The 60,948-nt window shown below is 47.5% G+C and overlaps 1 protein-coding gene and 1 long non-coding RNA gene across 2 annotated transcripts; one reads left to right on the forward strand and one right to left on the reverse strand.

Moving 5' to 3' along the window:
* The first annotated feature begins 14,368 nt into the window (after positions 1-14,368).
* CA1H13orf42 (chromosome A1 C13orf42 homolog) lies at positions 14,369-40,405 on the forward strand. Its single transcript, XM_043578235.1, has 4 exons — positions 14,369-16,690; positions 36,161-36,308; positions 38,820-39,060; positions 40,231-40,405. The coding sequence occupies exons 1-4, from the start codon at positions 16,274-16,276 to the stop codon at positions 40,403-40,405; spliced, it is 981 nt and encodes a 326-aa protein (XP_043434170.1). The 5' UTR covers positions 14,369-16,273.
* A 1,299-nt stretch (positions 40,406-41,704) lies between these two features.
* Positions 41,705-59,581, reverse strand: LOC122481950. The gene is made up of 3 exons (XR_006296963.1): positions 59,407-59,581; positions 52,624-52,802; positions 41,705-41,801 (listed from the first exon to the last, which is right to left on the reverse strand). It is a non-coding gene; the product is annotated as an uncharacterized LOC122481950 (long non-coding RNA).
* Positions 59,582-60,948: the final 1,367 nt, after the last annotated feature.

A 60,948-nucleotide genomic window follows, 5' to 3' on the forward strand; every position in this document is an offset into this window, starting at 1 on the left:
CAAATTGGTTTCCATACAACACCCAGTGCTCATCCCAAAAGGTGCCCTCTTCAATACCCATCACCTACCCTCCCCTCCTCCCACCCCCCATCAACCCTCAGTTTGTTCTCAGTTTTTAAGAGTCTCTTATGCTTTGGCTCTCTCCCACTCTAACCTCTTTTTTTTTTTTTTTTTTCCCCCCATAAGGGATCATTTTCTAGTGGACTACATTTGCACCCGTAGTTCAGACCTGCCATGTTTGTTTTGCAAACATCTTCACCCTATCACATTTGCTAATCAAGGAAGGTATAGATGAAGCCAGATTTCCAACGGCTTCTCTGATTTCAGCCTATGGCCACTTCCTGTAGAAGAAGATCTCTCTCTGCTTTGGAAAAAAATTTCTGAGCAGCCTTCAGAACCAAATTAAATGATTGGAACTGTGAGCTGCACAGATGAAGGACCCCATCTAGTGGGAAAATATGAAGCTGCTACTGCAGTTATGGAGTGAAATTAGCAGGACCCTGGAAATTGCTGGCCAGCTCTTCCTGTGGAGCCCAAGGAGGCCCCTGTAGAAGCTTCAGTTCCAAATCTTAAAGAGACCAGCCTTTCTCTAAAAGTGAGTAGGGCAGCAGTGGGCAGTCCAGGCAATGCTTTGGCAAGGGAAGGAAAAGAGGCTTCCTTTATGTTGCAGGGAGATGCTCCCTGTGCCCCTCTCCAGAGTAAAGGGAAGCCTGATCTGGAGTCAGGAGCAGTCAGCCTGCAGAGAAGTCTGGGCCACTGGAAGATTCTGGAACCCCTGGCAGCCTCAGCGCTGGGGGAACTACAGCATGGCAGCATGGCGGGACCAGCCAGGGTCAGTCAGGGCCGGTCTGGCTGGAACCCAGGGGGAGGAGCATACTTCCTGGGTCCTGGTGCCTGAGGCCCAAGGGAATTTGCACCCTCTGCAGGTGAAGGGGTTTTACTCTTATCTTTCCTAAGGCAGGTCTTACCGGTGGAAGTAGATGCCTGTCCATCAGCTGGAAGCCCCGCCTTGTGGTGGAGGGAAGTTGTCTCGTTCCTTCTCTATGCCACAGATCTGATCCCTAGGGGGCCATCTCACACCCTCGTGGGGCCCCTGGTGGGCCCGCGCAGGCTGCTGTCCATTTGTGAGTCTCCTGGCTCCTCCCAGCGCCGCCTCCCTTTTAGTTTATGGCTCTCCACTTAAATGCCATCTCCCCGTGGGCACTTCCGCTGCGACTCCAGGGGCTTACACCTCCCACTGTCAACAACCAGTGCTCTCTGCAAGGCACCCTGTGGGTTTCCTCTGCGGTGCTCATCACAACCTGCTGTGTTGAGTAGGTTTCCATGTCTGTTGCTCTCTCCCCACCGGGGCAGGGACCGTGTCTGGTGCAGTGCCTGCCGTGGAGTTAGGTGCTCCAGTGTTTGTCTGAAGGGATGGAGAGACGGCAGCCCAAGGGCTGGGAGGCAGGGTGGTGGGAAAGGCCCCCCAAGACCCCCTCTCTGCCAGCCCCGGGTGTTTCCGGCCTCTCTACTAGAAGTAATAATAGCGGCACAATTTACCATGGGTTGTTAAGGAAATCACACGGGTCCAAAGTGCTCTGCAGATGCAAAGCGTTATCAAGTGCTGTTTCATTTCCATTTGCTCGGTTCCATTTACTGTAAATGCATCTGCTTTCCCGGATCCCTTTATTAGGGGAGACGAGGCGTGAGGTGGGGGAGGGCCCACCGTCACCCAGGGCCATACAGGAATGGCGAACGTCAGACATAGGGGGGCCTTCGGAGATCCCCCATCCAGGGCTCCCCAAACCTGTCCGCATGAGCAATTTGCAGCCGCGGGCCCAGGCCTCACCCCAGAGGTTCTGATTTAATTGGCCTGCGAGGAGGTGCAGGCACAGGCGTGAAACAGCTCTCCAGGTGATTCTAATGTGCACCCACGGCACACAGCCCTGACGGGAACCACCCTGTGCTTACAGACGGGTAAGCAGAGACAAGGAGGATGACAGTGGAAACATTTCCCAGGGCACCTGCCTCCCAGCCCATCCCCCTCTCACCGTGCCCGGGGAAGGGAGCCGCCACGGACACCCCAGTGCGATTTGTTCCACACAGGACTCATCTGAGAGGCCGGTCCCTTGCATTTAGGTTAAGAACGGTGTCCCCACCACGTCTAGCCCAAGGTCGGAGAGCAGCTCTGGGCAGAGCCCCTCGGGGTGGGGCAGGTGGTGCGGACCTGGAACTTCCTTGGGACGGAGCCCCCTCCCGGCCCCTGGGAGTGTTGCCAAAGCTCCCGAGCGCCCCCGCCCGTTGCCGCTGTTTCCTGCTTCCAGGAAGGGCATCCTGAGGTTGATGTAAGCCGGGCAAAGGCCGCGTGTGAGATTTCACAGTGGGCGGGCCATCCCCGTGGGCCGCGTCAAGCTGAGAAATCTGGCCAGGTGATAGGTAGAGGCCGGAAACACACACTGAGATTGAGGAGAAACCAGAGCTCTTGGCAAAGAGCAACTTGGTTTACATTTGAGGGCACAGGAGACCTGTGTTGTTCCAGGTGGAACATAGCTCGTGGATAGACAAAGGGCGAGGAATCCTCTGGTACTCAAGTCAGTGTCCGGGGTTATCTCATCCTGTGGCAGGGTTCTGAAAGGTCCTGATTCTGCAGACACTTATTAGAACCTCTGGAGAGTCAAAGGAGGAACAGGCCACTTCTATTTGTTGAAATACCTACTACACAAACAATTTAGAAACTCCGAAACGTATGGACAAATCGGGGTGCGTTTTGTATGTTTATATTTAACAGAGAAGTGCCTCTAACCGAACCCCAAGTGTGCAATGCAAAATAATTGTACTGCTTACAAGATAATAATAGGGTTTATAAAAGTTTGGAGTCATAATACACGTTAGGGGTGTGGTCTGAAAACAGGCAGCAAGTTTAAGGTCCAGTAGTGAGAATTTTTGTTTTGCGGGTGTAGCTGCATGGCTGCTGTCTTAGTGCGGGCTGCTGTAACGACAGAGCACAGACCAAGCGGCTTAAGCAACAGACATTTATTTCTTACAGTTTTTTTTTTGTTTGTTTTGTTTTTTTTAATTTTTTTTTTTCAACGTTTATTTATTTTTGGGACAGAGAGAGACAGAGCATGAACGGGGGAGGGTCAGAGAGAGAGGGAGACACAGAATCAGAAACAGGTTCCAGGCTCTGAGCCATCAGCCCAGAGCCTGACGCGGGGCTCGAACTCACGGACCGCGAGATCGTGACCTGGCTGAAGTCGGACGCTTAACTGACTGCGCCACCCAGGCGCCCCTATTTCTTACAGTTTTGAAGGCTACAAATCTCAGATCAAGGTGCTGACTGACTTGGTTCCTGGTGAAAGCCCTCTTCCTGGGTTACAGATGGGAGCCATTTTGCTCTGTCTTCACACAGGAGAGAGGGAAAGAGAGAGATCTGGTCTCTTATGAGGACGCTATTCCTATCACGGGGGCCCTGCCCTCATGACCTAGTCACCTTCCAAAGGCCCCACCTTCAACAATGGGAACTAGGGCTTCAACATGCGAATTGGGGGGGGGGGGCGCAATTCAATCCGTAGCATAGCATTTGGGAATCCCATCAACTGTCTTTATTTGAGACCCTTTGTGAATGTGAAGCTTGAGTCAAAGTGCCCCCGCCCCTCCTCTCCAGAGCCTGCCCCAGCTTACTTATGTTTCACAAGAATGGAGGACAGAAAGTAGGAAAGGAGAAAGGGAGCTGGGGTGTGAGGGGATCTGGACACTGGTGATCACACGGATGTTGATACTTCTGTACCATAGAACACTGGGCAACCAGTAGAAGTGAAATTGAAGAGAAATATGCAATGACCTGAGGAAACATACAGTCCGTGAAATACTGTTAAGTAAAAAAGCAAGCTTCCAAACTATATGCACGGTGTGGGCTGTGGGAGGCTTACATGCCAGAGCTTGGAAATGGAGGCTGACAGTGTAGCCATCATGAAATGATGTGAGACTTCTAGTTTCTTTGTTGTGCTTTTCCCAAATTTCTGGTTTCCATAAAGAATATTATGGAATACTCATGAATATTGCTTTTGTAATCAGACAAAACATATATATGTTGTTTGAAAATACTAATACGAGGGGCGCCTGGGTGGCGCAGTCGGTTAAGCGTCCGACTTCAGCCAGGTCACGATCTCGCGGTCCGTGGGTTCGAGCCCCGCGTCGGGCTCTGGGCTGATGGCTCAGAGCCTGGAGCCTGTTTCTGATTCTGTGTCTCCCTCTCTCTCTGCCCCTCCCCCGTTCATGCTGTGTCTCTCTCTGTCCCAAAAATAAATAAAAAATGTTGAAAAAAAATTAAAAAAAAAAAGAAAATACTAATATGAAAGAAAGGAAGAAGGAGGGAAGGAAGAGGGAAGAGAGGGAGGAAGGAAGGGAGGGAAGGAGCCCATCCCTCCTTTTGTGCTTCATCGGTTGACTGTCCCTCTGTCCAGGGGCTACAAGAAGGGGGAGACAGGAAAGGACAGAGATGCCAGCTTGGGGGACAGAGGGTACATATAGTCCTCAGGATTGTCCTGTCCCTCGTTCCCTCCCCCTAGTGAGGGGAGGCACAGACTTGGTCTGTGTTGCCAGGTGGTACCAGTCACAGCCCCGTTCAGGCAGGCAGGATCCTGGAACCCACAGACTCAGCCTGCAGCCTCCCAGAGACCTGCTGTGTGCCGAGGGCTGCTCGGCTGCACATCCCAGAGGGCCGTTCAGGCTTTGATTCCGTTGTCGAGTACCTAAAACCTCAGTTATTAGTTATGGAGCATTGCTTAGAAGTTTAGCACAGGGCATAATTTTGGTTAATTAGTCGGTACAAACACATACACTGTTTATCAACACAAATAAATTGCATAATGGGTTTGTTTAATTGCCACATGCACTCTCTTTGGTTTTTAGGATAACCAAAAGCTGCACATGGATGTGGCTGTACTACACCCACAGACACACACACACACACACACAAACACACACAGCTCTCCTCTCTTATGGGGCCAGGTGCCTGACTTTTGCTGCTCTCACCCTCCTCCCTCCCCTCCCCCTCCCTCCAGCTACCTCACCGTGTCCCTGGGGAGCAGAGGCAGCCAGGAACTGACACAGGCCAGGGCCACATGGTCTCTCTCACCATGGTCTTCCCAGCACCTAGCGCATTGGGTGCTTGGTGCATGTTTTCTGGGTGAACGAATGACGACATGAACGCATTCTCAGCACTTCTGGCTCGCTCTTGGCCTCTGGGGGCCTGGCCTTGGGCAGGTTACCCTCCTGGCATCACCATCCTTCCCCCAGGGCTGGTGAAGAGGTCTGTGTCTGTGCGCCCTCATCCCCTGGATGGTGCTCTTGCCTAGTGGGTACCAACTCTGGAACGCCTGCGCATCATTTGGGGAGCTCCTTTGGACACCGAGGCCGAAGCCCTGGAACCCACCCTGCGATCAGGCACGTCTGTGGCAAGTGGCCTTTCTGGGAGGCGGCATTTTACGGCGGCCCTTCCTTTGACAGCCGTCAGGAAGAAAACTGACCGAACCCTTCGTTCCCAGCACTCGACGGCTCAGGATCGGACTCAATGACTACGTACGGAGACTCCGGTTCTGGGTGGGGGAGTACAGAAGAGGGGGAGGAGCAGCTGGGGTTCTCTGGAGGACACGGCCAGCTTGGGTTTTAGATCCAAATCCATCCGGGTTTCACCTTGCCTCTTCTTTCCGAGTGGCAGGGAGGTGTGGGCAGACACCCCAGGGCCTGCCAAGCTCAGGGGTGGGCAGGAGTCTCAGAAGGAGGCGGCCTTGGGGGTTTGCGCACGGGGCGGAGGCTGAGGCCGCTGAGGGAGGATGGGATGGGTCTCAGGGCCTCCTCTCCCGGTCCCTGGCTGCCCTCCTCCAACCGTGTCCCACCCACGCCATCCCCAGGCCGAGTGGCCCCTCGCAGGGTGGCCTCTGTCCCCACACCTCTTCCCTCCCAGACGCTGTGTGGTCACAGCACTGAGGCCCGGCTGCCCAGGGGTGGGGCAGCGTGGGGCCCACTGTGACCGTGGGAGGGGCTAACCTCGCATTCACCCTTCCTCCCTCGGTGGCCCATAGGGACACGCTTTATTGTGTTCTGCTGTGGAGCAGTGGCCGGCATGGGACACGTGGCCAATGTCTGCTCCCCACCTACCCGCTCCCCATTTCTGCCCTCGCTCTCACTGCCCTGGGGGGCGGGAGAGAGGGAAGGCCCGGTGACTTCCTGTGGGAGACAGGAAAAGCAGGTGGAGGCAGATCATGGAGGCCTCGAACCCCTATGTACCTCACCACTACTGTCAGCATTGAATGAGTCAATAAATTGCCTAGACTGATGCCTGGAACTTGGTAGAATTCGTAACCGTTGGTTCGTATTCCTTCACGATGCGTCTACAATTTCCCTGCAGCGCCTTTCCTTTGCCTCCCCTCTCATCTTTTAAAATTCCTCACACACCTAGCACTTGACCCCTACTGAATTCCTCATTTGTCACAGCAGTCAGGTCTGGTCTTGGTCTTTGTCCGTCAAAAAAAAAAAAAAAAAAGGGAGAAAGTAGCAACCCTGATCTTGTGCCAGAACCTCCCTGGCAATCCAATCCTCTCGTCTCTGGCCGTCTGTCTCCCTGGCCGTCTGTCCCCTGGGAGGCCACTTCCCAGGCTAGGAAAGTGAAGGCAACACTCTCACACATCTCTATTTTGGACCACACGAAGGGCTCCCTTTTTTGCACAATACCTCCTATTTTCGAATCTGTTACTGTTTGCAAATAAAGTGTCCCAGAACCCGGGGGTGCATGTGGGCAATTTAACAAACGGATCAGAAGCTAATGCTTTTTAAATTTGCAGCTCAATTCCAGAATGTCTTAACTGCAAGAAAATAATTTGAATATTCTCCCCTACATCCCTTCCTCATCATCAGACCATTAAAATAGAATTTGCCTGGATGCAGTTCCTCTATTTATGCTTTTTGTATTACTATTAACAAAAAGATGCTTTATCAGCCAACTAAATGGGGCCAACAAAATTAGAGTGAAATGCTTATTTTGTTTAAGCATTAAGACAAATGCATTTCATTGGCACCGGTCTTCATGGCACTGGTTACAAATAATCCCTTGGTAAAAGAAATTAGGGGCACCTGGGTGGCTCAGTCGGTTAAGTGTTCGACTTCGGCTCGGGTCATGATCTCACGGTTTGTGAGTTGGGAGCTCCAGGTCGGGCTCTGTGCTGACAGCTCAGAGCCTGGAACCTGCTTGGGATTCTGTGTCTCCCTCTCTCTCTCTGTCCCTCCCCCCGCTTGAGCTCTGTCTCTGTCTCTCAAAAATAAATAAATGTTGAAAAAACATTTTTTTAGTAAAAAAAAATAAAAAAGAAGCACAATTTCTGGTATGTGGTTGTTGCTCAATAGTACCTCGACCTTTCTGCAAACCTCCGAGCCGTGACTATACATGTTTAGCTCCGTCCATTCATACACGTACTCACACAGGCACACACGTGAAATTTGGACACACAAATTTGGGCAGGTTCCTCTGATCCCAGTTCCCGTTCACCTTTAGACCAGAGGCGTGGATGGTTCTTGCTTTACTCTCCGCGTGGACCAGAGCTGGGCTATTTGTGTGAAGGTGCTGTCCTCTGGTGGAAGTTAGACGACTTGCATGTTTAGCCAAATGAGAGAAATGGCAGTCACCACCGTAAGAGCCCAGTAAATATTAGCGGATCACGTTGTGGTTGTGTTTATTTGATGACTGACGGAGGAAGGGGAAGGGAAAAGTCGAAGAAGACAGAGAAAGAGCAGCCACAGGAAAACCCCCAGAAGAGCCTGGGACAGGGATGAGCACAGAGTGACCTCCAGGAAATATTTGTTGCTAGATTAAAAAGCTAAGCCTGGGGCTGGGGGGTGGGCGCCTAGGTGGCTCAGTCATTTAAACATCTGACTTCTGCCCAGGTCATGATCTCCTGGTTCGTGGGTTTGAGCCCCGCGTCTGGCTCTGTGCTGACAGCTCAGAACCTGGAACCTGCTTCGGAGTCTGTGTCTCCCTCTCTTTCTGCCCCTCCCTGTCTCACACTCTCTCTCTCTCAAAAATAAATAAACATTAAGATAATAAATAAATAAATAAATAAATAAATAAAAAAAAAGCTAAGCCTGGGGGCTGTAGATTCTGATTCATAGACGGGGCTGGGCTTTGATGGCAGCAACCCAGGTGACCTAATCCTGCACAAGCACTGAGAATTCTGCCGCGTTTCTTTGAAATTTGTCAATATTCACTTCCAGGAGTTGCTTAATCCACCTGCCATTGCTGCAGAGGTGTGCGGCTTCTCTCCATCAGCTCTTGGAGCTACGGCATAGAAGTAGCTGCCCATTTTCCCCTCGAAAGGGAGGAAAGGCTTTAGAGAGAAAATATGCATTCTTGAGCAGTGCGATCTCTGCCCCGGAAACCGCAATTCACCCGGGCATCAATATGCAGGGTACAGGAGCAGTTTCCCTCCGATTCCAAGAAGGAGGAAATAACATGCTTTGCCGGAAGGGGCAAGCCAGGGGGCTGAGAATTTAGTCAGAAGATAATGCAATTATAGGTCAGGATGGACAGGTCTCTGGCACGTTTGCCCATCTGCTTGCAAACCTTGGGAGATTCACTGCTTCTAGCTGCACCTGTTCCTAATTTACTTGTCACAAATAAGAGTGGCGCCTCTGCCCAGGACAGAGGCTGTCACTGCGTGGAGAGACGAGGCAGGGTGCTGGCAGGTCCTCTGATGGAGTCTGAAACAATTCTTCAGGCCCCCTTTTCAGCTCAGACTGGGGGAGGAGAAGAATAGCAAATCTCACAGAGAGGGTTTTCCTCCAGGGTCATTGTAACATGTTTCTTTGGGAGTATGACTAAAAAAAAAAAAAAATCTTATTTAACTCTTAGGAAAAATGAAGGATGACTCTACATGTTATGGGAATAGAGATTTAATATAGGAATTAGGGCTTACCTGAAGTGCGAAGAGCTGAGGGCAGCTGGAAGAGATGTGAAAGCAGCTGGAAGGTCACGGAGACAGCGGGGAGAACAGCCTCAAACACCAAGGTGGGTGCTTCTCTAAAGTTTGGTGAGAAACTGCTACAATTCTTAAGAATCCCTGGGAGATCTGGCAAATCTGGTGCTTGCCAGGAAGCCCGAGAACCTTGTGTCTGGTCTGACCCCTGTGACCTCCTGAGGATAATTGCCTCTCTTCATTTCCACCTTCCAAAGCTCAGGCAAGTTCCTCTCCTTGAAAGAGTAAGCTCCAATGTTCCAAGGAAGGGATTGCGGGAAAGGAAGGTCCGCTAAGCAGTGGATGGCAGTTCAGCAAAGTTGACCACTGACGACACAACACAAGCCCCAAGCCCCTACGTTCTTATGTTGACTTCCTCATCATGTGAGACAAGTTATTAATTAATTAATTCAATAAACCTTAAGTACTTTCTGGGTGTCAGGCACCGGGCTAGGTGGTGGAGGCAGATTAACTGTGTAGAATTGAGTCCCGCCCTGCACTAGCTCACATCGCACTAAGAGGGAAGACTGAAGCTACAAACAAAGCATTAGAATGCACAGAAGTTATTAAGGCTGTTCACAAATAGTCCGGCTGTCGCCCAGGCACGTGCTAGGATTGCCTTTCCCCACTTGCTTGGGAGCTGGGAGAGGGCATGTGACTTGCTTTTGTCAACGGAGTGTGGGAGGAAGAGAATGTGTAACTTGCACTGGAAGGTCTAGGAATAACACACCCTCCACCATGCCATCTTCCACCTGCCATGGTAAACTCTTCTGGATGGAGTTTCCGTCAGCCTGAGGCTCCTGAGAAACTAAGAACAGAGCCCCCAGCCAACCTCAAAGGACGTGGAACGTGACTAAGAGGCAAGTCTGTGTAACAAGCCAATAAGAGTTTGGGGGGTTATTTATGACCACAGCAAAACTCGCCCATGCTACTGACACGTAACACAGAGTGAGCACGATATATTGTGAGGGTGGCTGGGGTAGACGGAGGGTTGGTTGCTTCTGGATCAATACGCTGATTGATCATTTGTCACATGTGGCTTTGATTTGGCTCGCTCTCTGAGAAGACCAAAGAGAGCCCATTACTGAAGGGGGTAGAGCAGTGCACAAGACAGGTTCAGAACAACCCTCCTCTCTCCCTCTGTCCTCAGCCGCACGGCCCCCTCCCGCTGCTCTGACTTCCGATGACAGCGAATTGATCCATACAAGACTGGTGAGGACCCAATGAGAAAGAGAGTGCTTTAAAAGATTATTTTAAAATAAGGATCACGAACAAGAGCAGAAGTGAAAAAAAGAAGTGATAAGAATAGAGACCCGCAGGGTCCCAAGGATGTACATTCAAGCAAGATGCATCACAGATTATTCGGGGAGCTTAGCGTATCAGTAAAGCTCATTTGTAGTGGGCGCGAATTAACTAAAGCACAAAACACAGAACTGGCACTTTATGACAAGATGATAACAGTTAAGACATTTTTTTTAAGTTTGTAAGCGCTTTCATTTTCTGATCATATATTCTGGCCATACATATATGCATATTTCTGATATGTGTGTATTCTTCATACAAATATATAAGAATGAGACCTATTCCTTGCTTTTAAAGTTTAATTTGAGAGAGAGGGAGAGGGTGCACATGCAGGGGAGGGGCAGAGAGAGAAAGAGAGAGAGAATCCAAAAGAGGCTCTGCACTGTCCGCCCAGAGCCTGATGTGGGGCTCGATCTCATGAACCTGAGCCGAAATCAAGAATCAGACGCTTTACTGACTTGAGCCACCTAGGTGTCCTGAGGCCTATTCCCATAGTGGCCTTTGACGCTTGATTTTGGATAAGGTAAACTATTTTGCCATTAATCTTAGCTGAATGTGCTTAGAAAGATAAACTGATTGGGGTATATAGTACACCTCAAGTCAAGCATAAATAATTCAGAGATTATCCTTAAAAAGGAAGATAGGAGATCATCCTTAAATAGGCTGCCCTCCAGTGAGGTCCTCACCCCTCCCCGGCTGGCCACCACAACTCCCTAACAGACAGTGGCAAGAGACTGCCCTGGTAGCCCCAGTGAGCCTGTCTTCTAGTACTCACATCCTTGGGTCGTCTCCCCCCCCCCCCCCCCGCCCCCTCCTCTGAGCTAGTCCTGTGCCATGATCTGGCTTCTTCACAGAAGGCGGCGGAAGAACATGAAGTTCATTCGCAGCTTAGGCCTTAAGACCGACAGATTCTACCTTTGCACTGTTGGAAGCCCTGAGCAGCCAGGCGAGAATTTTGGCTACCCTGCTGGAAGGTCCCTGTGGAGAAGAGAGGCACACTGTCCCAGGTCCCCAGCTGACCCCAGCCCCAGCCTACCTGGAGTGCGGGCACAGGGGTGCCACTGACACCCGCACCAAAGCCCCACTAAATTATAGAACTGTGAGCAAATAAAATGATTGTTGTTTGAAGCCATTGAGTTTTGGGTTGGTTTGTACATGATAATAGATCAATGAAGCGCTAACTTTTCTTAAATCCTATGGGGCTCCCACTTAAGGTTTCTACATGGAATTTTCTCACAATCCCATTTGCCACACCATCTTCTGCTCTAAGTGCTTAACCGGTCAGGTTTGTCATGTACAGTTATATGGGTTGTGCACTGCACCAGGGTACCCCACCAAGAGAGCCAATGGGGACTGCTTGCCTGGCCCTCACCTCAAGAGGGCACTTTTTCTAAATTGCATGAATATGTCTTACCGACTCCCAGAGCTCTGACAAACGGTATTCAGCTGAATCAAATTCAAAGTTGTCGATCTGGCCCCTGAGCTTCCTTTCACTGCCTAATGCCACCTTTGCTCTCCCCTCTAACTTTCCCTCTCACTCTGCTCCTGAATCTTGGCCCAGCCGAGTTAGCCTACCTCCCATCCTGCCTTCCAGTTGGTGGCGGTTCCCAAACTGGGGTTGTGCCTTCTAGGGGCGTCTACAAGTGCAGCCCCTGGCGCTCCGTGCACTCAGGTGCCAGGACAGTTTTGGTCTTGTGAACCTCAGAGGACCTGATGTTTGCTTCCAGGCACATCTTAAGAGATTTCCAAGCCTGTTAAAGCACAAAGGCACGGCGAAAACATACGTTATTCCATTTTCAGACTCCACACGCAGAGGGCCAAGCACGGGGGTGGGGGTGGGGCGCTGTGGGGCTGAGTTTCTCTGCTTCCAGAAGGGCGGTGCTTCATTGGACAGCGGTCCAAAGGCACAGGGTCCTGCGTCTGAGCCACGGGAGCCTGTCTCCAGGGGAAATTCTTTTCCTTTCAATTCATAGCACAGCCCGAAGGCGAAATGTTCCAATACGCCGTGCAAGTGGACCAGAGCGACACGGGATACGCGTTGTCAAACTTTGTAATCTTACCCTTCATTAAATATTCAGCGTGGATGATTTGATCTCTTCCTTTTCTCAGCTCCCCCCCTCTTCCTCTGCGTTCCCCCCTTCATTCCTCCTATTTACCTGCCTTCTGGGAAGTGCTGACTCAGGGTCTCTTTCGTGTCAGGGGCACAGCCAAGGGGGTGTCTAGACCCAGGGCGAGCGGACAGACCATCTGCTTTGACCCAGGACCCTGTAGGAAGAGTGGCTGCAGCCTGGCAGGAGGGGAGAAGCAGCTCTCTCGGGATGCGTGCCCCCCCGCCAGGACTACCCAGGTAACAGCGCAGTCATGGTCAGCATTCCCAACTCTGAAGGGGTCAGGTGCTCACTGGCTTTGTGCTGGAAGGGAGGGAGTGCCTGGCCACGTGCCCTCGAAGCAGTGGGCTGCTCAGGACAGTCAGCATCCCTGGGGAAACACAGCACTGTCCAGGGCAGCGGGCTCAGCTAGAGATTTCCGTGCCCACCTTTCCTAAGACGGGCCTCAGCCTGTGACAGCTGCGAATGCTAAAGGTTGAGGGGCCTGGGTGCAGAGTATTTGTCTGCAATGATGGTTTGGCAGCCTTGTGCTGGAAGCCGCAAAAATAGTACAAGCAGTAATAGTATCTTGATATTATTGTGTAAGTTAATTGACGCTTTTGACTGAGCGAATAGGACATGTTAAGTGTTCCCTCTCTATTGCCTTCTGTAATCATAACAACTCGATGAAATGGGTAATAGTGGCTTTTGCAGGTGAGAACACCAAAACTCAGAGTTGAAAAAGCGTTCCTATGCTGGGAGGTGGCAGACCTGGGACCCAGACCTGATTCGAGGGAGGCTCATGCTGGCGTTCTCTCCTGCCAACGGCCCTGCCCCCTGGGCCGCGAGCATGGAGGCACGGACTAGGCCGGTGTGGGAGCAGACAGGAGCTCCAACACCCTCGTCCGCCCCCCCACCCGTGGCCACCACCACCTGGCATTGGCATTGCCGTGGAACAAACCCCCTGGGTCCCTCAGGACCATTCTGCTGCCGCCTTGGGATTCTGCCCTTGCAGTTTGAGAAATTCTGGAATAAAGCAAGGTTGGATACACTGAGTCACCTTATGCCAATTCTCTGGGGGCTCTAGTCAAGCCTCAAGTCTCTTGATATCTACACAAAGAACGGGTGTGCTCTGTGCTGAGTGAGGAACACAGCTCCAGGACCAGCTGGCTCTTTCCTGTGCACAGCAGGGCTGGCGTGGAGGGGCTGGGCTGGGGGCGAGGACGCAGTCGAAGGGCCCTCCCCACCTATGTGCTTGCCCGGCATTCTCCGTGATGCAAGGGAAGAGCCAGACCTGGCCTGATTTGGGATTTGATGGGCATTTGTAGGGTCCTAGAAATATGCTTTTTAAGACCACAAGGTGATTTCACACCCATTTCTTCTGGTGAGGCCATGAGAAAATCTAAATGAGGTATAAAGGCAGTTGCTACTTGAGATGAACTTTCTTGAACAGAGACAAAAAATATTTTTGTAGAGAGAAAGTATTCTCTCCCTTCAACTCCCTGAGCAGGAGCTCTGGAGAGAGGGGTGGCTTCGAGGCTGCTTTGGTAAGGAGGTGAGAGTCAGCTAGCTGGGCACTGCCTACTGCCAATGTCCTGTTCTTTTGTATTCACGAGATGCTCTGCAAGTGATGTCACTAGAATTGTCCATCAATTTTTTTTTTTTTTTGTAAGATTGGTCCTTAGGAAGAATCTAGCCAGGAAGTAGGAGCAGAGAGGAGAAAAATATAGAAGGTACTTTCATTCCCTTTGGGCCCAAGAGGTTAGGTTCTTGGGCCGTTCTGGATATGATATAGATTAGACTGCATTTAAAAAAATTTTTTTTAACATTTATTTTTGAGAGACAGAGAGAGACAGAGCATGAGCAGATGAGGGGCAGAGAGAGAGGGAGACACGAATCTGAAGCAGGCTCCAGGCCCCAAGATGTCAGCACAGAGCCCGACGCGGGGCTTAAACTCACGAACCCTGAGATCATGACCTGAGCTGAAGTCGGATGCTTAACTGACTGAGCCACCAAGTCACCCCTACACTTCATTTTTTATCTATTTAAACCTTTTCTAAATTTATGTTGAATTGATCTCATCGTAAGCCCACCGGCACAGAAGCGACTGAGAAAGGTCACAGTCCCTGGATTCCTCTAGGAAAAGTTCTGTCAGTTCTTGTCTATCCTCAGTGCTTCGATATTGTGCTTGTGCAGAGCCAGAGAAATGGGCAGGACAGAGACCTCAGAGCATGTGACGTCATGAGTCCATGGCACCGAGGGGGCAGTGGGGCTTGAAGAAGGAGGGTTGGGTCTGAGGACAAGTTTCTCACTCACCGATTTAGACCTTAGGTAAGTCTCCCAACTGCTCCAGGCTCACTTTCTTCGCCTGTGAATTGAGGACCAATAATGACAATGGAAAGGACTCTTCTGTCCCAAGGAAGCCATGACAGTTCGATAAATTAATGTGTGTGGAGGCACTTGATCAGCCCTGATGCCCTCTGCTACTGTACAACGTTAAGTGCTCCTGCACGTTCGGGGGCATGGGGTCACAGGGTCAACATCGTGTCTGGAATGCCACGCACGGAACCCGTGCTCAGTACGAAGATACTTACGATGTCTTCTGCTAGCTGCATTTCAAAAAGCATAGTCATCGCTCTGAAGCAGGATATAAACATTATTTTAGTTTTGTTTTTGTGTCACAGACCTCTCCAAGTGTCTGACAAAATGCCTGACGCTTTCTGTCTCTCTCTCAAACCAACCAACAAACAGAACAAAAGTCCGGCAAAAATAAACCGTGCTGATACACACATCCAGGAACACTTCCCATTCGGTGTCTGGGGTCTCATCGTCTTCCTCTAAGAGCTGTCCCAGCTTCAGCAAATGCCTGTGCTAGAGATTTAGAGGCGTCAGTCCTCTGAGTAAAGAAGGGAGAGAAATAGACTGTATGGAGAAACGAACGTAATAATGACGTTTGCCATTTGCCGGAGAAAGATCCTAGCGGGGACATCCCTGAGATTCTAATGTATTCAAATGATGCTCTTGGAAAAGCAGTTGATGCCTGATCATGACTAGTCTATTGAAATGAAAATGTGTTCAAGCCGAAGGACGGACGGGGGACTGCTCCGTGTACACGGCCACCCTCGGCTCACTAAGGCTTTTGTGCAGAAAGTTGTCCCGATATCTGAATCCTCCTGTCTCCACAATGGGCTGCTATCCGGTAACCGTGGCGAGGTCTCGTTACGGCAGGGTGAGGCGCCTCCAGGACACCCGCATGCCTGCTCAGGGCCCAGCTTATCGAAGATCTGAGAGCCTCCTGCCAACGGCCCTGGCCGCGTCCACCCTGGCCTCTCTCAGGGGACTGGATTTTACCTCAAGCAACACACGATTTTTGGCTTCGTGGTGTTTCTGCAAAGGAGGATTTAATTTTGGATGCGAGGCGTTTGGGACCAGAGCCAGCTCGGCCAAGGTGGAGATGTGAAGGTCTGCGCCAAGATCAAATCGAACGGAGTGAGACCGCGTCCAGAAGTGGAAAACGAACAGGAAGGAAAACAGCTGAGCAGAAGCAGCTTTGCCGCGCTTTCCGCATCCAGCTGGAGCCTTCGATGGAAGAGCACGGAAGGTATTTGCATCCGGTGGTGCTTGAAGGCAGCCGGGGCCCTTGCTTTTAAACTCCCAGGGCACGTCCTCGTATTCCCGGGTGGTTGATGGCATCTTGGTCATTGGATGTAAACGTCCCCCCCACAAGAGATGCCCAGGCTGCCCGCCTGACCGAGCCCACACTCTCCGGGATTGCAGAGACCCGAGGCCTCCTGGAAGGCGGATGGCGGGAGGCCCGTGCGTTGGCACCCCTGCCCCCAGCTAGATCGAGTGGCAGGGCGCAGGCGGCTGGAAGGCACCCGCAGAGGGAAATCGAGCACCATGCTCAGAAAGCTGCACTCCCTCTTTAACCCCGGCCCGCAGAGGAAGGCGGAGGTGGCCGAGAGTGCCTTCTACGACCGAGCCAGCCCCGCGGTGAGGCTGACCCTCAGCAGCTCCATGTACGTGGTGGGGGACCACGGGGAGACGTTCAGCGAGTCCTTAAAGAAATACAAAAGCACCGGCAGCATGGACACCAGCCTGTACTACCTGCAGCAGGAAGGGGACCGGGCGTGGATGTACTCCCGCACCCAGGACTGTTTGCAGTACCTGCAGGATCTGCTGGCCTTGCGGAAGAAGTACCTCTGCAGCCTCCAGGACCTGAAGCCGCACGGCGCCCAGGGCGTCTCCTCTACCTCCTCCAAGTCTTCCAAGAGGGCGGAAAAGGCCCCTGGCCAGGCCACCTCCCAAGAAAGAAAGGTAAGTGCTGTTGAGATGTACACTCTGGATGAGAACTCATCCAAGAGCCTCGGACGCGAGTTGGAACCTTGTCTCTCCGCCCCCATCCACACACACAGCCTAACGAGTCTGCACATTCGGAGCAGTGCCTCAGTCATCCTGAGAGGCTTTGCCGCCACCTCCTCCAACTGGGGAAGGGTGGCTGGTCCCAGGCTGATTCTTTTCCGGGAGGAGGCGAAGGGGAGGAGCAGTTAGTGGTATGGACAGAGCAGCCTGCGGGGAGGGCTTGGGCCTCAGTGCCAGGGGGTCCCGCGTTTGCATCGTACCTCTGTCATTTACCGCCCGCTTTATGGACGAGAGAGCGCTCGCGTGGCCTCCAAAAATCCCTGGGGAAAAGTGACATCTTCATGAGACCTAGATGGTTTCCAATAACCAGGCGTTTGGCTGCATGGGAGCCAAGCAACTGGGGGACTTGTTCCACCTCCACCTTGGGCCCCGGGTGTGCTGGGGACTCAGGCACAGCCTCGAGGGCCCGTGACATCCAGGAGACTGCCTTGCCGGGCCCTGGAGGCTTCAGGCCTGGACACCCCATGCGGGAAATTAGTGCAAGAAATAACTGGCAGTTATCTTGTTCGTACCTATTGTGGTCTTTGTACACATCGTCTTTCTTGGAGCCATCTAGTAATTCTGGAAGGTCAGGTGGGAGAAACTCCCATGTCACGGCAGAGCAAGCCGAGACTCGGTGACCTGCTCTGATAGGACCTCCAATTCATTAGGGGACTCATTCCTTTGTTCCTCAATTTTTTTCTTTTTTTTAAAAATGCCTGAGGTTTCAGGCTGTTTTACGTTCCCATCAATTGCTTCCCTGACGACTGCACTCTAAGGTGCTCAGAGCGGACCTGTCTTTCCCACATCCGGTTTCCCCCCAGTGGGTCCTGTGAGCTGAGCAAGCCTCATTAACGCTGAATGACTGATCGGCCTGCTCCCAAATCCCTAGGGCTTGGCCTCGCCCGACTGGTTTCAACTGTCTGTATTTTGCCCCCGGGGTGGGCAGTTGAAATAATCACTTCAACTCCCAAAGTAGGTCAGTGTCCCAGTACCTAGCCTTCCGTTCCAGGACCGACCCTGTGGCCAGCCAGCTGCAGATTTGGGAGCCAGACACCCCTCCTTCGGGGTCACCTCCCATGTCAGAAAGGGCTGCAGCGCGTTCTGGACTCCCTTCCAGCTTCGATACCCTGAGGGGTCTAGGCCCTGGTTAGATTCCCTCCAGGCACTGCATTTTCCTGAAGGGATGGGGTTCTCTCTTCGTAAAGCCTCGTCCCCTACGTCCACGCGCTCGTCTTCTAGTTCAGCTGTCTGAAGATACAAGAAGGGCTGAGGGGCAGAGCAACCAGCTCTGGCCAAACGGGAACGGCTGTCAAGGGAATGACACGAAGCGTGGACTTCCTCAGGAGGTACCTCTTGCCATGGTGGAACCAGAAAACAAAACAAAACAAAACAAGTCTTAAACTGGCTCTGAAGGCAGTCAGCTAAAACTGAATGTTAGTTCTGAATGTACCGGCTGTGGGCCTGGGTCAAGCTCACTTGGCCCCTCTGGGCCTCGGTTTCTGCAGCGTACAAATGGAAATGAGAATATACCTTGTGGGGAAAAAGCAAGAGCCTGCCTGTGACAGACATGGGTGGTCCAGTGTTTACCAACTCTGAAATGCAAGGTGTGGGGGGCTTTTGAGCCACCTGCAGACAAGTGGTCTCCTTTGTGGCTCCTCAAGAAAGAGCTATATGCTGGGTGCGCCAGGGGAATAGTGGTGCCATCTCCGTGGCTAGCAAGTGTGGCCCGTGGCTGCCTGGCTCTGTGCGTGGCAGGGGCAGGGGCCCAGAGAGCTCCTTTCTTCCAGAACTTCATCTGATAGGACCTCCTGCGTCGGTAGAAAACGCCTGCCGATGCTCGGATTCAGGGCGAACACCGTTCGCTTCCCTGACTCCCTGCTGTGGGTGGACTTGTGTCTCCCCAAAATCGTGTGTTAAAGTCCTGACCCCCCCCCCCCCAGGACCTCAGAAAGTAAACTTATTTCGAAATAGGCTGGTTACAGATGTAATTAGTTAGTTAGATTGATTGCAGGCATTAGGGTGGCCCCTAATCTGACACCACTGGGGTCCCTATAAGAAGGGGAAGTTGGGACCCACACGTGCACATGGAGACCCCCAGGCGAGGTCTGGAGTTGGCTGGCACAAGCCGAGGGCCTCCCAGAAGCTGGGTGGGACCTGGGAGTGCTTTCAAAGAGAGCCTTGCGCTGACAAGATCGTGGCCTCAGACTTCTGGACTCCGGACAGAGACAGTAAGTTTCTGTCGCTCTAAGCGGCCCAGCTAGTGGTACTTTGTTCTGACAGCCCTAGGAAAAGAGGCCAGCCCTCCATAGAACTAGCCGTTTCTCTTCTCCTCCATTAGTCTAAACACATCTGTGTTCTGGCATTTATCCCCTCCTTCTGTGGCGGGTTGGCATGTGCGTCTCCCCTGGGGGACGGCGGCGACCTTGGGGAGCTTGAGGAAGCGGACACGGGTTCTTCGTCATTTTTCTGTCCACAGGGCGCAACAAGGAATGCTTCTTGGTCACTTAGGGATGCTTTGTAAACTTTAAGGCTGGTCTTCCGTGCGTAGATCCTGGAAGGGCTGGCCCCCACGTAGGGAGTGGGCAGTGTTCTCTGGGCATCACAGCACCACGCAGACTCCTCTCCCTCCCCACAGACACCAGCCCCTGGCCTTGGCCACAGAACTTAAGGTCCCCTGTCCGTCTCTCTTTTCTGGAAAGATAACGGCTTTTAGGCTGTTCCATTTAAAACTCCCAGCAAGAAATATCCTTTAGGTATTGACCCAGTTGACTCAATAACAACCAAAACAAACATTTCATGGAACGCATGCATTCCTGTTCTCTGTTTGGTCCTCTGATTTTTTTCAAAACCTTCCATAGTCTTCTTGTCTGTTTTTGACATTGGTCATGACACAGTCACTTTATTTCACAGGCTACTAGAGGGTCAAGACCCACAGTTTCGGACACCCCAGAGTCAAGGCATTCCAGCAGGGCCTGTGGAAATGTCAACAATCTCTAAGGCGTGAGGCAGCAGGGTGCCAAATGGTTTGTGGTCCCAGCACCTTGGAGATAAGAGAGACTGGATGTACCCATGTAGATAGATGGGAGGAGGAAGTGAGCACAGGTCAGAAGTGAGGCGAGCCTGGGGTGGGTGTGGAAGCCCCTCCTGGGTCCCTGCATGGGGGAGGTCGTGGCCAGGCTCTGTGACAATCTGCTCCTCCCTCAGAATAGAGGATTACAAAAGTGAGCAAAACACACATTTTGCATCATTTTGAAATCAGAACAAAAACCCCACATCTGAGGACTTTTGTGTCAGTCTTGGGTATGAGCTGTAGTTTGAGACTCACTGTGTAAATGTCCAAGTGTTAGAATTTCTGACACATGGGCACCTGGGTGGCTCAGCTGGTTGAGCGTCCAGCTTCAGCTCAGGTCATGATCTCATGGTTTGTGAGTTCGAGCCCCGCATCGGGCTCTGTGCTGATGGCTCAGAGCCTGGAGCCTGTTTCTGAATCTGTGTCTCCCTCTCTCTCTGCCCCTAACCCACTCACATTCTGTCTCTGTCTCTCTCAAAAATAAATAAACATTAAAAAAAAAAAAAGAAAATAGATGTTCTTCCTGGGGCACCTGGGTGGCTCAGTTGGTTGAGCGTCCAACTTCGGCTCAGGTCATGATCTCACAGCTCATGAGTTCAAGTCCCGCTTTGGGCTCTGTGCTGACAGCTCAGAGCCTGGACCTTGCTTTGGATTCTGTGTCTCCCTCCCTCTCTGCTCCACCCCCACTCACGTTCTCTCTCTCTCTCTCTCTCTCTCTCTCTCTCTCAAAAATAAATATAACATTAAAAAAAGAAGAATTTCCAACACAGTGCAAAATTCATGTGGCAGAAGGAGAGCCTATTTGAAATGGGTCCTGTCCTGGAACATAGAGTTTCTGAACCAGTAAGGTAAAGTCACTCAACCCCCTGCCCTGGGCACCTTGGGGGTTCCTGCCAGTGAAGACGAGAAGTGCCGATCTCCTCCCCACACCGCCCTCCTCCCCCACCACCGCTGCTCCTCTGCCACAGCCCAGGCACCATTAGGAACAATCTGCAACTATTCCTGACTTCTAATCATCCTCTAAACCCAATATGTGGAGTATCAGCCCATTCTACAGGTGAGAAAATGGGCTCAGAGACAGTAAGCGATTTATGTGAGGTCGTGCACCTGATGAAGAGAGAGCCAGGATTTAGACCCAGTGTGTGTGTGTCTGAGCTCACACTCTGGTCAATGTAGCCACAGCACCTCTCAATCAGAAAACGTATTTTGAGCTTGTATAATATACATCGATGGGGGAGTGTGCACCTCAGGATGAGGTAAGCAGGTTTCTCTATCCTGCACACCTGGGTCAAGGGGAGTCATCAGAGAGGAACCCGTGTCCTACTCTGCCTGGATTTTGTGCTAGGGTAAAGCTCTCTCATGGGAGCTGGGTGGTTTAGTACTCCCTTGTCCAGGAGAAACCTCGGCCAGAAGCACGCCCAGAAGGCACGTATCAAGTTCTCTCCTCCCCACAATCCATGAGTCAAATTCCCCTCCATCTCCCTTCACCTTCCCTACACATGGCTACTTCTGAGTCCATTTTTATTCTTGGCCTCTGTAGCACTGAAATCCTGAGTTTGTGGTGCCTACTCTCGTACGAGGAAGAAAGCTGGGGAAACAGCGTGAGCACAGCTACAATGGGAACTTCACGATGGGACGGATGTGCCCTCAAATCATTTCAACAGAAATAGGTAGTCATTCTTTCTAACTCATTCTACAAAGTATCTCAGGTGAGCCCCATACCAGCAGAAAGAGTAGCAGCAGAAACTGAAAAGTTGGGAGAGACTAAAACACCAACAGAAAATCAACATAAAAACGCAAAAGACTACGCAGATCGTACAGCTAACTCAGCGACTACAGATGAGCTTTAGATCTGGCTCTGCACCTCTTGGACGCTACAAAGAGAGCTGGACTCACTGAACAATTCTGAGAGGAACAATCGTACCCTTTGGTTAGTGGAAAGGAGATTTTCCCCAGCTTTAAGTCCCCAAATTGCTCATATGGGACCTGATGAGAAAACCACGTGTGATGTGGTTTGTAATACCCTCAATCGTATTTACATAACAACTCATCAACAGACGTGTCCGTCCGTCCTTCCTTCCTCCCTTCCTTCCTTCTTTCTTCCTTCCTCCCTCCCTTTTCTTTCTTTCTTTCTCTTTCTTTCTTTCTTTCTTTCTTTCTTTCTTTCTTTCTTTCTCTCTTTCCTTCCTTCCTTCCTTCCTTCCTTCCTTCCTCCTTCCTCCCTCCCTTTTCTTTTTCTTTCTTTCTTTCTTTCTTTCTTTCTTTCTTTCTTTCTTTCTTTCTTTTCTTTTTTTTCTTTCTTTCTTTCTCTTTCTTTCTCTCTCTCTTTCCTTCCTTCCTTCCTTCCTTCCTTCCTTCCTTCCTTCCTTCCTTCCATTCTCCATCAATACATATTGTTTTCAGGAACAGGGTGTGTGCCAGGAACTGTTGTAAATACAGGTGAGCAAGTCAAAGTCCCTGTCCTCATGGGTGGTCACTCTTGTGGGAAAGCTAAGGCACTAAACCAGGGCACCTGTTTCTGGTGGTGACTCCTCGGAGCCCCCGCTGTGACAGCCCTGTGCTGCATCTTAGTGAGGGTCCAGAGAATGGCGCCTGGGTACCTAAGTTCTGCCCGTCCCTTTTGGACCCAGCAGAGAATTCAGATGCCAGAGGTGTGGGTGAACCCCACGCCCTCCCAAAGATCTTTGTCCAAATCCTCTGAAGACATGGAGCACTCACAAGAGAAGAAGGTTTGCGAAAAGTAAAAAGCTGTCCTGTTGTGTTTCTTGCTATTTTTCCCTCTCATATCCGCATCCCTGAAAGTGAGTTGCTCCCCTCGCACTCTGTTTTGGGGTCTTGCCTTGGACATGACTGGCCTCTGCCTCTGTGTTTCTCCCCTCCCCTGGTTCTCCAGGAAATTTCTTCCAGCTGCTGGGAGGGGCTCTGGGTTATTTGACTTCTCTCTTTCCACTCCTCATAAAAACCACTTCTCTCAGCTTGGATTTATTTTTTGAAATAATAGCTTTAATTTACATACCATGAAACTCACCCTTTAAAGTGCACTACTGAGTGGCTGTTAGTACATTCGGAGTTGTGCAACCCATCGCCACTAATTCTAGAACATTTCATCACCCATTTCGGCTTTTTGTGTGTGTGGGCGGCAAAATAAACATAATACTTACCATTTCCAACATGGCACTTCTTGGCACCTTAAGTGAGTGCTTTTTAGTATCCTGATTATGAGTAACGAAGTGTATTGCAATTAATGAATTCTTAAGAAATTGACTGTTTCTCTTTGGATGATTTTATGTAAATTTCTTTTAAAGAGAAATGTGGGCACCTTTCAAATTGCTAATTGTCAGACAATAACCAGAGTTCTTCACACTAGTTTTTCATGAATTTCTCCAAATGATTGTTTACATAAGCCCATAATAATTCACCCAGAAGACTATTAAGCCTGAGTTAATATATTTCTTAGAACACTTTATGAAATATATCAGTAGTACACCAGAAAATGAATCCATTAAGAGGTCAGGGAGGCTCTAAAAAGACTTCATTTAGGAATCAGGAGAATGCTTTTGTACAAGGTCTGACAATTATTTCTTTATTTCTTAAAAGATAAAAGCCTTTTCTCGTAGAATAAACTTTAGAAAGCTTTACCACGTTAGCCATGTTTTCAGTGTAGAATTCACTGGCAATGAAGCACATTCACAGTGTTGTGTAGCCCACAACTATCTATCTCCAGAACTTTTCCGTCATCCAAACAGAAAGTCTCTACCCAAGAAACGATAACTCTCCATTTTCCTGCTCCTCCCACTCCTGGTAAGCCCTTTTCTACTTTCTGTCTCTCTGGCTACTCCTACTCTAAACATCCCGTATAAATGGAATCATACGGTATCTGTCCTCCTGTGCCCGGCTTCTGTCGTTCAGCATGTTTCCAAGTTTCATCCATGTTGCTGCATGTGTCAGAACTGCCTTCCTTTTGGACAGCGGAGGAGCCTGGGTTTTGACGGGTGGTGAAGAGGGACAGTTTGAGAGTAGGCTAATTCTGACCAGAGTGCTTGTTAGCATTTGGGGTCCTCACTGAGGACAGCTCCCCACACCGTTAGGGCCAGATAAACAGGGAAACAGCAGGCATCCTTCCCTGTATGAGAATTGGGCCGTGTAAATGGATCCCAGTCTAGGTGGAGCACAGAGAAGAGCTCAGGGAGGCTGGCCACACACTCTAGGCTGGCCCAAGGAGGCCACTGGGGGTAGGTTGCAGTGCCCCATGGAACACTGCCCAGATGATTTGGGCTGGACATTTTCTGAGGCCAGGAATGTCAGTCCCCCACCACGGCCAGAAGAAATGTTATTAATTCTCCTGTGGATCATTTAGTTCTGAGCAGCTTGGATTCCTGATGTGTCTGCCTCGACGAACTGGCTGCAAATGCACACCCGTCCCTGCACCCTACCTCACCCTCCCTACCTCACCCCAGCCAAAGAAATTCGTCTGCTACAATGGTTTGAAAAGAGCCAATGGAATTCTAGAGAACGACTGCCCAAAGTGATCGATGTTTATTTAAAGTAGTTTTATTCTGGCAATAGTTTGTTTTCAGAATCAATTTTCTATTGAGGCCATGCAATCCTGCCTCATCGAATAAGACCGTGTCAACTTTTGACCACGTCAAATAGAAGATTTTTTTCTCCTCTATGGCAGGAGGAGCTGAATCCAATTCATCTAAAAAGACTCCAAGTCACCCGTGTATAATATGTCTGTATAATTTCATATGGGATAGAAAGCAGGTACTAGATCGTTTTTCACACCTCTAGGGATTATTTTTCAGATCTGTGGGGAAGACTTTATGCAAACGGTGATATTAAAATGCAGGTTTTCTGTGAGCATCAGTTACTGGGAAAGTCTCTATCACTTGGCCTAAGTCTGGTTTGCAGATTTGAAAGGCACTACTAATTCGATATGAGCTGCAAAGAATATTCTATTTTGCTTGGCAGAGCTCTCCGCAAGATGACAAACAGTATAATAATGATTGATAACAAAGCGTATAATTCCTGTAGCCCCTCTCAGTCAGACCACAAGACGGGTAATTACATTCCCCAATCTATTTTCCAGGCACGTGCTGTTTGCTCAGCCCAGAAATAATAACTTCCTCCTCCCTTTTTCCTCTCCAACCACACCCTGTACACCTGGCTACCTTCTTGTCTTTCAACAGCAGAGAAAGCACTTCCCCAGGAAGCCATTTCTCACATCCATAATCTAAGACAGTGCATTTCCCCTCCTCCTGTGTCTGACCTGCATCTCAACACATAGCACTCAGCCCCCAGCACTCAGCACTCAGTACCCAGCACTGTAATTGTCTGTTCATTGGCTATTTCTGCTAGTGGCCATGAGCTCACTGAGTGGGGCCACTGTGTCTTGTTTACCTTTTAATCTCCAACCTCCTACACGGCTCGAAGCACGTAGCGGACATTCAATAAAGCAACAACCTGAGAAACTCCGACTGTAGTTTAAGAAGGTTTAAGAAGAAAATTATTACAAAATTCGGTGGCGGATCTAGAAAAGTAGTAGTTCTGTTGCTTTCGCCGAGTGCAAATGTATCTCTTATTTTTAGAGGCGTAGAATATAGTTTGAACATATTCATGTGGAATCACATCCTAATAACGAAAACATCCAGTGTGTAATGGGTCAGAGTTCACCATCAAAAGGACACTTTGGGCAAACTTTAAAAAAAAATGTTTGGATGATAAGATTATATTTGCTCATTAGATGAAATTTATAAAATGCAGAAGAGTGTAAGAAATAAAATAAAAACAACTTGGAATCTTATTTAGAGTTAGTCACTATACAATGTTTAGGTAGATTTTCTCCCAATCATTTATTTCCTGTATATTTGCCCATATGTATATTAGGGCTGTCTGCTAAAACCAAGGATGCTTATTTAAATTTGAATTTAAGATAAGTGATGGAGTTTTTTTTTTTAGTATAATTATGTCCATGCAATATTTGGTACGTATTTATACTAAAAAATTATTCATTATTTATATGTGAAATTGAAATTTAATTGCTGTCCTATAGTTTTGTTTTGTTTTTGTTTTTGTTTTTTTGAGAGAGAGCAAGAGTGTGAGTGGGAGAGGGGCGGAGAGGAAGAGGGAGAGAGAGAGAATCCCAAGCAGGCTCCACGCTGTCAGTGAGGAGCCTGATGTGGGGCTCGAACCCACAAACTGTGAGATCATGAACTGAGCCGCAACCAAGAGTTGAACACTTAACTGACTTGGCCACCCAGGCTCCCCTGCTGCTCTATATTTTTATTTGCTAAATGTGACAACCCTAATGTATGTGTATGTATGAATGTACTAAATTTGATTATGCCATATACTTCTTAATAATCTCCTTTTAGTTAACATTGCATTTTGTGGATTCTTTCCCTTTCATTGAGCGTTTCTGATTATTTCATTTATTTGAGAGAGACAGAGACAGCATGAGTGGGGGAGGGGCCGAGAGAGAAGGAGAGAGGATCCCAAGCAGGCTCTGTGCTGTCAGCACAGAGCCCAAGGCGGGGCTTGAACCCACGAAGACGAGAGATCATGACCTGAGCCGGAACCAAGAATCAGATGCTTAACCGACTGAGCCACCCAGGCGCCCTGGTACTTCCGTTTTTAAAAACCCAACCCTTCTGTCAATCAGCAATGTATTTTGCCATGAAGGGGGAAGTGAGAATCCACCCTGAATTTTCCCCAAATGGCAAAGTTGCCCACCACCGTCTATTGACAAGTCCATCCCTTCTCCCACTGGATTGTAATGGCTCACTGGCTGCACGTGTATGCTTTGTACTATGCGTCCAGGTTATTAGTTCAGTTTCATCAGGCGTCTGTTTTATAATTGTGAGCCAATTTTTGCGCTCCGTGTTTTGTTCAAGTGGAAGGATCACTTAGATGACATGCAAGGTGAGCGGCTACCAGGTATTGGCAAAAGAAACAATGGTCTAAAGATGAAAAAGCAGTGAGGAAAAAGACTAAGCCTATGAGCCCCTGAGTCTACAGTCTCCAATGTCAAAGGCAGAAGATATGAGGCTACGCTTCCAAAACGATTGCAATGTGTGGTTATGACAGGTAATGCCAAAGCTGAGTTACACTAGACTTGGTGACGAACTTTTTCCTGCTTTTTATCCCTTTGGGCTGACTTTCTCAGCTCTCTTGTCTGCTTTGCCAATTTTTTTTCTCCAGCTCAGGCAAGTGTGCCATTTAGCTTATCTGTTGAAAACATGTATGTGGGTGTATGTATGTATGTAATTACATTTCAATGATTATACTTTTTCATGTTGCTTTTTCTTTGCTTCTCAAAGCTTCAGTTATGTATCATAAACACCCATTCTTTACAACCTGCCTCGATTATGGGTACACACTTCCTTAGGTGTTGGTGGAATATAAAAGGCATAAGGTAAGTATCACTTTGGACTTGGTCTTAAATATCCATTCCAAGGATTACAGAAGGCAGAGAAGATGTGTAAGAGATTTTAGGGTTTGGCCTCAAAAGCTTATTATTATCATTATTATTATTATTGGTAATGTTAAGTTGCTTGTGGATAAACTTGAGCTGTTTTGTATTTAATTTCACCCAGCTGAATGGCCCGAGGAAAAATGATCTCTCCAACCCAGACTAGTTCCCCATTTGATCCTGGAAATTTCACTGTGATATACTGACATCCGTATTCCCAGGTATTATATGCTCAAGAGAGTATTAGCAGTACTCCACAAAAATAAGGAGTACGGAGTTCTTAAAATTTGCCAGTTGAATCCTAAAGGACACATTAGTAACATGCAAACCGATTCAAGAATGCAAACATTAGGTAATGGCACGTATGTGGCAGCATACATTCGTTCACTCAGTGAATAATTACTACCCTGTGCCAAGCACTGAAATACGTACTCAGTATTCACAGGTGAAAAGGCAGTCTGTCTGCCCGGACACAGCCCAGGGTCTCAGGCTGCGGTCCTCACCATCATTGTCTGAACCACACTGGTGTGTTGACGTTCCTTGGCAGAGAAACAGGTAGAATTTCAGTTGGAGTGGTGGGAGTTGTGTATATCCCGCAACCTATCTCATGTGGGCAGTGGCTGGTGGAGAGCATCTGTCCCAAGACTCTTATCTGTGCGTGTTAATTGCCAAAGCATTGCCAAAGAAGAGGTTAAAGATCCCTGGCCTAGTGTGCTACCGAGGACATAACCCAACGTGCTGCAGTGGACTATCCATTCCAGACGGGACATGTGCATAGACAGGCTATGCCTAGGTCCGTCTGCCAAAGGGAGCTGGCCCTCCTGAGGATGTGAAGGGGACACGCAAACAAGTGAGAGGAAGGTAGATGTTTAGTGGAGGCCCTCGTGGCTTTGGGTGGGTTTAGAATGTCCCCCGACTCTAACCCCTGACAAACGATTGCTGTTTACAACTGGAAGGTCAATTAGTAGAATCCAGACCTCTTGTAGACAAGAACTGAGAGGTCCCAGAAGAAAAATAACAAATCGGAGAAACCCAGGTACCCAGATGGCAGATGAAACCAGGCAGGGTGGCAGCTGATACGAAATGCAGAAAAAATATCATAAACTGCACTGGGGGACTCAGAAGTTAAACGAGACCTGCCGTGGAGTTTGGTTTGGGAAAATGCCAAGGGCTCTATCTGGGAAAAGTAATCTGAGACCCAGGCCTGGTGTGAGGGGGCCGTGGTTCAGGGAGGCTTGGAAAATGATAACCCCAAGGCCGCTGGAGGTGGAAGGTGAAAGGCAAATGGGAATGGAGTCGGCAATGCAATCCGGATGCTTTCACACCGGGTTCCTTCTCCCCGGGGCTGCTGTGGGGCCGAGAGCGAAGGAACATGAGCCCTGCGAACTGGGGCCTAAGCAGGTGCAATAGGAAACCGTTCCAAAGAGGTAGTTAAGAAATTCTGGGCTAGAGGGGTGCCTGGGTGGTTCAGTCGGTTGAGTGTCTGACTTTGGCTCAGGTCTGATCTCACCGTTCATGGGTGTGAGCCCCGCGTCGGGCTGTGTGCCGACAGCTCGCTCGGGGCCTGGAGCCTGCTCTGGATTCTGCGTCTCCCTCTCTCTCTGCCCCTCCCCCACTCCCACTCTGTGTCTCTCTTTCTCTCTCAAAAATAGATACACGTTAAAAAAAAATTCTGGGCTAGAAAAAAAGTCAAGACTGGGAGCGAAGCAATCCTTTTGTACCTGGCCTTTCAAGTTCAGAGAGGGAACAGTAACTGTATTGCATCTCACCCAGGGGTGCTGACGATTCATGGCCCATGTTGTACAACTACCTCCTCGTAAAGTAGATTTTGCTGCGATATTAGTCTGCAGCTTGAACCCTGCACCTCAGTTGGTGCCATTCTTGTGCTATCACAGAGAATGTGATAGCACAGGTGGAAAGAGGCCTCTTTAGAGGCCTCTAGTAGAGGCCCACGGAAGCTGTGGGAAGGCAAAAACGAACAGCCAGAATCGGTCTGGGCTTAAACCAGGACTTGAAAAGGCCCAGGGAGTCCAGACTTGGAGCTTAGCCTTGGTACTCAGAAAACTCACGGCAGCATTCATTTGGAGACATGTACAAGTGTACTTTCCAAGGGACACCAGGAACTCTGTGGACCAAATCCTGTGTAACTGGCTTGCCAGGTCACTTGCTGCTTACCATGCTCTCCAGAAGGCACAGACACAGAGAGCTGAGTGCTTGCAGTTAGAAGCCTACCCCAAGCCGGGGTATTATTGGCAAAACGCAAAATGACATACGCATATGGCGCTACCTTGAACACCAAAAGATTACGAAGAAGCCAAGGATCTGACAACAGGAGACCGTGGTTTCTTTTGATGGTGGGTCTGTACACTGGAGCCCTAGGTAGTCTACCAGGGATGAGGAGGGTCTCTGTCTACTGCTGGGAAGGCATCCTCAGGACACAGTGAGTGAAGAAAGTGATGTTTACAGAGGTATGGTATGGGCTACCTTTTGTTTTTTTGAAAAAAGTGGGTAAACACAAGTATAAATCCACATTTTCAGAAACAATGGAGGGAGAAACAAGAAACTTGGCATAGACGCAACATGAAATGTAGCGGAGGGTGAATGGCAAACATTACACCCAGGAAGCAAACAAAGTTGCATGAATACAAGGAGAGGGAATGCCTCCCCAGGAGGTGATTTTAGGTCAAGTTTGGGGACTGGGGGGGAAAGGTAGATGTTGGGTAGACCCCTGTGGGGGATGTTGTATACTCCCTGTTGGCACGGGAGCAGAGGGCGGATGGAGTTCCTCTCCTTGGCCCTCTGTGTGCAAAGGACACAGATGAACCTGGGCCCTGAAATCCAGGGCTTCTGTCCTCTTTCTTCGATGACCTGTGCTCTATCCCTTGGAGTCCTGTCCCTTGTGTCCTTGTCTTGATAGAGACATTCCTGCCGGCTCTTGCAGAGCCAGGGTGCAAGACTGGCACGTAAGATTTCTATCCTAAATAAGACCCTGGGGTGGGGATTCATGGGTGCTCTTGTTCCGTCCCTGATGCCGGGACTGCCATCGAGTGGTGGGTCTCAACTGCTGTGTATTAGAATCACTTGATTGTCTGAACTAACTGGTCTGGGAAAGGGCCAGGTATAGGCATTCTTTAAGAGCACCCAGGAGATTCCAATGTCCAACTGGAATTGGGCTCACCTGTTATGGAACCACCCCGACAGGGGTGAGGGAGAGGTGTACCATCACCATCTCCCAGGCCAGTCTCTCAGACCCATTCCAGGGATGCTGCTCTCACTTGCAGGGACGGAAGACAGGGCTAAGGAAGGAAGGAAGGAAGTCAATTATTTATTCATTTGTCTTTATTTTATGCTCCTACTTTATTCCATGAAGGGTTTGGGGGTAACTGCTGAAGGCAGTTGGGGCAAGTGGAAGAAGCTGTCCTTTAGCATGAGACTTGGTCACACAGGTCTGTACGTGTCAGCCACAGATAATGTCACCAATGTCTCATTCCCCTGACACTGCAGGATCCAGAAGCTCTTTGAACAGAAGCAAGTTTTATAATGGCAGCGCATTGGATGGCCCGGCAGAGACCCCAGAAGGGGGACCTGAAAGAGCAGACCCTCCAGGGCTGGCCGAAGAGCGTATTTGTTAGGCATATTTGCCCCCGGAAGGCAATCACTCCTCAGCCTGGTAGAAAGGGCAAGGCATGGGAAGGAGACCTCAGTCTCAAATCCTAAAGCTTGAGGCTTTGGAAACAGGCAATAGAGTTGAATATTGGGAATGAACCACACGTGTGGAGGTAAAAGGGCCCCCGTCCACTAGTTTTGATGGACAGAAAGCACAGTGGCTAAGGTGGTAATACATATAGTAGTGATTTATTTCTTAATTTGTAAATGTGATCCTCGAAGGACAGTACGTGACAAGATTCTGGGGATGTCCAAGAGGCCACAGTCAAGGACACATATCAACATAACTAATGGTGGTGATCTCGTTGGTTGCTGAGCCTTTGTTAGTTAAGACACCAAAGCTGACTCTTTTCTAAACTCTTTAGTAAATGAAAGCAGCTGATCCAGGTGGCTCTGAGCTGCTGGCCAAAGTCTACTTCCTGGAGACACTGCGGAATGAAGAGTTTAGATCATATTGCAGGGTGACCCCCCCCACGAGAAAAGAATGCAATGTTCACATGTAAGGCTGAGACACTTGCATTAAGCCAAACACCGATGGAAGTTGCTGCCAGAGATTCAGAGGCGCCCTCTCCGTGGGTTCTGAGATACAAAGACCTACAGACCTTGCACTCCTATTAAATACTATTTATCCTTCCTTTTGGGGTTTGGTTCAGATTGTGTGGCTTTCTCCATTCATCGTTTCTCACTCTTTCAGTTCACAAAAAAAATCTCTAAAATGATATGTGTCGTAGAAGAACTAGGTTCGGGGTGAGGACCATAGAGCCTAGAGGAGAGAACCGTCCAGGAGAGGGGCGGTCTACCTGGAGAATGAGCTGACCCGGCCAGTCCTGATGGATGAATAGGAACCAGCTCGGTGAAATATTCAAGGCCGAGAGACCAGTAAGAGGAAACACAGACAGGACAAGAATATTGACTTGCCATCAGAGATGAGCCCTCCTGTCACCGGCCTGCAGGAAGGGTGCACAGTGATGTGGCCTGCTGAGCTCATACAGACTGCCAACCAGCCCTTCAAGTTTTAGTCCTGCGCTCCACCCCCAAGCCTTGGTGTGCCTGGTGTTGCCAAGTCGGGTGCATTTCCCATTCCCAAGGGTCACATTGTACCCTTTTTAGGTGCTTGCCTGACCCATGATGCCCTGGAGGGCTGGTCCCTTTGCTCTTTTACATCAGCTCTCCCCTTCAGGTGCTCAGCAACTCCCAGAAGCTCTTGGAAATCTCTCTTTCCCCGATGGCCCCTCTCTTCTTCTCTTTGTCATTAGGGGTTTCTTCTTCCCGCTCTCCCTTCTTTCACTTCAGTGGGCTTGTTGAAGGGGGAGGAATAAGGACATGTGGATAGTTGTCCACTTTTAACAGAGAAGATTCAGGTCTATGTTGTGCTTCTTCAAAATTTTCCCAAGGAAAGCACCTTACAAATATAAAAGGAAAAACTCCTTCTATTTAAAAATGTTTTCTAGGGGCGCCTGGGTGGCGCAGTCGGTTAAGCGTCCGACTTCAGCCAGGTCACGATCTCGCGGTCCGGGAGTTCGAGCCCCGCGTCGGGCTCTGGGCTGATGGCTCGGAGCCTGGAGCCTGTTTCCGATTCTGTGTCTCCCTCTCTCTCTGCCCCTCCCCCGTTCATGCTCTGTCTCTCTCTGTCCCAAAAATAAATAAAAACGTTGAAAAAAAAATTAAAAAAAAATGTCTTCTAGTACTACAAAATGCATACATTTTACCAACACCTTGTATTTGCACATACAGGTGTCATCATTTTATTTCCCAACATTCCAGTCTATAATTTAATCCTATTCACTCTTAATACCATCCCCTCTTTAAAAATGCCCACGTATAGCACAATAGCAGATGCATATATCAACGGCACAGAATAGAGACTCCAAAAATAAACCCATGGTCATATGGTCAGTTAATCTACGATGAAGGAGGCAAGACCACACAATGGAGAAAAGACAGTCTCTTCAATAAATGGTGCTGGGAAAACTGGACAGTGACGTGAAAAGGACAAAACTGGACCACTTTCTAACACTGTACACAAAAATGAGCTCAAAATGGATTAAAGACCGAAATGTGAGACCTGAAAGCATAAAAACCCTAGAAGAGAGCACAGATAGTAATTTCTCTGACATTGGCTGTAACAACATTTTTCTAGATATATGTCCTAAGGCAATGGAAACAAAAGCAAAAATCAACTTTAAGATAAAAACTTTTTGCAGTCATGAATTTATTTTTTTTTTAATTTTTTTTCAACATTTATTTATTTTTGGGACAGAGAGAGACAGAGCATGAACAGGGGCGAGGCAGAGAGAGAGGGAGACACAGAATCGGAAACAGGCTCCAGGCTCGGAGCCATCAGCCCAGAGCCTGACGCGGGGCTCGAACTCCCGGACCGCGAGATCGTGACCTGGCTGAAGTCGGACGCTTAACCGACTGCGCCACCCAGGCGCCCCTGCAGTCATGAATTTAAAGAAAGACTAGTCTGGGGGCACCTGGCTGGCTCAAGGGTTAAGCATCCAACTTTGGCTCAGATCACGATCTCAGGGTTCGTGGGTTCAAGCCCCGCATTGGGCTCTGTGCGAACAGCTTGGAGCCTGGAGCCTGCTTGGGATTCTGTGTCTCCCTCTCTCTCTGCCCCTCCCCTGTCTGTTCCTGCTCTCTCTCTCTCTCTCTCCCTCAACATAAATAAACATTTAAAAAAAGAAAAAAAAAACCTTTGCACAGCAAAGGAAACCATCAACAAAACAAAAAGACAACCTACTGAATGGGAGAAGATATTTGCAAGTGATATATCTAATAAATTGTTAATATCAAAAATGTACAAAGAAATTATACAACTCAATACCAAAAAAAAAAAACCCAAACAATCCAATTAAAAAGTGGGCAGAGGACACAAATAGACATTTTACCAAAGAAGATATACAGATGGCCAACAGACACATGAAAAGATGTCCAGCATCACTCATCATCAGGGAAATGCAAATCAAAACCACAATGAGTTACCACCTTACACTTGTCAGAATGGCTAGAATCAAAAGGACAAGAAACAACAAGGGTTGGCTACGATGTAAAGAAAAAGAAACTCTTGGACCCTGCTGCTAGAAAGGTAAATTAGAATAGCCAATATGGAAAACAGTATGGAGGTTCCTCAAAAAATTAAAAATAGAAGTACTATATGGCCCAACAATTCCGCCACTGGGTATTTACCCAAAGAAAATGAAAACACTAATTTGAGAAGATATATGCGCCCTGGTGTTTATTGCAGCGTTATCTACAATAGCCAAACTATGGAAGCAATCCAAGTATCCATCAACAGATGAATGGATAAGGAAGATGTGGTATGTGTGTGCACACGCTCACGTGCATGCACACACACACGCACACACACACACTGGAATATTACATGGCCATAAAAAGATGAGATTGTGTCACTTGAGACAACATGGATGGACCGAGAGGGTATTATGCTAAGTGAATAAGTCAGACTGAAAGAGACAAATACTATACGATTCCACTAATATGTAGAATTAAAAAAAAAAAAAGAAAACAAATGAACAAACAAAAAGCAGACTGAGACCTAGAAATACAGAGAAAAAAACTGAAGGTTGGCAGAGGAAAAGGATGGGGCTGGTGGGCAGAACAGATGAAAGAGAGTGGGGGACACAGGCTTCCAGTTCTGGAATGAGTAAGTCATGGCAATAAAAGGCACAGCACAGGAACACAGTCAATGATAATAGTGTAATAGTGACGTAGGGGGGACAGATGGTAGGCACACTTGTGTGAGCATAACATAATGTATAAACTTGTCAAATCACTATGGCGTACGCCTGAAACTAATGTAACATTGTGTGTCGACTATACTCAAATAAAACAAAAATAAGTGAAATAAAAATGTTCACCTAAAATAGCTGGTGAAAACAGCTCAGGTTAACACATATTGTCCCTTTTGTCCCCCTCTCTGAGTTTTCTTCTTTCCTAAATTCCTCAGACAGCTTATTAGTTCACATGCTGATTCTGTGCCTTTCATTGTGAGTTCTCCATGGAGGTCCGCCATGGTGCTTGAATTTCCATGTTGGTCCTTGGAGGTTGTGAAGATGATGGTGATGAACCAGATCACGAAGAAGAACAAATCAAGACAGAGCCTGGAACCCAGTGAGGCATTCAGTAGACTTCTTTTCTTTTTTTTTAAATATTTTTTACATTTTATTTATTTTTAGGAGAGAGAGAGAGAGAGAGAGAGAGAGACATAACACAAGTGGGGGAGAGGCAGAGAGAGAGGGAGACACAGAATCTGAAGCAGATTCCAGGCTCTGAGCTGTTGTCACAGAACCCCATGTGGGGCGTGAACCCACGAACCACGAGATCATGACCTGAGTCAAAGTCAGACACTTAACTGACTGAGCCATCCAGGCGCCCCTCAGTAGACTTCTTTTAAACTCTGTATTTTATTATGTCTTACACTTTTATTTACTGTTTATTTTTTAAAGAGAGGGAGAGCATAAGTGGGGGAGGGGCAGAGAGAGAGAGACAGACAGACAGACAGACAGAATCCGAAGCAGGCTCCAGGCTCTGAGCTGTCAGCACAAGAGCCCCATGCAGGGCTCAAACTCAGGAGCTGTGAGATAATGACCTGAGCCGAAGTTGGAGGCTTAACCGACTGAGCCACCCAGGCACCTCTATTCCATATACTTTCCAAAGAATCATGCTAATTTCTTTTCAATTTATTCCATGACTTGAGTCCAAATGTGGCCACTTTAGGTACTGACAACTCTTTTAGAGCATCTCCAGTACATCTCGCCCTTTCTTTCCTACTGCGAACGTCTCATCGCCTTCCGAAGGAGCTGCACGATCCCCTGTTTATCAGCGGGGGAAAAGGCCAAAGGAAGACTAAGTATTTTGCCTCCAGGTCAGTAACAGTCCCTGAGCAAGAAAGAGGTAGATCTTACTATTTGTCTCTCTTTGAGGTAACTGGACATCCACTGACCTACGGCACTCGTGGAGCAGGGACATCCACCTTCCCCTCACAGCGCACTTACTCAAATTTACCTTTTAAGTTCTGCAAATGCATAACTTCACATACATTTAGTTTCAGCAGCACGGAATTCTTTTCGGCGGTTGTGGCTTGCTTGCGTGTGGGTGCTCAGAGGCTGGCTCAGGCTGCTCTCTCTCTCCTGCCCTTCACCTCTAGCAGAAAGCAACCGCAAAGAAATACTCCCAGTTCAGCGCGGATGTGGCGGAGGCCATGGCCTTCTTTGATTCCATCATTGCAGAGCTGGATACAGAGAAGCGGCCGCGGGCTGCCGAGGCGGACCCTCCCAATGAGGATGTGGACTTTGACGGTGAGTGCTGGCCGGGGGTGGGGGAGAGGTGAGCGGGGGAGGATGGACTGGGGGTGTGTGACGAGGGGGGGGTCTCTGGTGTGGCTAGAAGATGAGCTACCAGGAATCTCACCTCCCACTAGAGGGAAACTCGCACCTGCACCCTGTAGCCCAGCCTGGGGCTCGCTCTTCTCCTCGGGGCCCTTTGCTTTAGTTGTGCCAGCGGCCAGCACCCAGCCTACCCCTACAACACTCGCAGCCATATTTGGACAAAAACCCCTTCCGGCAGTCCACTGGCCCCAACTGCGACAAATGAGTCAAGAAAGGGATTGGAGGGGCGCCTGGGTGGCTCAGTCAGTTAAGTGCCCGACCTCGGCTCAGGTCATGATCTCGCGGTTTGTGGGTTCGAGCCCCGCCTCGGGCTCTGTGCCGACAGCTCAGGGCCTGGAGCCCGCTTCGGATTCCGTGTCTCCCTCTCTCTGCCCCTCCCCCACCAGCACTCTGTGTCTCTCTCTCTCTCTCTCTCTCAAAAATGAATAAACATTAAAAAAAAATTTTTTTTAAACATAAAAAGTAAAATCTTTAAAGGCAAGGGATTGGAGGGGGAGCTGGTGTCATATGGGTGCAAAGACAGAGTTTCAGCGTTGTAAGGCGAAGGACTGGGCAGCTGTCCCTCAAAAATGAGTATATTCCACGTCCCTGCACTGCACGCCGAAAGACGGCTCAGATGGCAAATTTTATGTTATGTGTATTTCACTACAGTTTTTGTTTTAAGAGAAGAAAAAGAAACGGAGAAACTGTTTAAAAAACTGTCTGTCGACTCTGCCGGAGCGAGTTTGGCAGTGTCCACACCGGGCTGACTGATCCTTCATCTGGTTTGTCCCCACTTTGCCCAGCACCCCCTCTGACGCCCTCGGGGTCAGCGCTCTGTGAGGACGCGCAGGGCAGGACAGGGCCAGGGAGCCCGCCTAGGCCAGCCTGGGTCTTTGGAGAGAGAGTAAGGTGAGGGCCGGGGGTGATGCTTCTCTCCTTGCCAACGTGTGTCACTCACTGGCTGTCTCCTGGTGGAAAGCAAACGATTCAATCACATTCATGAGTTCAGCCCGCTTTTAAATTCCATTACTTAACGGTCCGTTTCTTTTCAAGTTTATTGTATTTTGAGAGATAGAGAGCACACGCAGAGGAGGGGCAGAGAGAGAGGGAGAGAGAATCTGCACTGATGGTGCGGAGCCTGATGCAGGGCTCCAGCTCACGAACCGCGAGATCATGACCTGAGCTGGAACCAAGAGTCAGACGCTTATTTGACTGAGCCACCCAGGCGCCCTGACTGTCAGCTTCTTTAATCTTTGACTTGCCCTCCCTGGTGTAACTGATGGCAATTTTTTTCAGGGGTTCCTGGCCCCCGTTACTGAGGTGCTAGCTTTCGGTGCCCATACTAAGCAATGCTTGAGCTTTTTATCTAATGCTCAAAAGACCGTATTCTTGTGGTTTGCCATTGCTCCGGGCTCAAAAGACCTACATCAGGTTCTCATCGGGTTTGGTGGGATTTCACAGAAGGTTACCCCCACCTCCCCCGCAGGCTCACTGTGCCCTGCAGGCTAATCTGCCCGCCTTCCTCCTGGACTGCAGCCCCTCAGTCCCTGACCGAGGCCAGCCCTCCTCTTGGGAGTTGGACCTGGAAACCCAGGACGCTGGCGAAAGAACAGCAAAATCCACTGAGGATGCAAGTGTTACCTTCCACGATTTTTGAATGAAAAGGACATTATGGTTTTCTCTCATAACAATAGCCCTATACGTTCATTGTTAATCTAATGAATCAAATGATACACCAAAATACAAAGAAAGTAAAGAATATGGTCTGTAATACTACCACCCAGAGATAATAACCAGTGTTAAACTTTGGTCTATGTCTTTCCTTTCCAAAAGGTTTTAAACATACACACACGCGCGCGCACACACACACACACACACACACACACGCTCACTTAATTAAAAACAATAGGACCTCTGCCATTTTGTCATCTGTTCTTTTCACTTAACCATTTATAATACATCAGGGGTTGTCTTTCCATGTCAGCCATGTCAGTAAACATAGATGTATGTCTTTATTTTTATTAAAATTTTTTTTCAACGTTTATTTATTTTTGGGACAGAGAGAGACAGAGCATGAACGGGGGAGGGGCAGAGAGAGAGGGAGACACAGAATCGGAAACAGGCTCCAGGCTCTGAGCCATCAGCCCAGAGCCTGACGCGGGGCTCGAACTCCCGGACTGCGAGATCGTGACCTGGCTGAAGTCGGACGCTTAACCGACTGTGCCACCCAGGCGCCCCATGTATGTCTTTATTTTTAATGGACACATAAATATCCCACCATATCCCTACCTTATCATTACAGGGTCAGATCATCCCCCTCTCACTTGCCTTTCCCAGCCTTTCTAAGAATGTGCTGTTGTAATATAGGCATTTGTTGTGGGTTCTCAGCCTGGTTCACCCTCTCTTGCTCCTTCCCGGGCCCCTGCTTGTCTCTTCCAGTGGCCACCAGCTCCCGGGAGCACAGCTTGCATTCCAACTGGATCCTGCGGGCACCACGCCGGCACTCTGAGGACATTGCTGGGCACACCGTGCACGTGACAGATAGCCAGTTCCGAAGGAGCGTGGAGCGCAGGACCTTCGGCACTCAGAGGAGGCTCGAGAGGAACCCCATTTACTTGCCCAAGGCTGTGGAAGGGGCATTCAACACCTTGAAATTTAAGCCCAAAGCCTGCAAAAAAGAGTAAGTGCTTGGACCAAATGGTATAACTAAGACGTTTTCATGTCCTCCAGACTCCTGGGGTGGTTCTTCAGGTGCCTTGAGTCCCCGTCCTATATACCAAAAATTATTCTTACAGATTTTGGGGGAAGGAGATCTTGGCTAAAGATCTTTTTTTTCCCCGCTAGGGCTGCCTGGGTGGCTCAGTCGGTTGAGCGTCCAACTTCAGCTCGGCTCATGATCTCACGGATTGTGAGTTCGAGCCCCGCAATATGTTGTCAGCATAGAGCCCGCTTCGTGTTCTCTGTCCCCTTCTCTCTCTACCCTTCCTCCACTCGTGCGCTCTCTCTCACTCAAAAATAAATAAACGTTAAGAGTATTAAAAGATGTTTTCCCCGAGTCTATACGTAAACTCCAGCGTGGTTCACTGCTGTCTCCTCCCTGTGACTTCAGCTCTGGATCTGCCGGCCTTGCCTCTGGCCTACCTGGCCCACATGCTTTGTGCCACCCTCTTTCACTGTCGCCCCCCCCCCAGGGCCACGGACACCCTGTGTGCTACGAATTTTTTATGGGAGTTTGGGGTTGAGGAGGGCAAAGCGCCAAGAGGGAACCAACACCAGACTAACCAGACGCCCTTGCCTTGGAAAGGCGTTGGTTGACCTGACTTAGCTGGAGAACTTCTTGCAGGCCGGGCTCCCCCTGGCCACTTCGCCACCATCTCTCGGCCTCTTTCCCTCCAGATCCAACTCTCCCGAGACGAGTCCCCATGTTTAGCCTCCAAATTCCTGTGACCTACTCATTTGGAGTGGTCAGTGCTCTCTTGCTCTGGCCACTGCCACCCATGCTGCAGGGACCTCACCTTTCACAGCAGAAGGGGCTCTATCTGGGTTCGGGTTTGTACAAGAGCCATTCAACTCTGATGGATTCAGAGCTTTTCTAAGTAGCACTTTCCGCCCATAACAATGGACTATGTACCGGACAAAGTGAAACCAGGGCTCATCATCCAATCATCCGTCCTTCCCCTTCAAGGCCAGTCTGGGGTCCGGCCCCCATGATGATACCGCTTTGTCCGCCACAAGGCCCAGCCCTGGGGGGCATCTGATGGTCTCCGTTGGAATAGTGGATCAGAGCATGCCTTCTCTGTGCAGCCGGCCAAGCCAGACTTAAACCCTCTGCCTCATTCCTCCCTTCCAGCCTGGGGAGCCCCAGACAGATCCTCCTCAACTTCTCAGGAGAAGACACGGAATGGGATGCGGAGCTCTTTGGCCTGGAGTCCCTGGTGTCTCCGGGGGAGGACTACCACGAGACAGAGAACCCCAAAGGGCAGTGGCTGCTTCGAGAGAAGCTGTGGGAGCGGACAGTGCCCTGAGGCCCTTCCGGCCATTCAGCTTGGCTCAGGCTGGGTCCCTGAGAAAGTGGCTACTTTCAGGGCAGCACAGGTGTTTGGCAGAATCAAAAATGGAAGTCGGAATAAAGTCAAGCCCACGAGCCCATCAGCACTGCCCGCCGGTGCCCGGTTAGTGCCAAACACACGCGCGGTCTCCCAGAGGACCTGCCCTGGGGGACTCTGGAGCCGGGCTTTCCCGGCATGGCAGGTTGGTAGGTAGTTACAGCTCGGCGGGTCTCCCAGCAGGGAGTGGGAGTATCCAGGCTCACTCCCTGGTCTCCCCTGGCCTGTTTCAGTTCTCTGTGCATCTGTCCGAGTGGCTTCTAACACTGTGCTCAGGACAGGAAATGAGCCCACCCCTGGCTCTCTGGCCAAAGTTTTCAGAAAGGCGGCTCTTGTCTCTGCGGGGCTCAGGAATACCCTGATCACAGAGGTTGCCTTCCTTTGTGCAGAACACGGTCCCGGAAGCACCTCCTTCTGCACTAACACTTTCACGGTTCTAGACATTTCTAGAAACATCTGCTGGATTACACGGAAGATGGGGCCAGTGCCCTGGCATTGGGAAAGAGTGTGCCAGGGCCCTGCCTTGGGACCACACTATCTCTCCAGCCCTGAAACCCAGCTCTACTTCCCACAGGTGGTGGGCTTTCTTCTAATTATCGTCCAGAATATCCTGATAGACGCCCGTATGACCAGCTTATGGCCGGCTGTGCCTCTCCCCTCCCCACTTAAGAGGAAAATCAGCATCCCTGAGTTCTTTTGGACTAGAAAGGATTTGTGATTTTAGTAACTATCTGAATTAGAGTTACATCTTAAATATATTCTTTGCACTTCTCACATACTTTTTCCTGCTCGGGTTTGAGAACCACTGGTCTGGAGAACACATTGCATTCTATTCATTCCTATTACTTCTTCTGGTGTTTTCTTACAAAGAAAGAAATCGTCCAGTTGGTACATGCTCATGAAATGCCAGAGTGCTCTTGGGGGTAAAGGAGGGAGACAGACTAGGACAAACCAATAATCTAAATTAAGCCCAAGACGCTCTAGGCTAAGGTCACTCTGAGAACTGAATAGAGCTTTCTTTCTGCCAGGCCCATGTAATGATGGTTGTATTGTTCAGTTTTTTATAAAGAATGTTTTATTTATGTGAACTTGACTATCTGAATCTAAGTATTTAAAACTCCTATGAGAAAAAAAAACCTAAAACTTATGTGGCATTCTTAGCCATTTTATATCAACACATTTCGGATGAAAATATACTGGAAATGTTTTAATACTTGTCTTTATTATTATTTTCTTTTTGAGTGCCAAGGTCAATGTTTAGGAGATCTCTTTCATTTTGTTGCTTATCCTAAGCCCACTCTAGCCAGAAGCTTGGCTGAAAAATAAATGTTTGGGAGATTTGTTTTATAAACTGCATTAAAGCACACGAAGTTAATATTGCCACGTATCTTCCTTTCCCCCAAATGTGGCCTTGTTTTGAAGCCCCACAAATAAAAGTTCACTGCTAAGGATAAGTTCAGAATGAAGGTCTCTTTACCCTGCCTCTTATCAAACTACAGTTTGTCATAGATTCGACCCTGACATTATGTGGTGAAGACTTTGTGTACATTTTGCTTTTACAGATAAGAAAAAAAATAAACAGGACAGAAAGGATGTTTGGAGTCTTGATTTTTTTTTCTTTTAGCATTTATTGCTTATGGGACACGAAGCCATGCTTTCCTCTCTTGCTTCCCATTTTGTATATTTTTGTCTTTAATGAGACTATACACAGACTGCCTGAAAAATTCCATGATTCAGAAACAGAAGGCTGGCGTGTCTTTGGGATGATTTTAGGTATTTGAAATTGGCGATAAACTGCAGGATCTGGGCTTTGTCTAGGGAATCCTGAGATAGTGTCTACTGAGGTCTTAAGAGAAATAAAATTCATGGCAATAAAAGTCAATTCAGTAAAATCAGCTGATGTGATTGATTCTCCTCCCCCACGAATTGAGCAGTTATTCAATCAGCTGCTCCTTGAGAAACAATGGTAGTGGCTACAGCTTTTCCAGGATTGTCTCAGTTTTGATTTATGGAAATCTACCTATCTCTAGACCTCTGTCCAAAAAAGAGGATGTGAGCTCCTGGCAAGGGACTTACACTTCAGGCTTTGTTTTCTAGCTCCCACCACAAAATGTCTTCTTCATGCAGGAAGATACATGGGAGTTTAGTTTGAATGGTGTAAACCCAACTCTGAAGGATAGCTCTGCCACAGAGAACACGGCTTCCAGGTGGTTCTAACAGGAGGCACATTTGTGTCATCACGGATGGCCCTTTCATGGTGAATTCATTTCCTCCTGCTGTCGTAACAATGACCACAAATGCAGGGGCTTTATTCTCTTAGAGTCTGGAGAACTAGAATCAGGCCGACTGGGATAAATCAAGGTGTGAGCAGAGTTGATTCCTTCTGGAGGCTTTGAGGGGATCATCCGTCCCCTTGCCTTTCCGGCTTCCAGAGGATGCCCACATACCCTGGCTTGTGGGCCCTGCTTGACATCACCTGCACCTTCTGCTTCTGTCTTCACATCTCCAGCTACTCACTCTGATCTCTTGCTTGTCCCTCTTAAGGACCTTTGTGATTACATCAGTCCCACCTGGATGACCCAGGATCGTCTCCCCGTCTCAAAAACCTTAACTGAATCAAATCTACAAAGTCCCTTTTGCCATACAAGGTAACATTCACAGTTTCTGGGGGTTAGGATGCAGCCATCATGGGGAGGCCATCATTCAGTCCACCACACATGGAACCACAGCGTATTCTAGTCCTTCAAGGGTAGATGAATCTATCAAGTCCTTATTAAGCTGTACTTCGAGCAAAATAGTATAAGACACACTTTCTCTCCTTTGGTAATCGGCAACTCAACGGGGGAAGTTAGGACAAACACGGATAAAATGGTGCTGAGCACTTACTGCTTCATGAGCACCTCTGCCCCCCCATAAGAATAGCTCTGCAAAAGCAGAAGCCCATTTAGCTCAAGACGTCAGGGAGAACTTCACAGGAGAGGTTCTCTTGAAAGACAGCTTTAGTCTCTGGCAGAAGATTGCTAAAGACTGTCATTTCATGCAAAAGGACAGGTATTAGGAAAGTCACAGACATGGTAGTGGCCAGCAAGGGGATGCCCTTGACTGAAGGGCAAGGCTTTTACTGAGCATCCATGGAAGGCTACATTGATAGATGTCAAGTAGAATTGATCAGATGGGGGTAAAGAATTGAGTGTTATCTTGTTCTTGAGCCGAAGCGTAGAGAGCAGAAACCTCAGATGATGCAATACAGTTATGGGGGTGGTGGGGGGGGCGTGGTGGTGAGCCTGGAGAATGGCCCCTGAAAGTCTGTGGGATTAAACCAATCCAAACTTCCCATAGCTTCAGGAAGAGAGGATCTCAGGCCCCAGATCTGACTTCTGTGGTAGATCTTGCCCACGGTCCCTGTGCGGTTCACATGCGTTCTCAGGTGGTATCTGTTTCCAGCTGTGGTAGGCACCCCCCCCCCCCAATCAAACACAGGGTGCCCTAGACCCCCCTGTTCCTCATCAACACCCTGGGTCAGGGCAGCTCTCTTGAAAGGGGCATGAGGAGCATGGTGGTGATGAGGGGAGGGTTTGGGCAGACACAGGGTGTAAATAAATGTATGAAGCCATTTTGGTTGACCTCCCAGGCCATGGAGGATGTCAAAGCCTGCTGGCCATTCTCTCGGGGGAATTCCCATGTTCATTTATCCATTTATTTGTCATTTGACAAAGAATGTTGAGCATGTACTATGTCCCACCCTATGTCTGGGGACAGAACATAAATAGTCTCTCATGGAGCTTTCAGTTTGGTGGGAGAGACAGACCTTAATCAAAGGATTACAGCAGTACCATGGATCAGAATTGTGGTAAGGGCCAGGGGGGAGGCCCATGGTGTCACAGGGAACTTGTAAGAGGGGGGGCGTATGAGCTGGTTGGGGCATCTGAGTGGCTTGGGGAGGGCTTTCTAGATCCCATATGGCTTCACTTGTCCTACTCAAATACTCAAATGTCACCTCCTCAGAGAGGTCTTCTTGACCACCCTATCTCAACCATCACTGCTATTTTTTTTTTTAAATTAAAGCTTATTTATTTATTTTGAGAGAGAGAGAAAGCAGGAGTTGGGGAGGGGGAGGGAGGGAGGGAGGGAGAGAGAATCCCAAGCAGGCTCTGCACTGTTAGCGTGGAGCCTGACATGGGACTCAAACCCATAAACCGGAGCCAAAGTTGGATGTTTAACTGACTGGGCCATGCAGGTGCCCCTCAACTATCACTGCTCTTAATCTCTACCATGGATCAGCTGGCTGCGCTGTGTTTACTATGATCTAACACGTGATTATACACACACGCACACATATACACACTCACACATACTCACTCATATACATTCACATACGCACGCTTGCCCCCATTAAATTGTGAACTTCATGAGGGCAGTAGCATAGTCTATTCTGTTCATGCTCTGTCCCCTGCGTCAAGAAGAGTGCCTACACCAACAACTGTTTGTTGACTGAGTGACTGATTGACAGATTGCATAAATGAATTGAAATGAAGTGAGTTGAGATCTTTAGGGGGATAGGAGGCATCAGAATATAAAGGGTTGGGGGCTGTAGAGAGGGATTCAGGCTGAGGAAATGTCATGGGCAAAGGATCTGTGCTGGAGGGAGTATGGCACTGGAGGGAGTTCAAAGACATCACTGATTTATTCACAAGTTATACTGAGTACCCATATATGCTCACAACTCTCCCAGACCCTGAGAGTAAAACACTAAGACTAGATCCCTACCTTCAGAGCTTAGAAATTTGGTGGGAGAGGTGTGCAGGCAATAAGCCAGCATACATTATATGCATATATTCAAATGTAATAACGTGTCAGGTAATGATAAATGATATGAAGTAGAATAGAGAATGGGCTAGAGGGTAGATGAGCAGAAGGTGGGGGGTTTTTAGTCAGAGAAAGCCTCTCAGAAGTGGTGATGCTTGAATAGGGCCCTGAATGAGAGACGGATTAAGTGAGACCAGGGGAAGGACTGGTCAGGCCAAGGAGGGAGTCCGCACAAAGGCCCAGGGGCAGGATGGCATCAGGGAGGGGGTCTTGAGGAGGCAGGAAGAAATGTACTGGGTGGTTCTGAACGGGAGAGTAGCAGCTTCTGATTTCGTTTTTAAAAGAGGATTGTGGCCGTTGGGTGGGGATCTGCCTTAAGGGCTCAGAGGGACAACTTGGGACAGCAGCTGGGTCACTCTGCAGTGGGCCGGACAAGAGACGACGCTGGCTGCCTGGATGGGGGGAGTGCCGGGCTGCTACAGAGGACTGGGTTAGAGAGACTCTGAAGCAGGACAGGTGGGTATTTAGGCTTGCCGCGAACCGGATATAGAGACACGGGGCTCTCTCTTGAGGTGCAAGTGACCACAGATACCCTTTATTAAGCTGATTGACAGAGGGGCTGGTTAGCAGGGGGTTTTGGGGGGCGGTAACCAAAAGTCATCTCTTGGATGTATTAACTTAGAGCCTTCTGTGCACTTCCAGCTGGGGAATCAGACACTTTGGGTGGAGCTCAGGGGAGCGGCTGGATCTAGGGGTGCAAAACTGGGAAGTGGTGCCATAGAGACAGAATCTGAAGCCACGAGGAGCTGCAGTCACCAAGATACCCGGTGGAGATCTGAAAGGAGGTGAGGTGAAGGATCCGCTGGAGACCCCAATATTTAGAGGCCCAGAAGAGAAGGAGCCCGTGTGGTGTGAGGGAAAGCATGCTCATGAGGTGAAGAAAATGCTCCACATTTGGGGGGACGGAGCATAGACAGCGGAGGGGGGTGGTGCAGGGCCAGCACCTGGCATGCACCAAAGCCAGGTGAGAAGAATAGTCTTGACCTTGATTCAAAATGGTACCGTCTACATCCAGAGAGCTCACTGACCCTACTCGTAAAACCCAGCTCCAGATTCTTTCTGGCTCTTTCTAAAACTCCAGTGGTCCTGAGAGGCAGTGGAGGGTAACAGACCAGAGCTTCAAGGATCTCGCCGGCAGCCAGTGTCGGGGGCGGGGGTGGGTGGGTGGTGGTGATGGGTGAGTGGGCGGGGGGGGGGGGGTGGCATCAGGCCCTCACACCTCTTCCTCCAACGAGCAAGACCCACTCTCACCCCATGGCCCTCTGCAGACCATGCAGACCAGGGTGGAAAAGTAGGCCAGCGACTTGGGCTCCCTGGGCCTCATTTTTCTCAGATGTGAATTGGGCATGATAATACTAGCTCGTAACTTGCAGTGTTGTGATGAGGGTTAAAGGGCCTGCCAGACAGTAATTGTTAACTATGGGCATATTAAAGGGTGATGATTTGCTATCCCTTCGAAGAGTCAAAAATTCTGCCACACACCCTGAAAATAGCTATAAAAGAGAAATTCTAAAAATTTTGAAGACTGGATTAGAGGTAGTCTAGCCTCCTGAGATAGCCGTTTGGAAGAAGGCAGCACTGAATCAACGTGAGGATGGAAATGTGCTCTTGAGTCAGAGGTCTAGCCGGACGCTCAGCTCCCCCACCCAGCAGATGGTTGGCCTTGGACGTGACGCTTGACTGCTTTCCGCCTCAGTGTCCTGGTTGTAAAGTATCACAGCACGCGTGACTCCCTCACGGGGTATATGAGCACCTAATACGACAATGCACATAGAGTACTCCGCACAGTGTCCCGCACACAGCAAGCACACCATAAATACTGCAGTTAAGGGGTGCCTGTGCAGCTCAGTCAGTTAAACATGCAACTTGGGCTTCGGTCGTGATCTCGCGGTTCATGAGTTCGAGCCCTGCGTCGGGCTTTCTCTCTGCCGTCAGCACAGAGCCTGCTTCAGATCCTCTGTCTCCACCTCTCCCTGCCTCTCCCCCCACTTGTGCTCTTTCTTGCTCAAAAACAAATAAACGCTAGAAAAAATTACTATGAGCTCTTGGAAAATATCAATATATAAGTTATTACAATGTGACAATCCTTTATTGTCATGCTTCCTTTACATATGGCCTCCAGATCATCCCATTTATTTGCAGCTTTCCCCCAGATTAAATGGAAGCATAGATCAGGTTACATTTGAAGTCTGCTGAATTCGGTCTTAAAGGAGCCTTCAAAGGAGTGTCAGAGCTATCGTTTGGTTTGACTCCTCATCTCCAGGCTTGCCTGGCTTCTGTGTGTGATTTGTAAAGGTAAACTTGTCTTCACTTTGCAGTTCCTGGAGTTCCACCCCCTGAAAATCACAGCTCCGTATTACATTGAGGGGAACTGCTGTTTGGGGAAGACAAACGGCATTTTCATGATTAATCCACGCCTTGGGAACCAGTCCCAGAGGGAGGACTGAGAGCTGAGTCCAGTCTTCTGAGCTGTGTTCCTCCACTCGATCTGGATTTGTGGCCATTCAAAGCCACATACCATGGCCTCCCTACAGCAGAACAAGGATACAGCAGGCTGTTGGTATGTGATCATTTGGCCACATGGTGGCGCTTCACGCCTAGTAATTCTGCTGGTGCTCTTGCCCTATGCCTGAAGGTTTGAAATTCAAACAGAGAGAGAAAGAAGCATGCCCTCTTAGAATGGCACAGGCACCATTGCCAGAAAGCACAGGGTTCACTGAGGAAAAGGCTCAGCTCTTGCCGTTTTCCTCAGTTCTAAGGGGAAGGCTCTGGTCCCAAATGGAAAGACCAAGCGTTCTACACGCAAGAGCCCACTTTGCAGGTTGTTTTGTTTTTGTTTTTGTGTTTGACCCCCACAACACTGCACTAATTCCAGGTCCAAAGTAAAATGTCATCTACCAGTGTAGCAGATGAAAGAAAGGGGGCCCCCATGGGCCAGAGTTTGACTTTCTTGGAAAAAGATTTTTCTGGAGATACCACCTGACTTCAAGACAGCCCTCAGCTGCTGAAAAAAGGAATGGGATTATTACCCACCATTTCAATTCTATGACTTAAGGATCTAAAAAATAAATAAATAAATGAAATAAATAAATAAATAACCGAAAGGGATTATTACCCACTATTTTAATTATTTTCTTGGAGGTTATAGAGACTTGGGCCTGAGTTTGAATACCAGCTCTGACATTAACTAGTTTTGGAGCCTCAAGGAAGCTACTTAACTTTCTCTGTACCTCATTGTTGTCACTTTTAAGGGAGTTCATGATAATAGGACCTACTTTATAGGATTGTGATAAGAATGAAATAATATTAAGTGGAACCAAATGAGATTGCCAGTATTCAAGTCTTTGGCCCACAGGAACAGCAATTTCACGTAGTTCATGCTTGGGCACATAGTGAGGCTTGGTAGAGTGAGCTATTACTATCACAGCTTGCATGACAAGAAGTCAACAAGCACTTATTGTGAATATTTAGAAATAAACCATGACAAATGAAAATGGAAGCATAGCATACAAGTTCTTGTGGGATGCAGCAAAAGCAGTACTAAGAGGGAAGTTCATAGCAATAAATACCTACATCAAGAGGCAAGAAAGATCCCCAGTAAACAACATAACTCTATGACTTAAGGATCTAGAAAAAGAAGAACAAATGTGCTTAAAGTTAGCAGAAAAAAGGAAATAATAAAGAGTAGAGCAGAAATAAATGAAATAGAAAATGGGAAACAAAATAGAAAGATTAACCAAACTGTAAATTGGTTCTTTGAAAAGATAAACAAAATTGACAAAGCCTTAACTAGACTATCCAAGGGGAAAAACGAAAGGGCTCAAATCAACAAAATTCTAAATGAAACAAGAGACATTACAATCAATACCACAGAAATTCAAAGGGTCATAAGAGATGACACAAATAACTGTATACTAAAAAAACTAGACAACCTAGAAGAAATGGACAAATTCTTAGAAATATACAACTTAACTGAGACTGAAGAAAGAAAGGAATAGAGTAGAAAGAAATGAAGAAATAGAAAATCTGAATAGACCAATTACTAGTAAGGAGATTAAATCAGTAATAAAAATTCTCCTAATGGAGAAAAGCCCAGGGCCCAATGGCTTCACTGGTTAATTCTACCAAACATTTAAATAAAAATTAACAACATTTTTCAAGCTCTTCTAACACATTGAAGAGGAGGGAACACATTCAAACTCATTTTATGAGGCCAGCACCATCCTGATACCCAAACCAGAAAAGGACACTATTAGAAAAATACATACATACATACATACATACATACATACTACAGGTCAATATCCTTGATATATATAGATGTAAAAATTATCAATAAAATATTGGCAAATTGCATTTAGCAGCACATTAAAAGGATCATACACCATGATTAAGAGGGATTGATTCCTGGCATGCAAGTATGGTTCAAAATATGCAAATCAATATGACACATCAAATTAACAGATTGAAACCAAAGAATTATATAATCATCTCAAGAGACACAGAAGAAGCATTTGAAAAATTCAACATTCATTCATGATAAAATCTCTTAACAAATTAGGACAGAAGGAATATATTTCAACATAATAAAGGCATATATGAAAGACCACAGCTAACATCATGCCCAATGGTTAAAGGCTAAAAACTTCTTTTAATATCAGGAACAGGACAAGGATATCCACTCTCAACACTCTTCTTCAACATAGTACTGAAAGTCCTAGCCATAGCAACCAGGCAAGAAAAAGAAATGACAGGTAAAAATATGTAAATAAAATAATAATAATAATAATAATAATAATCATAGGGAAATTATAAAGAATAAAAGGAAATAAAAGGGATTCGAATTGAAAAGGCAGAAGTAAAATTGTGTCTATTTGCAGATGATATTTTATATACAGAAAATTCGAAAGACTCAACTAAAAATCTATTAGACTTAATCCATGAATTCAGTAAAGTTGTAGGGTATAAAACTAGCATACAAAAATCAGTAGCATTTCTATATGCTAACAATAAATTTTCTGAAAAAGAAATAAATTCATTTCATTTACAATAGCACCAAAAATAATAAAATATATAGGAATAAATTGAAAGAAATGAAAGATCTCTACTTTGAAAACTACAAGACACTGATGAAAGAAATAAAAAAAACCACAAATAAATGGAAAGATTGACTATGTTCATGGATTTGAAGAAATAATACTGTTAAAATGTGAATACTACCAAAACCCATCTATAGATTCAATGAAATCCTTGTCAAGATTCCAATGGCATTTTTTACAAAAGGAGAAAAACACTCCTAAAACTTACATGGAACCACCAAAAACCCCAAATTGCTAAAGAAATCCCAAGAAAGATGAGCAGAACAGGAGGCATCACATTTCCTGACTTCAAGCTCTACTATAAAGCTATACTCATCAAAACAGTATGGCATTGGCATAAAAACAGACAAATAAGCCCGTGAAACAGAATCAAGAGCCCAGAAATAAACCCAAGCATGTATAGTCAACTGATATTTGACAAGGGAGCCAAGAGTACTTAATGGAGAAAAGACAGTCTTTTCTATAAATGGTGCTGGGATAACTGGATATTCACATGTACAGGGATGAAAATGGATCTACATTCCACACCACCCACAAAATTTACTCAGATGGATTGAAGACTTCTACGTAATACCTGAAATCATGAAACTCGTAGAAGAAAACATAGGAACAAAGCACCTTGACATGGGTCTTGGTGATAATGTTTTTAGATGTGACATTTAAAACCCTTAAACACAAACAACAAAATAAAAAATGAACAAGAGAAACGACATCAAACTAAAAAGCACACCAAAAGAAGTCATCGACCAAGTGAAAAGACAGCCTGCAGCATGGGAAAAAATATTTGCAAACTATACATCTGATAAAGGGTTAATATCCAAAATATATAAAGAATTCATACAACTCAATAGGAAAAAACCCAAACAATCCAATTAAAAAATGGGCGAAGGATCTGAAGAGACACTTTGCCAAAGAAGATGTATAAAAGGCCAACAGGTACCTGGAAAGATGCTGAGCACAACTAAGCAACAGGGAAATGCAAATTAAAACCACAGTGAGGTAGCACCTCATGTCTGTTAGAATGGCTATTATCAAAAAGACAGGGGGTGATAAATGCTGGCGAGGATGAGGCTTATGGGAACCTGTAGAGCTTCAGTGGAAAACAGTATGGAGAATCCTCAAAAAATTAAAAATGGTACTACCAAATCATCCAGCAATTCCATTTCTGGGAATATATCCAATGGATATGAAAACAATAACTTGAAAAGATAACTGAGCCCTGCTGTTCATAGCAGCGTTATTTACAATGGCCAACTCATGGAAACAACCTAAGTGTCCATCAATGGATGAGTGGGTAAAGCAGTTGTGGTGTGTATACACACACATACACACACACCCTGGAATATTACTCAAACATTAAAAACAAGGAAATCCTAACATTTGCAAAAACATGGATCGTCCTAATATGACATTAAGCTATGTGAAATAAGCCAGACAAAGAAAGATAAATACTGTATGATCTCACATATACGTAAAATCTTAACAACAACAACAACAACAACAACAACAACAAAACCTCCTAGAAAAAGAGGTCAGACTTAATGATTACCAAAAGTGGAGGATGGAGGGAGGCAAAACTGGAAGAAGAAGGTGGCCCAAAGGTACAAATTTCAGTTATAAGATAAATAAGCACTAGGGGTGTAAGTAACAACATGATGATGGTAACTAACACTGCTAGACAGCGTATAGGAAAATTGTTCAAGGAGTATATCCTGTGAGTTATCATCACAAGAAGAAAATTGTTTTCCTGTTTTATTTTCTTCTTTTTATTATATCTCTATGAGAAGTGGCTGCTAGCTGACCCTGTTGTGGTGATCATTTCAGATGATATATAAATCATCCCATCACGCTGTATACCTTAAACTTCTCTTGTGATGTATGCCAATTATTCCTCAATAAAACTGCCAAAAAAAAAAAAAAGCCATCACCCTGTCTTCTGGAAATATTTTCCTGAAGATTCTTATTGCTAAGTACCCTATTCAGCTGCCGTATGCTAAAATTCCAAATATGAAAATATGCCTGAAAGAAATCTGGCTCTGTTTCACAGCCCTACCTGTAGCCAAGTAATCTCTACCTCAGGCTGTCAATGAGATGTTAGTCTCACTGGGAGGAAATCAAGGCCAACGTCGCGGCACCCATGGTGTGAGTAAAGGAAAGCGATGCAGAACTCACCCCTCCGAGAGAGCGCCCTGTACCTTGGGCTGATGCTGAAATTCCTCCTCCGTCTCTCTGATGCACTCACATCAAAGTTTATCTCTTCTACGTCCCAGTGCCTCTTAGCAAGCCAGGTGAATACTAGCTAATGCCAGTTTCTCCCTCTTGGGCTCACCAAAAGAAAGGCAGCTACACCCCTAGAAATGCAAAAACAAACACAAACCAGATAATGGTGATATTTTATCAGAGAAAATCGTCCTCCCACATCCTCTTTCCTTTGCTTCTTGCAGCTCTTTCCTCAAACTGTACAGACTGGTCTAGTGAACTCCCTGTGGCATCTCACCTTCCCCCTTGTCATGTGCAAAATGAAAACTTGTGCTTCTAATTACACATAAGTCACAGACTGTAGACCACAAGAGATGAGAGTGTCTTACAGGGCCTCATTGTGTATCACAGAAGATGTGTAAAGGAGCATGCATTTACAGACAGACGTCTAACTTGGGGAATGCGTTTCTTCAATGCACCAAATGGGCTAAAAGTTAAGAAGCCAGATGCAGAAGAGAACATGCTGCATGACTTAATTTATATGAAGTTCTGAAGTTCAAGAGCCAGCAAAACTAATCTATGAGGATCATCAGAACAGTGATTGCGGGTGGTGGGGCTGATTGAGAAGGTATGAGGTATGTGATGCTGGAGAAAGTTTGTCTTTTTATGTCGGTGGGATTCTGTGAACTACACAGGTGTAGACACTTGCCAAAGCTCACAGAACTGCACCCTGAAGACCAAAAGAAATAGCAGGGAGAAGTGGCCCCCAGAAAAACAATGTCAGGGTAGGAGGCCCCTTTTGTCATGGAAGAGAGGAGGGAAGTCCCTCACTGGGCTGTCGATGCAATTGAAAAACATATAAAACGTCAGCCAACTTTCCAGGCAGTTTCAACATCCAGGGACGTTTTTCTCCACGCATACACTGCCTATGTCTTTTCAAATGTTTACAGAGTATTTACAAAAAGTAGTCCTTTGGGTGGCGGTTGTAATTAGGAAAACTGGCAGTGAAAATTAACACATACCATACAAGAGAGATAATCGCTTCTCTGCCATATACAATATTATTATCAAATGGTATTTGCCAAGGAATCCAATTGGTCCATACGAGCTCAATCTCGTTGTTCTAGGAAAGATCGCCCCTTCCTTGTTACCCTTGAGGACGAAGCTGCCACAGCCCACGAATGATATGCCATATGGCACTTAACATCAGAATCGGAATGAGCTCGTGCTTTTTGTGTGAGATACTGAAATTTATTAGAAAATCAGAAAGCCTAATTTCCACCAAGTTCCTGAGACCTGCCATCTGCTGCGTGAGAAAGAAAATGGAGATTTTTTTTTTTAACCATTTACTTATTGTGAAATGTAAGAGTGCTGGCGTGTTTGAAAAAGGAGGGTTGAGGGCTGGGGGTGCAAAAGAGAGAGCCAGAGCAAGCCCACTTGGCAGGGGAGAAAGAAGACTGTCAGCTGAATGGTGGCAGAGGCTTGGGAAGCATAATTATGGAAATCACCTCTTCCAGAGCCTTTTTTTCTCCTCCTGAGCACATGTTCCTTCCACACAGGAATAGCACAGAGAAAGGGCAGCTTTTGAGAACAAGCAGTCTCCATTGCAGAAAGGAAGAAGAAGGGTCTTAAATAAGTACCCGTCTGTCTATTAGGTCTTTCCATGGAGGGGATAGTGGGAGGAAGACAGGAGGAGGGTGACAGACAAGGGAGCCCCAAAGGCCTACTGGGTGGGGAGGCAAGGAGAGCTTTCTAAGGGGGCTGCAGAAAGAGGGGGAGGCGAGACGGGAGATGGATCTGAGTGGGGGTGGGGAAGGAGAGCCTGCTGAGAGGGGAGAGATCTTTCAGCATCGTTTGGAATTTGGCTGTATGTGTTGGGTGTTGGGGATACAGAGATAAGGATGCCTTGTGCTTTAAGGAGGGCATGTCAGATGTCTGGGCATTCGTTTCAGAGGAACGCCTCCGTGCCTGGCATGGTAGGCTCATGAGATGCTGCCATGACATGTGTCACATCCATGTGGCTGTCCTACACCCTCCGTAGAGCGGAGCAGTGCAACCTCAAGGGCTTACCCAACCCCTTGATCCTGTTGTATTTATTTCTACTCTTGTTTTTACACCAAAGCTGGGGTGTCTGTGGGCACTGCCGTAGGCAGTTCACCCTGGACGTGGTTGGTGACTGTGTTTCTCACCTCTGATCACAACCCTGAGGAAATAGATGCCCTAGGAAATAGGTTACCAGAGCCTGAACGGAGTGGGGATGGGGAGGCAAGTAAGGCTCTAAGGCACCAGGGAATCTCATGTTATATTATAGAGTCAAGTTCTGGTCAAGGCAGGGCCATTTTTGGACCAGGTCCAAGGAGGTTTAATTAAAGAAGAACTAAAAAGAACTCTCAAAAGTAATGCCATCTGCAAGGCAGTCTTCCAGCAGGATCCCAGGGGCATCCTGAAAGTCGGGTTCAGGGTTCTAAGAGTGGTCTGGGGTCACAGGGCCCCCTGACCGGCCACCTGAGAACACATCCCCATCTCAGGTTCTGTACTCCGGAGGTGCTCACCGTGGTGACACCACACAGATAGGTGACTGTGATCTGTCACCTGAAAGGATGAATGACTTAGCAATAGCCTCCTGGGCTTCCGGAATCCTGGCCTCCCACTTAGGCCAAGCTAGGAAAGGATGCGTCAGAGAGAATTAGATGCCAACTTCTCCGTGGGGGAACCGAGTGGGAGAGGGAGCCAAGTAAGGTTTTGAGTTTGCAGCAAGATGAGGTGGGAAGCAAAAATTAGTCCCAGAGCCCAGCATGATGAGGATGTGCTCATCCTTGGAGCCTTCTCCCACATGAGGGGGGCAGACTGGTGAGGGCTGTCACCTGCCCCGGGGGCCCTGCGGGGCTCTGCTGCCAGCATGGTGCTGTTTTGTGTTGGTACCTCTGGGAGAAGTTCAAGTTTCAGGCCGAATCCCCAAGGAATTAGTAATGGGGTCATGCACCCCGCGGGGAACCTGGCTGCGGGTCCCATGCAGCAGCTGGCGGGGGCAGCCTTACTTTTTGCTCCCTCGGTGACTAAGAACTCAACAGTTAGCTCCTTGCCTGAAGGCCAGTGAACAGCTCCTGATTTCCCTGTGGATGCCCAGACGCTACAAGACAGGCTTCTGGGGTTGCCAGGGGTTCTTGTGAATGATTGGGGGCTGCCTGATAGTCAGGAGCTTGGTGCTCGCCCACGACTGCTTTTGCCTGAAGGCAGCTGCTGCAGCAACATGGTAAGACCCTCTCAGCATCCTCTGTCCTCACTTCCCCTCGGCTTCCATTTGTTGAACACTGATTGTTATCTAAGAAAAATGGCTATCATTTCCTGAGCATTCGCTACGTGTTAAGTGCCTCACCCCTAATGCTCTCATTTAATCCTTGCTACAACCCATTGAGGAAGGGACCACTGTTATGCCATTTTCCAGAGGAAACAACTGTGGATGAGTGAGATTTGCTGAAGGTCCAGGGTCAAGCAGCTGCTAAAATGTGGGGGTGGCTATCCACCTGGGTAGCTGGAATCATCACTCTGTAATCCTAAGAACAGTACTACAAGAGAGTAAGCACTATTATTTCACTTTAGCTCTTAAGCAGACAGGGCTCAGAGAGGTTAGGTAATTTACCCAAAGCCACGAAGCTGTAAGGCCCAGAGACTGAAAGCCATCTGGCTCCAGAGTGCAAGCTATTTCCTCTAAGCCGCACCCCCTCTCTGAGCTGAGGCTGTATTACATGATGGGGCTCCTTCCCCCAGCCAACAGATGGCAGGCCCCGGGGAGCTGGATTGGATATGGAACATGCAGAGATCTTTACAGGAGAAACACTTAGCTAAACTTAACATTTTCTGACTTTTTTAAAAAAGGAAACGATTACTTCTTTTGAACACTGATGTTTCTTAAAGGTACCATAGCTACTATCCAAGCGGCCCTCAAAAGATTCGGATGCCGCCAGCCAATGAGCGTCCCGACCTGCTTGACGATCTCACTAGTTTAATGGTGGTAGTTCCTGAGTGTTAGAGAATTTGGGTGCTATTTGTCATTCTCCCCCATTCGAACTGGGCCCTCCAGTGTATAAAGAGTATGTCTTAGCAAGACTATCTGTGAGCTGGTGTGTGAGAAGCAAATACAAAAGACCTCTGACGTGTGCAGGACCAGCCTGTTGTTTGTCTCTTTTTGGTCTCTCCAGGGGCAGTGACAGTCCTCCGATGGTAGCATTTAAGGGAAAGGCATATTTATAACTCGCAGAGGGTGAGAGGGCTGCTCTCTGACCTAAATGCTCGGAGCCCCCAAATGCTTAGCTATGCCACTGGCTTCAGAGACCATTGAACGCCTAAGACCAAGTGCTGAAGTGCATGTCCCACTGACCCTAAATTCATTGAATTTTGAGATCCATTATCCCACACGGTTATAACCCACCAGCAGACCTCTGGGTTCCCTTGTGCCTTGGTTTTCTTTGTCATACACTAGGAGGCTTAGGCAGCAGGCAAGATATTTTCATTGGCCTCCGCACTCTTCTGCAAACATTGCTAGGATAAACAGTTGCTATCTTTGTTAACATTGAATTGATTTTAAACGCCCGGAGGTATTTAAAAACTTTCATGGCTTTCAAACTCGAGGCTTTCGTTCAGTACTTATTTTTTCTATAAGAATGTATCAAATATCTACTCAGTGTCAGGTACCATCTTGGTACTTTCGTTGAAATACAGATCAATTACACCTACACCCCGAGGAACTTCTAATTTAGCAAAGGAGAGGGGAAAATATATGTAAAAATGATGTGCGTGTGTGTGTATGTGGGGGGGGTGATAGATACGTAGATAGATAAATAGGAAATATGTATGTGCACATGCGATATGACATAATATAACATACATAACATAACATAACAACCCTGTGGTTATGACGACAAGGAGAGTCCAGCGGTGAATCTGGGACACAGGGAACGCCAGCCAGTATCTGACAGAGGAACAGGTATGGGCTCTAGAGACAAGGCAACAACCGAGCCAAGGCTTGCCACAGAGTGACTGAGCAAAAGGGCAGGAAACACCATCAGAGAAGTGCCCTCCATATTTGGGGAGAAGAGAAAGGCATTTTGGGTAAACCTAAAGCAGCAGTGGTAGGGATAATGGAAACATGAATTCAGAGGCTTCTAGAGAGTGCTTTGAATGGCAGACTACAGAGTGGTCTTGTAAATGAGTCACACACATGTGGTGGACAGGTAGAGCCAAGAAGAGGTGGAGTGAAGGGAAAAGACTACAGTTTGCTGTGGAACTGAAAACACAGCCAAGCATGGCGTCCATTCCGTTTCCGGAAAGAACTGTCAGAGCTCAGACCCCTCTCCTTCCTGTTGGCACTGGCCTCTTTTCCTTTAAGAAACCCCCATATATAAACCTCCAAACTTGTAAGTCTTGGGCCTGATATTTGTGAGAGAGATTCTCACAAATATTTGTGAGAGGATTCTTTATTTTATGAAGATGTTTTTAAAAATGGAATTCCCTTGATGTTTTCAAATATAATCCAGTCACCACAGCCTTTAGTTTAGGTGTCCCCATGCTGTGGAGATGGGTGGCCTACATGGGCTGCACTGCCCTTCACCAGGCAGAGGTATTTATAAGCCCTTTTTTATTTAAAAAGTTTTTTTTTAATCTGAAGAAGGGAAAAAGGAAGATAACAGATTAAGGGGCACACCAGGTAGAAAACTGTTAAGCCCATTGTTCTTTCTTTATTATTGTTTTTATCCTCTCTTTATTTTCCTGCACATTTTATATCTTCTTCCACAAACATGCCCATCCCTGACTTACTTTTATAAAGAAAATTGTCCTTTCACTGCCTTTGTGACATGATATGACACGAGTGCCCTTCCTCATCCCCAGCTCTAACCCCCAACCCCATGCACCTGTTGTGTTTTTGAACTCTTTGTTCTAACCAAAGGATTTCCTTTTTTGGAGACGATTACCTGGAACCTCTTTTTTTTTTTTTTTAATTTAAACCCAAGTTAGTTAACGTCTACAAGGCACCTCTTCTAATTCTAGTCTGATTTCAAATTTAGCTCCTTAGGTTTTCTCTATGGAAATGGCTTCCCTTTAAGTTGGGAGAAACAGCATAACTATCAAAGAAGTAAACTCAGGAGAAACAGGGAAAAGGTGTAATTCATTTCTTCCAGAAGATGCCTTTGCAGTTCTCCTAAAAGACACCATTCAGATGTCTACGCCTGGGGATTTCATGCTTCATTATCCCTATTTTCCCTCTCGTTTTGTGTTCTAGTATGGATTTATCAACACCTGTCTTCAATCTCTTGTGATAGAGAAATTTGGTGAAGAGACCTGGGAAAAACTGAAGTAAGTATATTAAAGGAAAGATGGAGAATCCCTGGGGACAAGCCCCCAGTGTTTTGAAGGTCATGGGTTTTTACTAACCTTTTGATGAAGACGGCTATTACTAGGGACATCAATTTAAGTACCTTAAACATACCAACTAGATACAGGAAAAATCTGCTCTCCCATATCCATCATTAAGGAAGGTATCGGTCTTAATTACTAAGCAGCTTTAAAACAGGGTCCCTATGTGAATGATTATTCTACCTTTAATTTCATGAATGAATTCTTATTTCCTCCTTTTGATCACGGAAGAGAAAGCAACTACATTATTTCCATCGCACATAAATGGAGCTGTTGAAATCCCACAGAAGATGGGTAACCCTTTTGAGTTTAGCCAGAATCCCTGTATACGTATTCTTTGGTTACCTGTTACGGTTTTTCCTCTCGGCTGCCACCCAGCAAAGGCTGAACACGGTTAATTACATCTCCTTGTGGTCTCCTGTCTGATTCCTGTAACCTTGTACTGTCCTTCTGCTTCTTGGAGGCTCCCAGCCTCTAAGTGTTAGAGGACTGGGCTAAAGGGTCTCCTAGGTCTCCTGGTTCTTTCAAGAGGGAAGAGTAAAAAAATATGGAAAAATGATTGGCATCCTTGATTAATCAATGGCATGCAAATCGAAACAATTTGGTGCTGCTTTGTCTATTAAATCTACAAAACATTGAAGTGATAATAAGCAATTCTGGTTAAGATGCGGCAAAATGGGTAATTGCTGATGGCAATGTGAGTCAGTGCAGCCCTTTAGGAAAGCAATTTGACAATATGTACCAGAAGCTGGGAAAATGATAAAATCCTTTAAAGCAGTAATTTAATTCTTGAGAATTTATTCTTGGGAATCTAGTCCCTTAGAAACAAACATATCTACACACACACACACACACACACACACACACAGGTGTAACATAGCCCTATATTTATAAATAATAAAAGAAAAATTATCTTTAGCATTAAAAAAAACAAACCAACAGACAAATGGAATGGCAAGAAATATGCATCATTATATGTGATGCTTGCAAAGATTATGAAGCAATCTGTAACATTTTATGACAATGTTAAGTCAAAAAGGCAACCCCCCCCCCACAAAACAGCCACAACACAAAACAAAAAACCCCACAAGACACAAACTTCCATGGTTAGTAGATCAATCACACAAATGAAAAAAAAAAAAAAAAAAAAAGAAAGAAAGACCATACTAGTAACGGACAGTAATTGAACTAGAAAAAAGACGTGTTGGATGACTTTTTTGCCTAATATCGATTTCCCAAATTTTCTCTATTTTTTTCATTGCTTTTGTAGTGTGAAAACAGCTTGAAAAGCTTAGTGCAAACTTTCCCTCACCCCTTCCTATTTCCATTTTACCAATAAAATAATTAGAGCCGAGGGTGCCGAGGGTGCCGGGGACTTGCATGCATGGGGCTAAATTAGGAGGAAACAGGCAGGCCCCGCAGCCCTGGACCCCCGCTGCGCGCCAAGCACAGCAGCCAACTGCTCACGCATAAGGCGCCAGACCCTCCTCTGGAAAGGCAGCCTCAGGCCATTTCCACAGCATCTCTGGGGTAATTTTCTTAAAGCACCACAAGTTTGGGTGGGATCAAGAAACTCAGACTCCTAAAGGCAAAGAATACTCACTTCCAAATATTTCAGGGAGGAATGCTGAGTAATTACGATCAGAGAAAACTTGGACTGGTGGGTGCTTGAGAGATCATCTGGCCCGGATCTCCTCATTATACAGATGAGAAAACTGTGGTCTGGAGAGGTTAAGTGACTTGCCGAAGAGCTCACGGCAAGCAGGCAACAAGGCAAGGATGCAATGTCAGTCAGTATCTTCAAGTGCTCCTTTTCAATCCCCCAGGCCGCCCTGAGGAGAGAAGCATTTGAAGACTCTCAGGCTGTCTTCTTAGATTGCTATTATA

This window comes from Prionailurus bengalensis, chromosome A1 (genome assembly GCF_016509475.1).
Source record: "Prionailurus bengalensis isolate Pbe53 chromosome A1, Fcat_Pben_1.1_paternal_pri, whole genome shotgun sequence".
In the NCBI taxonomy this organism is placed as follows: Eukaryota; Metazoa; Chordata; class Mammalia; order Carnivora; family Felidae; genus Prionailurus; species Prionailurus bengalensis.

What these genes read in the sequence shown, in the direction of transcription:
- CA1H13orf42 (XM_043578235.1), top strand. Translation starts at nt 16,274, where the DNA reads ATGCTCAGAAAGCTGCACTCCCTCTTTAACCCCGGCCCGCAGAGGAAG. An exon ending in TGAGGATGTGGACTTTGACG is followed by an intron (nt 36,309 to 38,819) that starts GTGAGTGCTGGC and finishes TGTCTCTTCCAG; the next exon opens with TGGCCACCAGCTCCCGGGAG. An exon ending in CCCAAAGCCTGCAAAAAAGA is followed by an intron (nt 39,061 to 40,230) that starts GTAAGTGCTTGG and finishes CCTCCCTTCCAG; the next exon opens with CCTGGGGAGCCCCAGACAGA.